This window comes from Bos javanicus, chromosome 3 (assembly GCF_032452875.1).
Source record: "Bos javanicus breed banteng chromosome 3, ARS-OSU_banteng_1.0, whole genome shotgun sequence".
NCBI lineage: Eukaryota > Metazoa > Chordata > Mammalia > Artiodactyla > Bovidae > Bos > Bos javanicus.
In genome coordinates, this window is record NC_083870.1 from 114,701,461 (window position 1) to 114,773,549 (window position 72,089).

At 44.1% G+C, this 72,089-nt stretch overlaps 2 long non-coding RNA genes across 4 annotated transcripts; both read left to right on the forward strand.

Annotated features, from left to right (window-relative positions):
- The first annotated feature begins 29,645 nt into the window (after positions 1–29,645).
- Positions 29,646–38,081, forward strand: LOC133244924 (uncharacterized). The gene is made up of 3 exons (XR_009735556.1): positions 29,646–29,841; positions 31,864–32,074; positions 37,944–38,081. It is a non-coding gene; the product is annotated as an uncharacterized LOC133244924 (long non-coding RNA).
- A 1-nt stretch (position 38,082) lies between these two features.
- LOC133244922 (uncharacterized) lies at positions 38,083–42,837 on the forward strand. Of its 3 annotated transcripts, none has more exons than XR_009735555.1 (3): positions 38,083–38,139; positions 40,192–41,722; positions 42,097–42,837. It is a non-coding gene; the product is annotated as an uncharacterized LOC133244922 (long non-coding RNA). The 3 variants fall into 3 exon arrangements; XR_009735554.1 differs by having other exon boundaries at positions 41,617–41,722; XR_009735553.1 differs by lacking the exon at positions 38,083–38,139 and having other exon boundaries at positions 38,542–41,722.
- The last annotated feature ends 29,252 nt before the right edge of the window (positions 42,838–72,089 follow it).

The window sequence follows — 72,089 nt, forward strand, 5'->3', positions numbered from 1 at the left end:
CAGTTGATTGTGATCCACACAGTCAAAGGTTTTGGCATAGTCAATAAAGCAGAAATAGATGTTTTTCTGGAACTCTCTTGCTTTTTCCATGATCCAGCGGATGTTGGCAATTTGATCTCTGGTTCCTCTGCCTTTTCTAAAACCAGCTTGAACATCAGGAAGTTCACGGTTCACATATTGCTGAAGCCTGGCTTGGAGAATTTTAAGCATTACTTTACTAGCGTGTGAGATGAGTGCAATTGTGCGGTAGTTTGAGCATTCTTTGGCATTGCCTTTCTTTGGGATTGGAATGAAAACTGACCTTTTCCAGTCCTGTGGCCACTGCTGAGTTTTCCAAAGGTGCTGGCATATTGAGTGCAGCACTTTCACAGCATCATCTTTCAGGATTTGGAATAGCTCAACTGGAATTCTATCACCTCCACTAGCTTTGTTTGTAGTGATGCTTTCTAAGGCCCACTTGACTTCACATTCCAGGACGTCTGGCTCTAGGTCAGTTGTGGGGAGCGAGCTCCGCCCGTGGCAAAGGTCATGAGGAAGGAGGCTTGGCATACGCAAAGGCGGGATCAAGCCTCAGGAGTCTCCCTGGAGATTCTCGAGCAATCTACCCCCAAAACCAGAGTCTGCCTACTTTCTGCTTTGTGCTTTCACCTACACCTCTGACTTTACGGGGGGCTGTCCCCCACGACCTCTCGGAAAAAAGAGTTAGCTTACAGCTCCAGTTAATAATTCCTGGATGTGACAGTGTTTAACCTACAAACTCCTTTGGAAATCTTCTAGCCTGCCTGAATAGGTTTTTCCGGCCACATGTGATTGTTCAGAGCCTCCCAACTGTGAGAGGCAGGAGATGTTCTAAACTGTCTAAACACAGATTCTTTTGAGTAGTTAAAAGATTGATTAGAAATTGTATTGGTGAAGGGATTTTCACTTGTTGGGCCAATGTTTGCTGCTAAGTTTCCATATCCCTTACCTGCTGTGTCCCTCGCAGTGTATTGATTAATATAGTTGGTGTAAGTAGTAGCTTTAATGTTTGTAACCTGGGACCCTTGAGTTAATTCTTTTTCTTGTTATAGCCCACCACACCTTTGCTCTGTAGGAATGCAACTTTATCTAATGCTTTTTGGAGGCTGGCGCCTGACTTGAGAATAATCACCTTTAGAGAAAAAGGCCTCCGGGCCAGAAGATGATGCAAATCACCTAAACTTTTGCATATGATAAGTTTGCAGGAAGAAAGCCTGGCTTGCTGCATGACTCTACCCCTTCCCCCATTATCCTCTATGCATAACTTAAGGTATAAAAACTACTTTGGAAAATAAAGTGCGGGCCTTGTTCACCGAAACTTGGTCTCACCATGTCGTTCTTTCTCTTACCTTCTGGCTGAATTATTCAGCCTCTTTTCTCCACTGAATTTCCTCACTGAGCTATCCTTATTTCAGCCTCTTTTCTCCACTGAATTTTCCTACTGAGCTATCCTCATTCTATTACTCTTTATATCCTTAATTAACGTTTAATTAAGCAATTGTTTCCTGATCTTCGCCGACGCCATCCCCGCTTCGAATTCCCTGGATCAGCCGGGGCTGGTCCCCGGCAGTCAGTGATCACACCATTGTGATTATCTGGGTCATGAAGATCTTTTTTGTACAGTTCTTCTGTGTATTCTTGCCACCTCTTCTTAACATCTTCTGCTTCTGTTAGGTCCATACCATTTCTGTCCTTTATCGAGCCCATCTTTGCATGAAGTGTTCCTTTGGTATCTCTGATTTTCTTGAAGAGATCTCTAGTCTTTCCCATTCTGTTGTTTTCCTCTATTTCTTTGCATTGATCGCTGAAGAAGGCTTTCTTATCTCTTCTTGCTCTTCTTTGGAACTCTGCATTCAGATGTTTATATCTTTCCTTTTCTCCTTTGCTTTTCACTTCTCTTCTTTTCACAGCTATTTTTAAGGCCTCCCCAGACAACCATTTTGCTTTTTTGCGTTTCTTTTCCATGGGGATGGTCTTGATCCCTGTCTCCTGTACAATGTCATGAATCTCATTCCCATAGTTCATCAGGCACTCTATCTATCAGATCTAAGCCCTTAAATCTATTTCTCACTTCCACTGTATAATCATAAGGGATTTGATTTAGGTCATACCTGAATGGTCTAGTGGTTTTCCCTACTTTCTTCAATTTAAGTCTGAATTTGGCAATAAGGAGTTCATGGTCTGAGCCACAGTCAGCTCCTGGTCTTGTTTTTGCTGACTGTATAGAGCTTTTCCATCTTTGGCTGCAAAGAATATAATCAATCTGATTTTGGTGTTGACCATCTGGCGATGTCCATGTATAGAGTCTTCTCTTGTGTTGTTGGAAGAGGGTGTTTGCTATGACCAGTGCATTTTCTTGGCAAAACTCTATTAGTCTTTGCCCTGCTTCATTCCGTATTCCAAGGCCAAATTTGCCTGTTACCCCAGGTGTTTCTTGACTTCCTACTTTTGCATTGCAGTCCCTTATAATGAAAAGGACATCTTTTTTGGGTGTTAGTTCTAAAAGGTCTTGTAGGTCTTCATAGAACCATTCAACTTCAGCTTCTTCAGCGTTACTGGTTGGGGCATAGACTTGGATTACTGTGATATTGAATGGTTTGCCTTGGAAACGAACAGAGATCATTCTGTCGTTTTTGAGATTGAATACAAGAATAGAGCCATTAAATGAGTGTTACTCACCTGGTAAAACTATCCTTTCATGTTTTTCAATGACATGAGAAAATACTCACAATATATGAAGATAATATTTAGATACATATGTATATAATCCAGCATACACATATGCAATGACTGAAAAAATACAACCAACTGTTGCCAGTGTTTTTCTCTGAGTAAGCAAGTAATGGGGGATTTTTTTTTTTTTTTCATCTTTATGATTCTGTGTACTTTGGCCATCTGACATAAAGAGTCAGCTCATTGGAAAAGACCCTGATGCTGGGAAAGATTGAGGGCAGGAGGAGAAGGGGACGACAGAGGATGAGATGGTTGGATGGCATCACTGACTCAATGGACATGAGTTTGAGTAAACTCCGGGAGTTGGTGATGGACAGGGAGGCCTGGTGTGCTGCATTCCATGGGGTCACAAAGAGTGGGACATGACTTAGCAACTGAAAGATGACAAGTATTCTATGTCTGGCCTGCACTTTCTACACCAAGTGTGGATTGCTTTTATATTCAGCTAGAAATTATAGTTTTCTGAAGTGAAGAACAGGGAGGCGTATGAAGGAAGATAAGTCTGAACTCACATCAAAGACCCCAGTCAGCATTGTCCTTGCTGCACACCGGGAGCTGTGTCACAGTGACGAGCCATCAAGTTCACAAGGATGGAAGCCCAGGGGTAGGGTCTCCCCCTCAGGTCTGAAGGCAAAAAGAGAAGGGGGCGACAGTGGATGAGATTGGATGGCATCACCATCTCAATGGACATGAGTCTGAGCAAACTGAGGGCCTTTCTCTGAGGTTGAAGGGAAGTCAGACTATATAAGGAGCAACACTGAACTTCATCAGCTTAACACAGCAAAGGTTTATTTTCAGCTTTGGATGTGGAGATATAGGTGAAGGGTCATGAAGGGTGAGGATCCTGCAGGGAAGATTCTGTGGGCCAGGCCTGCAACTGGGGTTTGACCTTTCTACCCGCATCCCGTCAGTCCCATCTCAATGGTGTTGCTTCTGCTACCTGTAAGGGCAGGACGCCCAGGAAGGAAGTGAACTCAGGTCTCCTGGCCATCCTGTCTGGGACCCAAACATCCACTTGCAGAATGGCCCTTCCCTCACGTCCACTGAGACTGCAGAGGCCCGTGCTTGGGAGAGGGAAGCTGGGAGCTAGGAGCCCAGCACCGCAGATCAATAGCTGGGGGATTTTCCTGGCAGCCCAGTGGCTAAGACTCTATACTACCAGCGCCAGGGCCCAGGTTTGATGAGTGCTCAGGGAACTATTAATAGACCCCGTATTTCACAGCTAGGAGTTCATGTACCACAGCTAAAGATCAAAGATCCCACGTGCTATAACCAAGACTTGGTGCAGCCAAATAAATAAATAAAAACTAAAATGAAATGAAACTCCTCCCAGATGGACAGGGGATGGAACCCAAAACCTACAAGGCAGACCGCATCTATTTCTGGATCATTGCTCTGGGCAGCCTGGACCCTGCCAGGGTTCTTCTGCTGCAAAGGTGGCCTTGAATTTACACATCTAATTTCCAATACTTTTCTTTTCTGGAAGGCAGGGGGTGGATCTGGACCACCTATCAAGAGCAAAGAAGAAGCTGGATGATTGAGAACCAAGCTTTTCTCATTGTAGAGTGCTCTGGGACACTTCAGAGAAATAAGAAATCTTGCACATGCCCCAGCCCTCCTCATCCACCTGGGCTCTCATCTCTCCCACAGAGACCATGAAATGTGCATGGTCCTCCCAAGCACATGGGCATCACCCAAGTGAAACCCCAAGGAAAGAGGCAGAAGAGAGGATGGGGGATGTGGATGAATTAAACAAACTCAGGCAGAGACTGGTCATCATATTAAAGGTGGCTCAGACAGTAAAGAATCTGCCTGCAATGCAGGACACACAGGTTCGATCCTGGTTTGGGAAGATCCCCTGGAGAAAGAAAGGGCAACCTACTTGAATATTCTTGTCTGGAGAATTCTATGGAAAGAGAAGCCTGGCAGGCTACAATCCACAGGGTCACAGAGAGGCAGACACAACTGAGTGACTTTTTTAAAAATTGTTTAAACCTTGCCAAGGGATCCCAAGATTCCCTACTAAGGAGAAAGACTTTAGAAGTCAAGTCTCTCTTTAAAGTCCACTGGGGTCCTCAAAAATGCAGATGTGCCCCACAGATGTAAATGGGTCCCAAGCTCCAAAGGCAAGCTGCTCCCACAGGTATGCAGAGCTCCGCCAGAGCTGGAACATCAGAAACCTCAGCAGAAGGGGCCAAGCGCACAGGAGACAGACCGTGAGAACCACATGGCCAACAGCCAGTGCTAGGCTTCCCCAGTAAGCACGCAAGTAAAGGCCCAGATGCGGCTTCTCTCAAATTTTCCACCCAAGCCTCCCAAAGACAGTGCAGAAGACACACAGAGCAAGCCTCGAGCAACAGCCCTAAAGAGCTGGCCTAATGTCAATCTCTTTATTTATATTTAAAATTCCTGGGAACACATTATCCAATTCCACATATATCCCATATCTATTCAATAATATCCAAAAAATTACTACCAAGCAATTAATGTGCTGTGTGCTCCCTGAGGCTTTGTCTTATACTTAGTCTGGCACCTACCACTCTGACTGTGGGCTTCCATCTGGCAGCCTCAGCACCCCTTGGGAACATAGGAAATGCAGATGCTTGCCCCGCCCCATAGCCAAGAACCTCAATCTGCATTTTAACCAGATCCAAGCTCCAAGGAGTGTGCATGCTTGCACACTAAGTCACTTCAGCCATATCCGACTCTTTGTGACCCTATGGTCCGTAGCCCACCAGGCTCCTCTGTCCATGGGATTCTCCAGGCAAGGATACTGGAGTGGGTTGCCATTTCTTACTCCAGGAACTAGGAGTGTGGATGCCTTAGTTTGAGAACCAGAGCTACATGGGATTTTCTGGGAGTTCTGTTTGTGAACCTCCATCCTACAACTCTCCAGCACGCAGCTTAATTTTCTCCAGCACAGTTATATGTGTGTTTAGAACGTAAGCTTCATGAAGAGGGGTCTGCGGCAGACTCCTACCAGAGAATCTTATCTATAATAAATGCTCATTAGAAGGATTTTGAGGGAATGGTGGTAACTAGGGAAGGGAAGAAGGACTGGATTATGAAGAGTAAATCAGGTGTTAGTCTTTTCATGGGAATTTCCCTAAAAAAAAAATTGATTTTCCTCTTCAGAAAAACAGAAGCAAAAAGTCATATGTTCACACAGAAACCTGCACCTAAATGTTTATAGCAGCTGTATTCATAATAGCCAAAAATTGAAACAACCCAGATGTCATTCGCTGGGTGAGTGAGTAAACATATGGTAGCTTGTCCATCCAGGGGAATAAACTCAGCAAAGAAAAGGAATGAGCTACTGATACACACACAGCTTGGATGGATCTCAAGGCCATTACACTGAAGACAGAAAGTCCATCTCTAAGAGGATATTGCTACAGGTTGAATACCTGGGTTTCCCCCAAAATTCACATGCTGAAACTCCAAATTCCACAGCGATATCAGGAGGTGGGGCTTCTGGGCAGTGATCAGGTCATGGGGACAGAGCTCTGATGAAAAGGATTCATATCCTTACAAAAGAAACCCAGGGGGCTCCCTCACCCCTCCACCGTGTGTGGACACAGTGAGGACCCAGCTGTCCATGAACCAGGAGAGGGTCCTCAGTAGACACCAGGTCTGCCGGAGCCTTGATCCTGGGCTCCCCAGCTTCTAGGACTGTTTGGGTTTTGTTAGCCACCTGGTTTATGGCACTTCATTATAGCATCCCTAAAGGACTAAATGGGTACATTGGACAGGATTCTCTTTACCGACTCATGGCCGCATGGAGCTGGCAGGGGAGAACAGGTGTGCCTATGAAAAGGCATGTCTTTGGGATGTTGGAACAGTTCTGTATCTTGACCAGGTGGTGATTACACATCTACACAGGTGGTAGAGTTGTACAGACCACCCCCCCAACACCCTAAAACACACACACACAGAGGTGTGCGTGTGATTCTGGTGAAATCTGAATAAGGTCTGTAGATTGCACTTACATCAATTTTCTGGTTTTGCTATTGAATTATAAGATGTCACCATTGGGGCAACTGGGTGAGGGGTACAGGGGACCTTTCAATACTATTTTTGTCATTTCCGATGAATATATAATTATTTTCAAACTAAAAAGTTAAAAAGGTCATATTGAAGAGTTCATGGTATAGAGAGGGATTATGCTTTGTTTGAAAACATTTAATTCATGAGAGAATTTTATACTGTTCAGCACGACCTAACCATGGAAGTGTTTGATTTCTACTGTATAAAACATGTCTCTCTGAATAAGAGACAGCAGTTGAGCCAAAATTGTCTGCTTCCATCTGGACTTAGAAGTGAGTAATCCTCATGAGGGCTGAAATCCTTGCTGTCTGACTCTTTTGTGATCCCATGGTCTGCAGTCCACCCGACTCCTCTGTCCATGAAATTTCCCAGGCAAGAATACTGGAGTAGGTTGCCATTTCCTTCTCCAGGGAATCTTCCCCACCCAGAGATCAAACTCATATCTCCTGCACTGCAGACACATTCTTTATCATTGAGCTACCAGGGAGGTAGAACCATGGAAGAGTTTTGATTTCTACTATACAAAACATGTCTCTCTGAATAAAAGAAAGAACCATTGAGCCAAAAGTCATTGCTTCCGTCTGGATTAAGAAGTAAGTAACCCTCATGAGGGCTTAAATGATTACTTCTCATTGTCAGTCCTGGGGCCAGAACCTGGGGAAATGCCCACTTAGATGGAAGAGAGAAGAGAAGGCCATGAAGGTTGCACCTGATTTGGGGGTGATGAGAGATGCTGCCATTGTCTGATGGTGTTTGAGACCCAGCATGAGCTCACGACTCAAGCAACAGACATAACATCAGGGGGCAGCCATAACTTGGTCCTAGAGGATCACTCTGCCAGCTCCATCAGCAGCCATGTCCATCCTGAGGAAAGAGAGCCACCTGGAGTTTTGCTCCCTGACTTGAACCAATAGTGGGCATGAGAAGATGAGGGAGGCAATCAGTGACCTTCATTTGCCCTTTCCCTCTTTTCACCAAGACTAAGTAGGTCCTCTCCCTCTTCTGGGAACACAGCTCTCATTGGGGTCAAGATGTGGGTGGCCCCAAGGAAATGAACGGAAGCTCTAAAGTCAACTCAAGCTATTGCTAAAGCCATCATAACAAAGGTGGGGCTTGAGAACACGAGAGCATGCAAGGATGGGAGAGGAAAGGGGTGCAGTGAGCCCAGTGGACTATGTGACCTCCAAGAGGGCCAGCTCCAGCTGCCTGCTCTTCCAGATCCCTGACCTACTGAATTATCCAACTTCTCAAGATAAACCAGAGGCCTGAATCTTGCTGTGAAATGCACTGTTCTAAGTGTAACTGAAATATTTAAGACCCCCACATGTGTGAACAACATCTTCCTGTTTCTACAAGCCCCCACCCCCATCCTGAGCAAGGCAGGACCACGGGAGGGCTAAGAGGTCAGCCTGCAGCCAGGAGACACCAGCTCAAACTTTGTGGCCCTGGATACCTTCATTCTCAAGCTTTCAGAGCAGGAGAGACAGAGAAAACCTACTACCTTCGAGAAGGAAGGCAGAGTGAGGGGCTGTAGGGGTTTGGAGCAGCTCCACCCTCAAGAATAAAGAAGCAAAGTGTAGGGACCTTCCTGCTGGTCCAGTGGTTAAGAGTTCACTTTCCAATGCAGGGGGAGAGGGTTCGATCCCTGCTTGGGGAGCTATGATCCCACATGTCTCACATCCAAAAGAAAAAAACAACAAAAATGGTAAAACAGAGATAATACTGCATCAGATTCAATAAAGACTTCAAAAATGGTCCACATCCAAAAAAAAAAAAAAAAAGAAAGCAAGCTACAGAAACAAAAATGCACTAACATGTGAGCGCTTCTGACCTTCCAGCCCCTCCCCATCCTTCTAGTCCAAGAGGGAGGGCTCTGCTGGCTGAGGCCCAAAACAGCGGGGTGGGGGTGCGGGTGGGGTCTTTGGAGGGGCAGGATCCTCAAATTGAGAAAACCGAGGGCCTTGCCAGTTGTTGTCAGAAATTGGAATGAGGTTGGCTTCACCAGTTCTCAGGAGGCTCAGGTAAGTCTGGAATGACTTTTGGCCACTGCACTGCGTGTTTGAACTCAGTAAGGACTGCTGAGCCCGGGCCAGTGAGGCTCGGCTGACAATTAGTGTGCTTCCTGTAGAGAAATGCTTTCGGTTCTGAGAGTTCAAAGCAAGGATGTTTTCTCCCATAGTCTGCAGGTCTAGGGGCATTTTCTTGTGATTTAAGCCTCAGGGACTTGCCCATGGTTCCCAGAGGTGAATATCTTATAAATGATAGTGTCCTTCAAAATCAGTGAGGCCAAGGGTGGACAGGACAGCTGGCCTTTTTTTTTTTAGCAGTCTGGGAACAAAGGGAGCCCCCAGTTTATTAAAAAACAGACAACTGGTATGGAGAGGGGGCACCGTGTCAGGAAAAGCTAAATTAGCAGCTGGCATGGGGCCTGGTCAGGACTGTCTTGAAATCTGGAGGAACAGCTTGACCAAAGCCCATTCTGAGGAGGGATTGTCAAGAGAGCCTCTTGGAAGAGAATTTTTCCCAAAGAGAGCCAAGAGGCAAGCTCAGCCCCGAACAAAGCCTTAGTCATCAGAATCCTCAGACTCTCTGCAACCCAGGTGACCTTGATCCAGCCCATAGACATCTGGCCAAAATCCTGGTGGGGAGACTTGGAGACGAGACAGAAAGAGGGGTCTTCCTCACGATCAGTCAGACTTGGGGCACAGAAGAGGAGAGGGGCTTTGCTCTTCAGGGACAGCCCCCCGGGAAGGGGTCACGGGACCAGCAGAGGGGATGGCAGAGAGGGGAGGCTGGGGAAGCAGGTGGGCACCAAGGAGGGGCCAGAGGCACACACTCTAAAGTACAAATAAGACATTTCCCAGAGACCCCCCAGAAGGCCGGGGTGGAGGAGGAACAGCGCATCAAGTGCAGGCAGGGAGAAGATATACGTGTCTACACCCATTTTAACTTCAGTCTCAGGGCCAAGAAAGCTCAGAAAGCAGGAACATCCACAGAACACGCAGTGAAGCCCCAGCGTGACTGTCTCATGTTGCTGAGGTTGCAGTTCTCCGAGAGCAGGCATTCCTATCTCCTTTGTTTAGGGCTCTCTCTCCAGAGGCTAGAAGAGTGCCTGGCATACAGCGATATCGATATTTTTGGGTTGACTATGTTACCCATAGAGTTTCACCACCTCAGTTCTATCGGGCAAAAGGCATGCTGACAAAGAAGATGATGCGAACTTTCCCTCAGGTGACGTTCACTAAAACAGTGATACGAGAGGAGGCTCCCTTGGGAAAGGCTTAGAGATGGCTGAGCAGGTGGATAGATGGAGCAGGTAATGCTGGGGCATCGTCTCAGGCAGTGACAGAGGGCAGAGCCTCCAACACCGGGTGCCCCACTCCACCCGCCAATGTGTCAGATGCACGGGCGCTGACAGCTCATTAATATTAATAGAAGTTGGCTCAGCAGTTTCTGAATATTCTTAAATTTGAGCTCTGCCTTGACACTTCCTGGGACAAGGAGCAAGGCTGAATTCAGACGTAGCCCTCGTGGTTTTAGAAGACGTTGAGCTTAATTCTATTATTATTTTAGCCTTCCTGCACAAACCTCAACTTTTGCATTTCTACTGAGTTACTCCTGACATGGTCTGGTGGCGGTCAGGGCACATCCCCAGCACTGAAGTGACCCTCTCACTCCTATTCACACTGGCATCGCTAAGATTTGCCAGATTAGAGAAAGAAATAGCCTGAATCCTGATGGAGAACCAGCCAGTGTGCACTCTGGAGTCACATGGGCCAAACCTCAGCTCTGTCATTTTTGCCCGTAAATGTTGCTGATTTAGGTAAGTCATTAATACTTGGTTTGTCCAAGTCTCTATTCAAAAGCATAACGTGAAGGAATTAAACCTGGATCAGTTTCCTGTTCCCACTGTAACACTGATCACAAATGTGGTGGATTCACACAACCCAGACTTACTTTCTTCCAGTTCAGGAGGGCTCACTGGGCTGAAGTCTAGGTGTTAGCAGAGTTTTATTCTTTCCACAGGCTCTGGGAGAAAATGCACGTTCTGGCCTTTGCCAGTTTCCAGAAGTTGCCCACATTCCTAGCCTGGTGGCCTCTTCCTCTACCGTCAAAGCCAGCAGCGGCTGGTCTGGTCTTTCTCACAGGGTATTAAAGACTTGACCGCCTGCTGCTTCTATTTATAAGGAGCCTAGCATTTCCACTGGGCCCATCTGGATAGTCTCCCTATTTTAAAATGAAGAGATTAGCAATCATAATCCCCTTTGCCTTGTAAGGTCACATGATCACAAGTTCCGGGCATGAGGACCCAGACGTCTTCAGGGGACCGTTTTTCTGCTGACTGCGATCCTGTCCAAGGTGTGGGGTGAGGCTGAGCTGAGGACCAGCAGTGCTGGGCTTGCCATGTGCTGAGTGGATTTCTCCGAAAAGTGGACACATGTGGGCACAGGAACACAGGAAGACAGAGGCCTCCCGCAGCCTTGCCTCCTTGCCTAGCCCTCATCCCAGTAGAGGCGCCCATCCAACTCTGCCCACCCAGCCTGCCAATTTTAGAGAAAGTAACCATCCACCATGGTTCAGCCAATCCCCCTTTTGCTTTTGTCTGCCTAGAATACAACGATAAACACACTCTACGCCCAGACCCCTTATTTCATCTTCTGCCCGACCCAGCAACAGTGATAACGCTGACTAGGGTCCCTACTCAATACATGGAACTGCGCATCCATGACTTCCCCTCCAACATCCGGGAGCCAAGCTCCAGGAGCCCTCCCAGAGCAGATACACCCCACATATGCCCTTGAGTAACACAGCCTCGCTCTTGGGAGCCAAGTGCATGGCCAGCCTCTTCCCTGACACAGAAGGGACACAGGAAGCCCCCAGGTGCACAGGAGACAGCCAGCTTGTACAATAATTCCTAGCTCTCACACTCTCTGAGTCTTTCCTCACCATGGTTGTCCCCACAGTCCTCAGGACCTTTTTCTCAAGCCACCCTTGTTCCTGTAACCTGAACACTCCTGACAGGACACCTTATTCACACGTGGCTTTTCTGCTTAGTATATGCACCAGTCGCCGTGTTAGTCTGTGTAGACCCCATGTAAATGAAACGTTCTGCCAAAACCCTCCACTGAAGGGCTGTGGAAACAAACTCTGCGGTGTTGTTAATTATCATCAAGACACAATCTGATAGACATAAAAGGAAAGAAGCGGGCTGGTCACGATCACCTTAAATGGCTGACTTTAATTATTTCAGCAGACAGTGTGGCCCTGGGGGAGGGCATGAGTCTGGACTAAGTTGTTGCTGGGATTAAGTCACTGTGCTGTCCCTTTAGACCTGGGAGTCCCTGAGCTGGTTGGGCTCTCCAAACCTCACTTTCGTCCTCTGTAAATTTGCTGGGAATAACCCAATGTGCGGGCTTCCCTTATGGCTCACCTGGTAAAGAATCTGCCTGCAGTGCAGGAGACCTGGGTTCGATCCCTGGGTTGGGAAGATTCCCTGGAGAAGGGAAAGGCTACCCACTCCAGTATTCTGGTCTGGAGAATTACACAGACTGTATAGTCCATGGGGTCGCAAAGAGTCAGACACAACTGAGCAACTTTCACTTTCACCCAACGTGCAGTATTAGAAGAAAAGAGAGAGGACATACCTACCTAAGTTATCACATCTCGCACCAAATTCTGTTCTGATTTATCCACTGCTGCTCCCCCAACTCCCCCAAAGCATAGTGGATTAAACAGCAGCCATATTCTTAGATCTCACAGACTCTGTGGGTCAGGAATTCAGCCCGGCTTGGCCAGGAGGTTCCCCTGCACCTGCTGCTGTTACGTGAAGGCAGGGGTCTCACACTCAGCGAGAGGTGGCTGCCTCAGGTCAGCTTCACTGAGAAAGAGCCGAGGTCCCTCTTCACAGTTGTGTGTTTTATAAAACTGAGAGGAGACCAAGGCAATGTTGCTGGGGGCTATTCAGAGTTTGGTCCCAACATTTCTGTCGCATGAGCAATACATAACCTTGCTTCATAAGTGTTTCTGTCTAAAGTCACTTTATTTGACCTATATTTCTTCAAAATAATTACATTAATTATCATGATAATTTAGCATGTCTTTAAGGGGCTTCCTAAGTGGCTCGGTGGTAAAAAAAAATCTATCTGCAAATGCAGGAGATGAAGGTTCCACCCCTGGGTCAGGAAGATCCCCTGGGGGAGAAAATGGCAACCCACTCCGGTATTCTTGCCTGGAAAAATCCCAAGGACAGAGGAACCTGGCAGCTACAGGCCATGGGGTCGCAGAGTCTGGCATGACTGAGCGACTGAGCACTCTTAACGCACATTTTACTTTAAGCACTAAAACACTAGCTGGGCCGAAGTGAGCATCTTCCCACGCTGGGTAACGTGACCTGAATATCCTTTGGCTGCCAGCCTCACCACCCACGTCCCCTACAGTGTGTTTATCAGTCATTGTTTTACGAGCTCACAAATCTGGCCACTTTCCCATCACCTATACCTACTATAACATGTTACAGTAGTTACTTTAGCAGTTTCTGGAGCGACCGCTGGACAGCTTGGCAAATGGTCCTCTTCCTTTGCAGAGATGTAACATATTGTTGTCTCATTAACACTGAACTCACAGCCAACCGCTCCAAGGAAGCTCATCTAAAAGGTATTTTCTCCATCAGGCATATTCCAGCCTTCTTGTGTTTAGGACACAGGACAACGACGTCAGCGCTAGGCTTGGGAGCTACTTTAAATGGCAAGATCTCCAACAATAAGCACAAAGGTGCTGAAAATGCAGCACCAGATGGACCACAAAAAGGACATCTATTTCCAGTATGAGATTAGTTCAGCCAGGACGTGCACCTGGGCTGGTGCTCCGGTCACATCCCTGACTGACCACAAAGGTGCTACAAATGTGGATTTGGGGGTTACAAATACATTCTAGTGAACACGATAATGCACAAATTTATAGTTTGTGAAAAATGAGAATGGACTCTTTCCAGTGTCCTCCTGGGAATGGCTGGAGGGCTGCACCCTGCTGGGCCTTATCCAGCCAGGTCCCAACATGGCGGCCTCCCCAACATGGCGGCCTCCCCAACATGGCGGCCTCCCCAACATGGCGGCCTCCCCAACATGGCGGCCTCCCCAACATGGCGGCCTCCCCAACATGGCGGCCTCCCCAACATGGCGGCCTCCCCAACATGGCGGCCTCCCCAACATGGCGGCCTCCCCAACATGGCGGCCTCCCCAACATGGCGGCCTCCCCAACATGGCGGCCGGACACAGTTGGACTAATTATGTGGTGACTGCATGGCTAAGGGCAAGTCCCAAGAGATTGAGAAGGAAGCTGCATGGCCTCTCCTGACCTAGCTTTGGGAGTTATACAGAGTCACTTCCGCCACATTCTGCTGGTTGCTAGGGAGCCCAGATTCAAGGAGAGGAGCTTTGGACTCCACATCTTGTGAGAGTGATGCTGTGAAGGTCATCTTTGGAAAACACAATCTGGACGGCTGGGAGAAAAAAAAGAACAAAACAAGGCAGTAGCTATTATTTGATACAAAACAACTACAACAAAAGATGCTTCAACCAACGCCCACAAGTGTAGACGTAATTACTCAGAGAGCTTGCTTTCATCTCCTACCTCAGGAGACTCGGGCAGCTAGCCCCACACTCAGCCCAGCTACATCTTCAAGAGAAAGCTGGATGGGAGATTAGGAGAATGGCAAGGGAGCCAGAGAATCCTGTAATGCAGGACTTCAAAAAAAATGAGAGTTCTTTAAATCCAATTGGGACATAATCTGGTCCCACTCATGTGCCAGGAGTTCACATCTGAACCACAATATTATGGAGGGTTGGCTTACTCAGAAACAAACACCTGCAGAGCATGCTTAAATAGATATATTTGTTCAATCCTGCCTTAAACATATGAATCCAGAAGTCCCTAGTACTTTGGACAAGCAATCCCAGTGTAGTCACTCTGCATGTGTGCTCTGTCATGTCCAGCTCTTTGTGACCCATGGACTGTAGCCTCTCAGGCTCCTCTGTCCATAGGATTTGCCAGGCGAGAATGCTGGAGTGGGTTGCCATACTCTCCTCCAGGGGATCTTCCCAGCCCAGGGATCAAACCCATGTTTCCTGCACCGATAGGCGGATTCTTTACCACTGAACCACCAGGGAAGCAGTGTAGCCACTAGAACAGGCATTCTTCTTCAAAGAATTGGACTCAACTGAGTGACTCTATCCATAGTTCATCAGGCACTCTATCAGATCTAGTCCCTTAAATCTATTCCTCACTTCCACTGTATAATCATAAGGGATTTGATTTAGGTCATACCTGAATGGTCTAGTGGTTTTCCCTACTTTCTTCAATTTAAGTCTGAATTTGGTAATAAGGAGTTCATGATCTGAGCCACAGTCAGCTCCTGGTCTTGTTTTTGCTGACTGTATACAGCATCTCCATCTTTGGCTGCAAAGAATATAATCAATCTGATTTTGGTGTTGACCATCTGGTGATGTCCATGTATAGAGTCTTCTCTTGTGTTGTTGGAAGAGGGTGTTTGCTATGACCAATGCGTTCTCTTGGCAAAACTCTAGTAGCCTTTGCCCTGCTTCATTCCGTATTGCAAGGCCAAATTTGCCTGTTACCCGAGGTGTTTCTTGACTTCCTACTTTTGCATTCCAGTCCCCTATAATGAAAAGGACATCTTTTTTGGGTGTTAGTTCTAAAAGGTCTTGTAGGTCTTCATAGAACCGTTCAACTTCAGCTTCTTCAGCGTTACTGGTTGGGGCATAGACTTGGATTACTGTGATATTGAATGGTTTGCCTTGGAAACGAACAGAGATCATTCTGTCGTTTTTGAGATTGCATCCAAGTACTGCATTTTGGACTCTTGTTGACCATGATGGCTACTCCATTTCTTCTGAGGGATTCCTGCCCGCAAGTAGTAGATATAATGGTCATCTGAGTTAAATTCACCCATTCCAGTCCATTTTAGTTCACTGATTCCTAGAATGTTGACGTTCACTCTTGCCATCTCATTTGACCACTTCCAGTTTGCCTTGATTCATGGACCTGACATTCCAGGTTCCTATGCAATGTTGCTCTTTATGGCATCGGACCTTGCATCTATCACCAGTCACGTCCACGGCTGGGTATTGTTTTTGCTTTGGCTCCATCCCTTCATTCTTTCTGGAGTTATTTCTCCACTGATCTCCAGTAGCATATTGGGCACCTACTGACCTGGGGAGTTCCTCTCTCAGTATCGTATCATTTTGCGTTTTCATACTGTTCAGGGGGTTCTCAAGGCAAGAATACTGAAGTAGTTTGCCATTCCCTTCTCCAGTGGACCACATTCTGTCAGACCTCTCCACCATGACCTGCCTGTCTTGGGTGGCCCCACAGGGCATGGCTTAGTTTCATTGAGTTAGACAAGGCTGTGGTCCGTGTGATCAGATTGGTTAGTTTTCTGTGATTATGGTTTCAGTGTGTCTGCCCTCTGATGCCCTCTTGCAACACTTACCATCTTACTTGGGTTTCTCTTACCTTGGACGCTGCTCCTTACCTTGGACTGAGTGACTACACTTTTCTTGTCTTCCAATACTTTTAAATAAGCACTCAATTTCACTTCAGTAAGAGTCACTGATGTGAGAGGACTTTTGAGACAGCATGGAATAAGGGATTAACACAGGCTTTGAGGTTAACATGGGGTTTTTCTGTCAGTCTTGGTGCCTAATTTCTGCATTGACTTCATCCAGCCTCTTCAGTCACTTCCAAGTTTTACAACCAAAGGCAGTGGAAACATTCAAACATCAAACATATAACAGATACTTACAACCCAAATCACAGGCCAAGGTTCAACCTCCCTAGTATATATGAAATCCTAGAAATTATTAAGAGTAAAACTTAAAGTGAAAGGCATGAAGGATGTGAATAGATACTTTATGAAAGTGAAAATATGAAGGATTGTTGATGCATTGAGAATACACTGAACATCACTCATAATAAGGAAAGCAAATCAAAACTACACTGGATTTCAAAGGTGTAATAAACTTCTGCTGGCAAGGGTCTCGATTCACATGCAGCTGACTGGAGTGAAGTGTGCACAGCCCTTTGGGAGAGCAATTTGTCAACATCTGTTGAAATCATAAATCAATTCCCTTTGTCCATCCATTCTTCTGGGGAATTCGTCAGAGCTATCCATAGAGAAAATGAAAGGATACACTGCAGCTTTGTTTGTGATAGCAAAATATTGCAAGCAACCCAAACATCTATCAATAGGGGACTGGTTATATAATGATACATCCATTTTGCCACTCTGTGAAATACTGCATAGCTGTAAGAAAAAAAGCATGTAAAATTCTCTAGGTGTGACATGGAAACGTCTCCAAGATAAATTGCTAAGTGAAAAAGGCAAGAACAGCATGCATCGTGCACCACCATTATGGTAAAAAAAAAAAAAAAAAAAAAAACAGGGGATGGAAGATAAGACTTGTGTATTTATATTTGTTGGTAGGGTCTCTAAAAAGATCCATGAGATTTGAAAGCGACAATGGAATGGAGCTCGATGGAGGTGGTGGATTGGAGGTAATTTTTATCATGCACCACTTGGGTTTCTGAGCATCAATGTTTGCAAATGCACTGCTCATTTAATTACATCAAAAGTATTATTTAATAATTGAAATTTTTGAAATTCCAAATTGCAAACAACATTCAGAAAACGAAGATCATGGCATCCGGTCCCACCACTTCATGGGAAATAGATGGGGAAACAGTGGAAACAGTGTCAGACTTTATTTTTCTGGGCTCCAAAATCACTACAGATGGTGACTGCAGCCATGAAATTAAAAGACGCTTACTCCTTGGAAGGAGTTCAATTCCTGGGTCAGGAAGATTCCCTGGAGGAGAAAAGAGCAAACCACTCCAGTATTCTTGCCTGGGAATTCCAGTGGACAGAGGAGCCTGGCAGGCCACAGTCCATGGGGTTGCAAAAGAGCTGGACCTGAGTTAGCAACTAAACAACAACTCCTGCATTGAAGGCTGAATTTTTACAGTCTGAGCCACCAGGCAAGTCCAGTTTCTAAGCAAAATACATTTCACTCCTGATGTTGAGACATAATTGAACCTTTTTGTTGTCTTTCTGTATGCTTAAATTACATCTGTAAGTAAATTAATTGTGCTGCTGTATATTCATAGAATTCTGTGGCGTGTTTAGCAGGAAATGTTTGACCATAATTCCACATAAAATATGTTTTTTTTTCAAATGCCTCTAATTGTACTATGTTTAGAGTATGAGGAATCTGATACAAAAAAAAACATAATTTATATTATCATTGGGTCAAAACTCATTAAAGGGGGCGATTCTTGGATGTTATTATTTTGTATTGGACCCTTAAGAAATTTCCAGGTTTTAAAAATGTAGAACATAAGTTCATCACCAAATCATTCCCTTTTATTTACACAAATCTGCATCCTACCTTTAGAAATAGTCTTTCCTACTTAATTAACAAAAGGACCAAATCATTTCTCACCCACTTGAGACACTTCCTAGAACTAAAAGGGACACTCAATATTTGCATGGGGGCAAAGACATAAGCCAGGCTACCAAGGCACACAGAGGCACCTTATCTGCTGTGACATTCATAATAAATGTGAGCTGCAGAGTATTGATTAGTCTGGTTTGGTTGCCATGAATTGTGTCTTTCCAGTTACGATACAAATTGCTTGCAGGAAGCACAATTTGAACTCTCTTCTATAAAGACACACTGAGCAGGCTTGAATTGGCTCACAAAGCCCTGTGAATCTGAGAGACGTATCCACCGAAGCAGTTCGGTTTTGTCAAAACTAATGATGTGTCCACGATGATTAATGCCTGCTTGATAAATGGGATGAAGCATTATGAAAGTTACTCTTGCTATAGTTTATTTGAATTTATTGCACCTGATTCATTTCCTAATCTGGAATTCATTCGTGTATTTTTAAGAATTATTGTGCTATATTACTTTCAAGGAGATTGTCTTTGTATTTTAACTTCACCTCATTCACTACACAATAGGTCCTGCCCACTGTATGAAGGCAGTAATAGCTCACCTGTCCCAGTGTCAGACATGACCTCCCAAAACCAAGTCCATCCATGTTAGGAAAGACTCAGTCCGGTTTGCGTTGTGTACACTAAAGTCATGGAAAGTCATGACCAACCCAGACAGCATATTCAAAAGCAGAGACGTCACTTTACCAACAAAGGTCCGTCTAGTCAAGGCTATGGTTTTTCCAGTGGTCATGTATGGATGTGAGAGTTGGACTGTGAAGAAAGCTGAGCACTGAAGAATTGATGCTTTTGAACTGTGGTGTTGGAGAAGACTCTTGAGAGTCCCTTGGACTGCAAGGAGATCCAACCAGTCCATTCTAAAGGCGATAGTCCTGTGTGTTCTTTGGAAGGACTGATGCTGAAGCTGAAACTCCAATACTTTTCGCCACCTCATGTGAAGAGTTGACTCATTGGAAAAGACCCTGATGCTGGGAGGGATTGAGGGCAGGAGGAGAAGGGGATGACAGAGGATGAGATGGCTGGATGGCATCACGGACTCAATGGACATGAGTTTGAGTGAACTCCGGGAGTTGGTGATGGACAGGGAGGCCTAGTGTGCTGCAATTCATGGGGTCGCAAAGAGTCAGACACGACTGAGCGACTGAACTGAACTGAATAGCTTAAATTATTTCACAGATTTTATCAGTTCATTCTTTTAGTATAGGCATACCCCAAATCCTTTTGTTATGTTTTAAAGTGGAAGTAATGGGACTTTCCTGGTGACTCAGTGGATAAGAATCTGCCTGCCAATGCAGGGCACACGATTTCAGTCCGTGGCCTGGGAAGATCCTACATGTTGGCGAGCAAGTAAGCCCATGCACCACAACTACTGAGCCACTGCTCCAGCGTGCACAAGCCACAGCTACTGAGCCAGGTGCTGGAACTGCCGGAACCCGCGCACCCCAGGTCCCATGCTTCGCAACAAGAGAAGCCACTGCAAAGAGAAGCCTGCACACCACAGCTAGATAGGAGCCCGCACTAGCTGCAACCTCTAGAGAAAGCCGGCATGCAGCAACGAAGACCCAGCATAGCCAAAAATAAATAATTATTTCTTCAAAAGTGGAAATGACACAGTTATCGTAGTTCTGTTAGTCACCCTGACACGGAGTCTTGGAAGCACTCGAGGACACACATAAATCCCCTGAAATTACTGGCAGCATGTTTTGTGTTTGTGTGTATGCGTATTTTTTTTTTTTCTCACTAGAAATTGATTGTAGCATTCATCACATCCTCAAAGGGGTTACCTGAGGACTGAGGAAGGTTAAAATAGATACTCCTGGGTCAGGTGGGCAGCTTTCCTCTAGGCGTTGTGCCCACCTAAGTGGAAATTTTCTCACTAGGTTTTTTAATCAACAGAATCTGCCAGTGGTCATACACTCTCCTGTGTGACCCAGCACCCCAGGTCAGGCTGTAGCTGCCCCCTCCTGGCTGGCTGCCATCCTCAGGTCGTTCTTATACACCAGATACGCACGGCTCATTTTCCTCCTTATTTAAACCTTTGCAGCGTGCTATTGCACTCCTGACTCAACTGCTGAGCTTGGAAGAATCAAAATCTCTTCAGTGACTTCCTCCTATTTCTCCTTATTCCTCCTGTATCAGAAAAGAAAGTTTTTCTTGTTCACATCCTCCCAATGTGTTGCTGATCCATTAAAATCAAGGTATTCTGTGCTATAACAAACCTAAGACTTATCTCTCCAAGTCTGATTTGACATACAATATCTGTTTCAAGAGAGAAGACACTGGCCATTTTATACAAGTCAAAGGAAAACAAAATTTCCAAGAAATTATCCTGGAAATTAATTTCCAAGAAATTACCTGGAAAGAAATACTTCCCAAGACTATGAAATTCTAATCTTTCTTTAAACTTTTCATGGCCTTATGACATGGGAAGCAACCTAAAAGTCCACTGACAGATGAATGGATAAAGAAGTTGTGATTATATATATATATAAATGTTGTGTTAATTTCCATGTAATTATATATATAATTATATATATATATATATATATATATATGCAATGGAGTATTACTCAGCCATGAAAAAGAATGAAATAATGCCATATGCAGCCACGTGGATGGACCTAGGGATTATCATACTAAGAAAAGTAAGTCAGAAAGAGAAAAATGAGAACCATATGATATTGCTTAGATATGGAATCTAAAATATGACACGAACGAATTTATCTATGGAACAGAAACCGAGTCATACACATAGAGAACTGACTTGTGGTTGCTCAGAGGGAGGGTGTGAGGAGGGATAGATTGGGAATTTGGGATTAGCAGATGCCAACTATTATATATAAGATGGATAAACAACAAGGTCCTACTATTAATATATAGCACAGGAAACTATATTTAATATCTGAGTCACTCTGATATACAGCAGAAATTAACACAACATTGTAAATCAACTATACTTTAATAATTTTTTTTTTACAAAAATAAGAAAGCAAGCTTGTGGTGACCAAGGGGGAAAGGGAGTGGGGAGGAATAAATTAGGAGTTTGGGATTAACATACACACACTACTGTATATAAAATGGATAACTAACAAGGACCTACTGTATAGCTCAGGGAACTATACTCAATATTTTGTAATAACCTATAAAGGAAAAGCGGAGAAGGCAATGGCACCACTCCAGTACTCTTACCTGGAAAATCCCATGGATGGAGGAGCCTGGTAGGCTGCAGGCCATGGGATCGAGAAGAGTTGGACACGACTGAGGGACTTCACTTTCACTTTTCACTTTCATGCATTGGAGAAGGAAATGGCAACCCACTCCAGTGTTCTTGCCTGGAGAATCCCAGGGATGGGGGAGCCTTGTGGTCTGCCATCTATGAGGTCGCACAGAGCCGGACATGACTGAAGTGACTTAGCAGCAGCATAAAGGAAAAGAATCAAAAAAAAAAAAAAAGGTATATATCTATGTACAACTGGATCACTTTGCTGTACACCTGAAGCTAACACAGCATTGTAAATCAACTATACGTCAACAACAATAATAACCTTTCCACAGCCTTGGGTATAGCAAATCTTTATGGGAGGACCTGAGTTAGCTCATTAGATCTGGTAATGGTGACCGTTGGGGATCTGCTGCCTTGGCTGGAAAGCACTGGAATTTCCAATTAGCACTTTCCCCACTGTTGGCAGGTTCAGCGGGTCTAGACTGTGCTGCTCCTCAGCCTCCTTCTCAATGGACGCCGTGCAATATCCCCTCTCAGTTCATTAAGAAGCTCAGATGGAGTCACTCACCTGGGCGAGGGCTCCTGGCACGCCCGCCCTCAGGATAACATTCTAAGAAACAGGCTGACGCAGGCACTGGCCTGTAATAGCCACTCTTGTTCTGTGTTTTATCATCTTACGGAGAATATGCCCAGAACAACAAAAGACTGTTTGTCGTGCTAACGGGCTCTGCCTGGCCTGTGACCCGGGAGACAACGCTGTTTTCTCTGCCCGATAAAGGAAGCGCCTTTACGTAATGACTCCGACTCTGGCCTCTCCTGAGTTGCATGGATTAGGAATCAAATGCTCAGTGAATGATGCCCCTCTTAATCTCAAATTCTCAGGAATTTACTCCATTTTATGTCAATAACTTTGCCTTTGCAAGCGTTGTGTTGTCTTCTTTAAGAAACAGCAAAAACAGAGTCTATAATCAAAGCAAGTCTGCAGCACCGTGGCGGAGGGGAGGCCGCTTGCTGCCAAAACCCGCCTGGGCTTTTAGTCAAGGGCCAGCAACGTCGCCATAGGAGTTAGATCAGTAGCTGGCTAGACTTCACTCCAAGTGCACAGTGCACGGTGTAAAGCTGTTTCTCATAGGAGGATGTGAAGAAATGTCCGCTGGCATCGAGACTGAAGCTGTTCTTTTCTTTCCGGTTTAAATTGACCATCTTCTGACTCTGCTGTGAGCCAGGAGTCAGAAATCCATCTTCATTTGCCCTCTTGTTTCTAATTTAGATGGTCACACTTCCATCCCCATTGTATTTCCAAAACTTTCTGGCTCCTGCCTTTTGAGTGAATGAGTGTTAGTCACTCAGTTGTGTCCGACTCTGAGACACTATGGACTGTAGCCTGCCAGGCTCCTCTGTTCATGAAACTCCCCAGGCAAAAACACTGGAGTAGGTTGCCATTCTCTTCTCCAGGGATCCTCCTGACCTAGGGATCAAACTCGGGTCTCCTGCGTTGCAGGCAAATTCTTTACCTGCCTCTCAATTACCATCGAATATGTTGTCCTATCAAATATAACTAATTTCTATATCTTCTTTAACTTTAAAATGTTTTCCGAATCAATCGCCTAGGTAAACCTCACAATATTTTATATATTTCAAATGGCATAAAAGGCCAGAGCAAGGTTTGTTTGTCCTCTGAATTTGATTACATAAAAATCCCTACTGGGTAATTTTCCACTTTGAGTTACCCAGGACAGCATGTCTCAGAAAACGAAGGGAAAAAAAAAAAAGAATATTTGCCAAGCACACTAAGGTAATTGTTTCTCCCTTACAAATAGCAACATTTTACAAATATATGACATTTTCTCATTAAAGTTGATCTATGGTTTAAAAATAGAGGCTAATGTCTCTGGATCCCTGTCTGAATAGCCAGAAGTGAGCTCCTGGTACATGGCAGGGAAAAAAAGAGAAGTGGCATTTATTGAGTCTCTCCAGTGTTGTTATACTTTCAAACCCATTTAATTCTCACAACAGCCCCAGAACTTGGTATTATTGTTTTTGTATTACAGAAGACTGAGCGCCGAAGGACTGATCTTTTCAAAGTGTGGTGCTGGAGAAGACTCTTGAGAGTCCCTTGGACTGCAAGGAGATCAAACCAGTCCATCCTAAAGGAGATCAGTCCTGAGTGTTCATTGGAAGGACTGATGCTGAAGCTGAAGCTCCAATGCTTTGGCCACCTGATGTGAAGAGCCGACTTATTGGAAAAGACTCTGATGCTGGGAAAGATTGAGGGCAGGAGGAGACGGGGGCAACAGATGATGAGATAGTTGGGTGGCATCATCAACTCAATGGATATGAGTTTGAGCAAACTCCAGGAGATAGTGAAGGACAGGGGACCTGGTGTGCCACCGCCCACGGGGTCTCAAAGAGTCCCCGGTTCAGAGACTAAACAACAATTACAGATGAGGAAGCTGAGGTTCAGAGAAGTTCCACGCCTTGTTCAAGGTCATTCTGGCCTGTAGAATCCAGATTTGAACCAGACTTGGCCATGTCCCCAAGGTGAGGAATAAAGGATGGTCCCTCAGGGCACATAACCTTGAACAATAAGCCAACTTCCTATTGGATAATCCAGCATCTGGCCTAGAAATGGAGAATTAAGTAGTCAGAAACAGAAAGATTCATCCATGAAACAGTGGCAAAGACTGTTCAGATGTGACCAACAGTGGTCTTCAATGGACATCTGGTGGGCCTTGGGGACCCTGTAGTACAGATAAGACAGCTTGGAAGGTCTGATCAGGAAGCGCTGAGCCCTCAAGATACATCCTGGGCAGAAAAGAGTCACACTAGAGTAAGGGAACTGTCTCATCTCTGGGATGATCTGAACTCTGTCCCCAGAGGTGTGACGATCACACTGGGTCCAGGGACAGTATACAGCAAGATGTCTCTCTGGTAAGGTGCAGAGAAAGCAGGACAAGGGGTTGTCAGAGAAGAGTCTGAGACCTGGGGAAAGCCAACGGCACTGGGACAATCAGAGACAAAGCCCAGAGGTGGCCTGGACAGACCCAGTGGGAATGGCAGGTGCCTAGCTGCTGGGCTAGGACAGGAAGATGAGTGAGGTTATGTCCCCAGGGCACACGTGTGGTCTGGCATCACATTGGCATCTTAGTAGGATAGAACCCCCAGGTGTGGAACCTCAGCCATAGCAACTGCTCAGCTCTAGGGACACAGAGACACAAGCATCCTCAGGATGGAGGTGGGAAGTCACCGGATGCCTGTTGTCAAGTGGGTGGGAAATTAGAAAAGAAATTTCCTGTAACCAAAAGCAAACTCGGGGTCTGAGAATAAGAGTTGAGGCTTTCCCTTTGGAAAAGGTGTGGCTTTGTTTCCAGACCAGGCCTCAAAGGATGCTGCCTCCAGTGTTGGCCCCTCTCCACATGGCTGCAAAGCACAGCGGGTGCCCGAGGCTTGGGTTGAATCATGGCACATCATATGGAGAGGCCAGAGCGGAGGAGGCTGCAGCTCTGGAGAGCGGGTGAGCGGTGTGCACAGAGAGGGCAGGTGAGCAGGGCTGGAACAGGCTAAAAACACCATCTCAGCCATCACATCCCTCAGGCTGGGCAGGTGGTTTAATCTGCAAGGTGAGCCAAAAGGGATTCTTCTGCCCTCTCTGACAAGGAGACAGTGCCTCCCCAATTAAGCGTTTCATCAGCTGAGTCATCAGGTCTGAGCTTCCCTCCTAGCAAAAGGGCAGACGCTGCCCCAGCAACACCTATGTTCCCTGGGAGCTTTGGAAGGCAGGGAGGAAGGGTGCGTGGGGTTCTTCCTGAGATTCTTCTGGACAGGGTGCAACACCTCAGCAGATCAACATCTGCTGTTGCTTTCAGAGCATAGGCTAGCATGTTTCTGAGATCTTTCCTGGTTTGCTTTAAAGGAAAATTATTGACTTTTTCTGCTGACACAGAAAACATTTTTCTGACACAGAAACATTTTTCTCTCCATTTTGCTATGTTTTTCTCTTTTCTCGTATTTCTGGGAGTTTGGACTAATATTTTTATTTGCTAAAGGTGGTTTTAAATTTGCACGTGTGAAGAAGAGATTAAACAGCTCTTCCCCTCTGCATTTCTGTTCTATTGCCTTACCTGTTCGAATGCATTGACCTCTAGACAGTGTCTTTCACCTCACAATCATTTTCTCTCAAAATTCTAAGGACATAGCTCCATTGTCTGAAGCCAGGATGACTTTCGGTTCTTTAGAGTTGCCTGATTTGTTATTGTTGCTGTCGTTTTCTCTGGTTGTTATGAGTCCTTTCTTTGTGGCTGAAATTGGAAAGCATCACTACTCTAAGCCCAGGTGCCGGGCCCTTCGATCTAATTTTCACCTTGTTTTTGATGAGCCTTTTCAATCTGAAGATCCAACTCTTTCCATAACTCAAAATTTTTTTATTTGTTTAGCACTTCTTCACCATTTGCTCTATGGTTTCTGACACACACATGAGGTTTGTCTGAACTGTCATCTTTATCCCTTTCTTTCCCTCCCATTTTCACTTCCTCATCTTTCCCATATCTTTGATTTTCACTTTCAGGTACAGGAGAATTTCATCTTCTTAATCCATCTGATTTTCTGCAGCATTAAATCTGTTACTCAGAGCTTCCATTTAGGGTTTTTTAGTTCCACCACTGTGTTCTTCATCTCCACATATTCTTGTCTGATCTCATGGGTCTTTCTCTATGGCTGTCTGCTCACCATCTCCAGGTACAGTATCTTCCTGAAGGTTTCCATGGATACACAATAGAAAACCTGTACTATTTTCTTATAGATCCTGTGTCACTGGAAAACATCTCTATAATATTCCTATATATCTATTATTTTTTCTCTCTGTCAGTTCTTGTAAGTGGTAGTCCTTGATTGTTTATTTTTGGGATTCAACAGATTCTGACACATTTCATGCCTCCCAGATTCTTTGGGCTCAAAGAAACTTAAAATTATTTACAGGGATTTAGTTAGCCAGATCAGATACTCAGCATGCTGTAGAGACTATGGAGGGAGCCTGAATCAGTGGCTATAGCAACTCGAACCATCACTTCATTAACAGAAGGCCTCTTCCCATGACTCTGACTCTCAGCAACTAATACTAGGGCAGAAATCCCAAGATTCATGCTCTCAAAGTATTGTGACTTTTCAAAAAATATCTTGATTCATGAATAGAAATTAAATAGTACAACATTATACCCACTATATCAACAGACAAAGAAAAACCACATATTATGTCAACAGATGCAGAAAAAGTATTTGACAAAATCTAACACCCATAACACAGGATGGTATCACTGACTCAATGGACATGAGTTTGAGTAAACTCCGGGAGTTGGTGATGCACAGGGAGGCCTGGCGTGCTGCAGTCCATGGGGTTGCAAAAAGTTGGATATGACTGAGCGACTGAACTGAACCCAATCATTATAAGAACTCTCAGTAAACTAGGAATAGATAGGAACTTTCTCAACTTGATAGTCTACAAAAAACCTACATCTAATAACATAATTGATGGCAAGAAACTAGAAACTTTCCTAGTAAGACTGAGTACAAGGCAAGGATGTTACTTCTCACCACTCCTTTTCAACACCATTCTGGAAAGTCCTTGCTAATGCAATAAGGCAAGAAAAGGAATGAAAAAGAATACAGATTGGGAAGGAAGACTTGAGACTGTGCTTCTTTGTAGGTGTCTTGATCATCTATGTAGAAAATCTGAAAGAACTGACCAAAGAACTCTTGGAACTAATAAATGATTATGGCAAGCTTGGAAAATATAAGGTTGAGCAATAGTAGTATACAGATATAAAGAGATAGTAGGACTTTCCTGATGGTCTGTGGTTATGACCTCATGCTTCCACTGCAGAGGGAATGGGTTGGATTCCTGGTCAGGGGAGTTCCACATGTCTGATGGTATAGCTAAAAAAAAAAAAAAGAAAAAAAGAAGTAATGCTATAAATACTATTTTGTAACTTTTTTTACTTAATGACATACTTCAGACATCTCTGAGTACATGGAGGTCTTTTTTATGGTCATATAGCATCCCATTAGATAATATCAAATACACTTGCCCAGTCGCATGCTGATGGTTAGCTTACTTCAGAATTCATTGGTTGGTTGTTTTTTATTTGTAGTTTAATATCATGGAGTCCCTGGTAGCCCAGACAGTAAAGAACCCACCTGTAATGCAGCAGACCTGGGTTCAGTTCCTGGGTTAGGAAGATCCACTGGAGGTAGGCATGGCAAGCCACTCCAATATTCTTGCCTGGAGGATCCCAAGGACAGAGGAGCCCAGCGGGCTACAGTCCATGGGGTCGCAATGAGTTGGACATGATGGAGCGACTAAGCACAGCACAATATCATCGACTTCCTTATTATTTCCACATTCACTTAAATCTTTTTGAAACACAAAATAGGGCTTTTACAGAAATTTCTCCAATCTATTCATTTCTGTAAATAGAAAAGTTCAGAATAACACTGGTATCAGTGACTACCTCTGAGAAGTGAGACCGGGGGTGAGAAGAGGCGATCATGTGATAGGAATGTGCTAATAAATTTCACTTTATATCCTTTTCTATTATCAGAGATTTTACAATTAAATGCAATGCTTTTCTAATTTTAATTAAAACATGTAAATAAGTAACGCTGCAATAACTGCACCACAAGCTGTTTTTCTTCTTTAGGGCTACGTCTCAGGGGAATTATCTAGATGTTAGATTACTGGGTTAAACGGTGTGCTCTAGAAACTGTGCCAGTTCCCGTGTTCTGGAGGGCTTTCAGAGGTGCAGCATTCTGCAAGAGGTTCCCATCGTCAGGGGAAAAATAGAAGCAAGTGTATACAAGTGAGTTTTGCCTTCAGTGTAAGTTTCACTCATGCCAAAGACTCAACTGGAAATGCTGGAACGGGCGCTCTATGGTGCAGCTGCATCCTTGCCTAGCAGTTGTTCCGGACCAAAATCCCGAGGAGAGAGCCAGTGACCGTCCCTTCTTGTGGAAGCTCGGAGAGAACGTCAGTGCATTAAAGTGAGCAGAATGGGCATGTAACTCAAAAGTCCAGTGTAGGCTTTGTTCAGACTGGCTCCCTCTTGTTTCTTGGAGATTCTCTGTTCCACCCTTTTCCGTCTCTGGTTCTGTCTCAAGGTCACAAGCCGGGTCCCCCAGCAGCCACGGCTTCAGCAGCTCTGCTCACATCCGGAGGGAGAAAAGTACTTCCCTGAGCTTCCTGCTGATTGAGCCAATCCGTGGCCAGGTGACTGACACCTGCTGATTGACTTTGGCCAGCAGTTGCTAAAACCAATCACAAAGCAGGAGGAGGTAGCTCCGATTGGTTCAAATCAATCAAGACACACCCCTACGGCTCTGAAGAGGCCAATCCCAATCAAGCCCGGCTGCTACCCAGTGAAAGAGGTGGCCAGGCATGGCCGCGGAGAAACTCAATCTGTGTGTCACATAGTATTTCCCACAGATGGAAAGGAGAAAATGACCATCATATATTGAGCCTATATTGTGTACAAAGCTTGAACAAGAGGCTTTTGTTTATTTAATTTACTCCTCCCAACAATTCTTTAAGATTGGCATCACTAATCTTTATTTCATAGATAAAGAAAATGTCAGCTCAGAGAGTCTGAGTCATCTGCCTAAGGTCACACAGCTAATATACATCAAAGTTTATCTCACCAATTTCATATGCTACTTGGCACAGCTTGCTCATGACCCTGAAGTACATTCAAGGTCAACATGATAAAGGCCCTTTATCATGGGCCTTTAAATTGTTTAAAAGTCATATGAATTATTTGGAATATATACATATATAGTTAAGACTAAAGTCAAAAGGAAAAGCAGAAATCCTTTTCATTCTTTTCCAGTTAAGCATCTTCTACCAGTTGAAGTATTCAGTTTGTCTTATCAGATTCTGGCGTAGAACCAGGTCATATCTATGAATCATAGCTGATGTAATGTGCGTCTTACTAGAACTATTATGTATTTCCCAGGTGCTCCCACTTGACTGTCAGAAACCAGATCTCTGCCCAGGTCCCAGGTGAGCAATTATGATGTCATGAAGTGGTACTTGGATACAGTTCAAAGAGCTGAGAACAAGTTATGAGACCAGGGAAAGCAAACAGTGGGATTCCAGAGAGCTCACCCAATCTCCCCTGGCCTTGCAGCGCTGCTGATAGAGTTACTCTCTGTGGAGCCTGGTGGAGAAAACCTGAGTCTAGGTGTGCACTTTTCCCCTGAGAGGAGAGCGGTTGTCGAGAGCTTTGTAACCCCTGGGATGGTGAGTCTTTCTGAAGCTCTATTCCCAGGGAACTCCATGGAAAGACAAATTCCACATCACTTGCAAGTGTGGCCTGTTACTAGCACTTGAGATTGGACAAGAGTCCATGATTGAAGCTCTGGCTGGGTGGGAGGGAGCGGGTGTGAAAGTCGACAGGGGGGTGGAGGTGGCCACCTGGGTGAAGGCACAAACACACGACCCCTAATATGGATGCTTGTGACTGACAGGCAGGGGAGCATATCTGAGCAGCAACATGAGGGAAACAGCCAGAAGGAGGTTCATGCATCTTTAGTGACTTGTGCTCAGGAAGTGCTGGAGTTGGAACCTCCCGCTTCGGGAAGAGGAGCGCCGTCACAGATCCGTGCGCCTAAATAACAGAGGCAAAATTGAGGGGGTGGGGACTGAAGTCCCAAAATTTCACTGAGATCCAGTTTTCTCCAGAGAGACTACCTGGAAATTCTGTTGTTGGAATAATCAGTTGTGCTGAGCATCACGTGAAACGCCTTTTTAAGAATCATGTATTTATTTCTTTATGGCCGTGCTGGGTCTTCATTGCCGCACGTGGGCTTCCTCTAGTTGCAGCAAGCAGGGGCTGCTCTCTAGTCGCGGTGACAGGCTTCTCGTTGCAGCGGCTTCTATTGCTGTGGAATATGAGCTCTAGGGTACTCGGGCTTCAACAGTTGCAGCTCTGGGCTTCAGAAGCTGTGGCTCACAGGCTCTAGGGTGAGGGCTCAGTGACTTCTCTGCATTTGCTGGAGGTTCTTAACCTCTGAGCTACCAAGGACCTCCCTGAAATGCTTAAATGCCTTCAAACCATTTCTTTTCTTTTCTTCTGCCCTTACTCAAAATAATCAACTGCACTCTAATTGACATGAAGCCTAGTATGTGAAAGGTGTAGTTTATAGTTTAGGCCAATAAAAAAGGAGGGAACACCCATTTTAACAGTTTCTCAGAAACAAAGAATAACACTCAAGGTTTACAGGCGAAGACAACATCGTGCCCCCCAAACATGATATTGTCTTAAAACATAGCAATGCAACAAGTACCCCTACAGATAAGGAGATGTGAGAGAGAGGTCAAGTATTATGGCCTTAAAAAATTGCCTTCCCTTCTAAGAAAAATTGCCAGAGTTGATCCCAGAAGCAGCTGTGTTTCTGTCCTGTGACCCTTGGCCCACCACCTGATGAGACCCTGCGATAGGGTTCCCTGCAGGGGCCCCCACTGCAAGATGAATTCCCTCGTTCAAAAAGCAGGGGAAAGGGCCATTAAAGGTAACAAAACATAAAGCTTTTTTCTTTCTTCCACAGTCTCTCAATTTATCATGATGTTTCTAATTTGCTCTTTAATGAAGTAAAGAAACAAAATTTTAAAAATTTACCATGAATTTTATCATTTCTCTTTATATTGTGCAATTCCTGTTGAAATGCAAATGTAAGCGCATTTAACATAGATGCTGAATAATCAAAATTATTTTAAAAAATTGTATTCTGTAGCTTGTACATGCACAATTCCCTCTTACCAAAACATAGAAAACTGCAAAACATTATCTCGACAGTTTCTCTCTCACTTCTTGATATCCTATATTCCACTAATGCTCTCTGCTTTTGGCTTACTGATGAGTAAGAAAGGATAGAAATTAAGAAGAAAAGGTGCCCTTCCTGTATCCTTTCTTTCTGTGGCATCGTTTCCAGCATAGGTTGGCTAATACAGGGAAGTAACATGATCAGGAAAGGGTATGATAGGTTCCTTGGTCATTTGTGTTTCTCACATCAACTTCTTTCTGCGTTGGAGGCAAATGTAACAGGGAAGAGCAAATCTAACTCCATATTAGGTCCGTTTCTTTTACTTTAACCTTTGCATTCTATTGCTTTTTCTTGAGTAAAGAATGTTGCCTATGGCCTGACATATACAGGGAAGCCTTGTCACAAGGCTTTGACCTATAAGAGTATAAGACTTTTCCATTCATATAGAGATAAAAAGTTGCAGAAAAGAGAATAACATTTGTCTTCTTGGAGTTTACAGGAAGTTGTGACCTGACCTACACGGACAGCTACAAAGACAAAGGATTCCTATACCAAGAAGTTTGCAAAGGCCAACTACACCCACTCCTTCATTTTGCCTTTAAAAATGCTTTGGGGGTACAAGCCACCTGTGTCTTTGCATGGTCCTGCAACACAACTTTCTCTGCTCCAGCCTCCAGTGTTTTGGTTTGTTTGACCACACCGTGCATCAGGTATATGAACATTCATTTGGTAACACAAGTTCTAGATCTAAAGGAAAATATGGACTTGGGGGGCCATCTGGAGTCCCTCCCCTTGCTCAGTCATAGATGCGGCAAGATGACCACCAGGCCTCACAGTGCTACGGAAATCCTGTGCTCGTGGGGCGTCACATGCTGTGCGTATCTCCTTTGCTCACACATTGTGCTCCATTGTCCCATTGGGGCTCACCTCAAAACATAAGTTCAAACGTGAAATTGTTGATAATTTTGAGTAGCAAAGCATTGAACCAAGCACAGGGACGCCCTGGGTGCAAGTTCATGTCCACAAAGCTGACCCTGTCCCTCAGTAACAAGAATCAGAATAATTAGCTTGGCCAATGAGATTCTCTCTCTTGGGAATTTACACAAAGATTTAATAATGAGAGAAGCATCATCACTACGTACCAAGAGAAGAATCAGAGGAAGAAACTGTCTGAAGCACCATAAAGATTGTTCATAAACTCCTGGGCCCAAGATATTTTCCTTAGCTTCTGATGATCTTCATTACCATCTCTGTGGTCTGAGCTTTCTTTTGACTTCTATCACTTTCTTCAAAGAGGTAATCACTGTTATCAATCCCTTAGGTATTTTTCCTGGGATTTTTAAATATAGATTTACTGTCAATTAAATTATGTCCACGTCCTAATGTCCAGTACCTGTGAATGACTTTATTTGGAAATAGGATCTTTGCAGATATAATCAAATCACAGATCTAAAAATGAGATTATCCTGGATTTAGAATGACCCTGAAATCCAAAGACAGGTGTCATTTCAAGAGACAGGTAACCCTTGTGTCTTTGAGACACAAAGAAAATGCCATGTGAAGATGCAGAGACTGAAGTGATGGGGCCTTAAGCCAAGGACCACCTGGAGCCCACAGACACTGGGAGAGACAGGAAGGATTCCTTCCTAGAGCCTTTGGATGAAACAAAGCATGGTCCTGCTGACATCTTGATTTGGAGTCTCTGACCTCCAGAATTGCAGAAGAAGAAATTTATGCTGTTTTCAAGCCATGAGGTTTTTTGGTAATTTGTTAACGGCAGTCCAAGGAAACTAATAAAAACATCTGAGCAATATAAAAATATTTGTGGACTTTAATTTATGATTTAACAGTGCTTCTTAGAGTTTTTGATGTGTTATCTACCCTACTGTCATCAAAGTCAAAACCCTGAATAGTTTTTAAACCATAGGAAAGTTGGAAGAAAAATATTTTCTACTCTTTGATAATGCTGGGGCTTAATTACACATTTCTTGAACTGCAGCTTTAGGGAATTTCAAAACACATAATTTAACCTTCCTCTAGAGTATGAACTATTCTATTGGAACAAACAAAATTTTGGCTGTTATAGTCAGTTCTTCTTACCCAGAAGGTAGAAGTAATAATTCATGCATTTAGAGACAGAGAGAGAGAGAGAGAATTTACCTAAAGTCGCCAATTTTAATTTCTGCATTTCCTAGATTTTAACACTGGGTTAAGCTAAAAGGCTGAAAATAAATGTGTCTTGCTTGGAACCAAAGGCAGAAAATTGCATGTCTCCTGAATAATGCAAGGCATGAACACTCTTGTCCCTAGATGGTGGGATGAGGAGGAAGGAATAAACCGGGGCTTGGGGCAGTTAGCTGTGAGGAGCCCCTAGGGGTGGAGGGAGGGGGCTTGGGAGGGCAGCAATTTACAAAGTAGGACAGAGCTGCTGCACTTTAACAACTGGCTCTGCGTTCCTATGCCAGTCAGTTGCAAGTGGTACCAGTGATGTTGGTGGAAACAACACGCCCGCCAAGTGCTTTCCCACCCATCACCTTGATTCCGCAATAACACTTGAGGATAACTGCTCTTCCGTTTCACAGATGTGTCCAACCACCAAAGCCCTAAGATATAAATGACCCACTCAGGAGTAACCCCAATAATAATAAAAGCCCCAATAAACGTTGTGCATGCAGGCCCTAAATTCATATTTAAGAATTTGAAGTTCAACCTTCTTTTCATTAAATGATGGCTACTTACTGGGCTTCCCAACTGGCGCTAGTGGCAAAGAACCTGTGTCCCAGTGCAGGTGACATATGAGACGTGGGTTTGATCCCTGGGTCAGGAAGATCCCCTGGAGGAAGGTATGGCAACCCACTCCAGTATTCTTGCCTGGGAAATCCCAGGAACAGAGGAGCCTGGAGGGCCACTGTCCATAGGGTCACACAGAGCTAGACACAACTGAAGCAACTTAGCACATGTACACACACTTTTTAAATGGCATCTCGGGTGGCTCAGTGGTTAAAAAATCCTCCTTCCAATGCAAGAGACTCAGATTTGATCCCTGGGCAAAGAAGATCCCCTGGAGGAGGAAATGGCAACCTTCTCCAGTATTCTTGCTTGGTGGGTTGCAGTCCGTGGGGTGACAAAGAGTTGGACATGACTTAGTAACCAAATAATAACAAGCCAAAAGATCAAACCAGTCAATCCTAAAGGAAATCAGCCCTGAATATTCATTGGAAGAACGGATGTTGAAGCTGAAGCTCCAATTCTTTGGCCACCTGATGTGAAGAACTGACTCATTTGGACCCTAATGCCCGGAAAAATTGAAGGCAAGAGGAGAAGGGGACGACAGAAGATGAGATGGATGCATCACCGACTCAATGGATGTGAGTTTGAGCAAGCTCCAGGAGTTGGTGATGGACAGGGAAGCCTGGCGTGTTGCAGTCCATGGGGTTGCAAAGAGTCAAACGCAACTGAGTGACTGAACTGAACTGAATCTTTCCTCCAGGGGCATACAACCAAGTTGGTTTCCATTTCAGATGAAAGAACCAAGGAAGTTCCACTGGAGCCAGAGAAGATGCCCACATCAGGGCTGCCATGGGAGCTGTGATGAGGGTTGGCTTCTCAGATGAAGAACCCTCAAGGATGTTTTATGGATGAATCTGAAGATCGTGGAGGGAGTGGAGAACGCGAGTGTACCTCCTCAGCAAATTACCTAATCAAGGTGGATATCAGAGTCAAAAACACATGTTGACTTTACCCAGTACACAGCAGAATGTGATAACCCAAAATGTCAAACACAAAATTCAAGATGACGGCCAAAATACATTACTTTATGGGAGAACAAGATTGAGAAGGGCACGTCCTTGCATTTGAAACTGACAACAAAGGACACAGTTTACCTCCTTTTGCTGATGGAGGGGGGTGGGCAGAAGGAGGGGCAGGGACTACGGGGTGGTGTGGCCTGAGAACTCAGGGTGGGGGTCAGGGTGGGGAGGAAGGTCTTTTGTTCCTGTGCTACTGGGTGCTGGAGAGGGCGTTCTGAAGGTCAGGTCTAAAGATAATTGGCCAGTGCCCTTGTATCACCTTGTATCAGAGAATGTCCAGGTGGTGGCCGAGGCTTGCAACTCTTTCTATAGGTTTGCAGGCAGAGGAAATGTAGTCTCTCTCTCTCTCTAAACCTCCTGTGCATGCCCTTCTGCAGGCTGCATTTACATCGTTTATTCCTGCTTTAAGGCTGAATAATGGATTCCGGTTCTGAGCAGTAGAAACTCTACAAAAAAGATTAGCCAGGCTGCGCGGGGTTCTGTGCTGGTGAACCTTGTCCCACTTCTGCGGCTGTGGCTCTTGGAGAACAAACCCAAGGCACGCACCTCTAAGGACGGAAACCTGGGGACTCAGAGGTGATGGGGAGAGCCTGGTGCAAACCAGAAGGTGATTCTCCTGCATTGTCTGCATAAAGTGAAACAGCAGAGGAGGCTGGCATTCTCTCCTAAACCTGAAAGTGAGCTTAGGCCTGCAGGGTGCCAGGAAGAAGTGCCCATCAGTGTCACGTGACTCCAGGCTTTAGATGACCTCCGAGGGTCACACAGCAAGTGAGAGATGCAATCATGACCGTGAGTTAGGAACGAGCTTATTTTTGAACCGAGTATTAAAGCCCTACCTTGAGTTCTTTAACAACTCTACGTTGTTAAAACTAATAAATTAGCATGAAAGAGTCAAGGACGGAAATGACATGAAATCCAGGATTTGCTTCAAAATAACTGTACAGGGAGGAGGGGATTGGGTAAAGTAGAGCGGAAGTGAGACTAAGTCATGAGTTGGTAGAGCGGAAGTGAGACTAAGTCATGAGTTAATCGTTGCTGCAGTTTGGATTGGGGTACAGGAGGGTTCTTTACTCTCTCAAGTGGCATGTACTTTTGAAACTTTCCACTATGAAACTTTTTTTTTTTTTTAAGTAGCCCATTTAGAACAAAAAGCAGCAAACACATTAAATTAAACTTCCAAGAGATGTACTGTAACTGTATCCAAAAAAAAAATCTATAATCCCTAACCGAAAAACCTGAAGCCTCAGAAAAACAGAATATTCCCAGATGGGAATTTTTGTTACCATAATGATATCAATTTTCACCCTAATTAATCTGTAAATTCAATGTCTCCCAGTTAACATTCCTGCAGGATTTATTGGAACTTGCTTCTCAACTTCATATAGAAAAGAAAATATTCAAGAATAGCAATGACATTTTAAAAAGAAAAAGAATGAAAAAGAACTTATCTTACCAAGTATCGAAACATATTACAAAACTATAATTAAAATATTGTGGTATTGGCATAAGGAAGGACATGTATTAATAGAGCAAAATAGAGAATTCAAAAATAGGCACATGTTGATATGAAAATCTGGCTTAATTTAGAGATGACATTTCAAATCCTTCCCCCTCCTGACTGGGGACAAATTCAGGTTTTCACTTGGAAAAAAAAATGTACTTATAAAAATGCATCTATATGTCAATATGCTTATACATTGATATATCTATGTATATCCTATTTCTATAGCTATGCAAAATTGATTTTTATCTTAAATACTTATTTTATATTTTATACACTTCTTTTGAAAACTATTATATTTGCTTATATATTCCATGTAGACAAATTTTACAAGGAATAAATAAAGGTAACAAAACACTTCCACCCCTATGTCACTTATAATTTGCATACATAAATGTAGACTGTGTGTGCGTGCTAAGTCGCTTCAGTCGTGTCTGACTTTTGCAACCCTATGGACCGTAGCCTACCAGCCTCCTCTGTCCATGGGATTCTCCAGACAAGATTACTGGAGTGGGTTGTCATTCCCTGCTCCAGGGGTTCTTCCAAACCCAGAGCATGAACCCTCAACTCTTGCATTTCGTGCACTGGTAGGAGGATTCTTTACCAATAGAGAATGTTTTGTATGTATGTGTAGGTATTTGTACATAACACACATGGTAATATGAGGAGACCTGAAGGTGCGGTGGGGAGGCGAGGAAGATTCCTGGTGGGGAGACCTTGCAGACAGGAAGAACCAGCCCCAGGAGAGCATCCCAGGGAGCCCATGTGGGAAGCCTGGAGGCTCCCTGTGATTTAGATGTCGGAACAGCACATGGTGACCATAGAAAGGGGTCTACGGAGGGGAGGTGCCATCAGTGAGGGTGGAAATAACTGGGAGACCCCATCTGGACTGTCAAGAGTGTTAAGACGCATCCTAAACTTGAGAAGGAGATAGCAAATACGACTCAAAGGGGAACAGAGCAAAGACATGACTGGGTGGAGGACAAAGCGGGAGCACGACCAACCGTTTGCTAGTAGGACCCTCTGGAGGACAGCTCAGAGACACAGGGACCAGAGACGAGCAAGTGAGTCTGGCTGTCACTGCTGTGACCTGATCTAGACCGGAGGCCGGGGGCTTGGAGAGGAGGGACAGAGGCCAAGTTCTGGCTGCCGCCGGGAAGAAGGAAGGGGGAGTCAAATGCTGGACAGGGCCACAGCCGGGTACCGTTGGCAGTCACCGGGGAGCATCTCTTATTAAACAGTGATGCAGGGCCTTTGCTGTTTCTGCAGGAGCTCCGTGGGTGACTCCCCCACACTGCCAGAGCTGAGAACCCCCGAGGTTTGGGGCCACGATGGCTGGAGAGGCCATCCAGATGGCTGGAGACAGACAAGGAGGAAGAAGAGGCAATCGGAGGAAGGCAGTCGGGCTGGCTGGTTCCCACCTCAAGTGTGGGGAGGTGCCAGGTCACCAGGAGGCACTTATCAGGTGAGATGGCACCTGACTTAGGACACTGAGGCCACTGTGACAAAATCTCAGAGACCGGGCATCTTACGCAGCAGGCGTCTGCTTCCTCACAGTCCGGGAAGCTGGAAGTTCAAGGTCAAGGTGTGGGCAGGGATGGTTTCTGGTGAGACCCTCTCCTCTGTTTGCAGGTGGGGGAGCCTTCTCGCCGTGTTTTCATGCAACCTGTCCTCTGTTTACACGTATTCCTGGTGTCTGCTTGCGTCCTAATCTCCTGTTCTTATGAAGTCACCAGTCAGATAAGATTAGGCCTCACTTTCACTTAATCACCTTGTTAAAGGCCTTATCTCTAAATACAATCACATTCTGAGATACTGGACACTGAATTTGGCGGGGGCGGGGGGGGGGGGTCGGGGTTGGGGGGGGTTGGGGGGTGGGATGTAACTTGGCTGATAAAAACATCTTAGCTTTGTCCCTGAGCTCTTGGAGGACCAGCTGCCAACAGGTCCATATGATAAGGAGCTGGTGAGATTCCAGTTTAGGGGGATGTTTCTTACTGGGTGTATATACTTAACCTCCCTGAGATCCATCCCCACCAGATCGTGGACAGACGGGGGGAGAAGGTCGGATGACTGTGTCTCATTCAGGGAATAAACACGCTTTCAGGTCCTTAAAGTCAAAACAAGAACAAGTGGTTGCTGTGTGTCTGATGTACCATCTCATTCACCCTCACATCAGCCAAGATGCGATGTGTCTACCATCGCTGTGTTTGTTTCTAAGATGAAAAGCAGGTTTGGCTTGGAGGCCTGACCCCCACTGGGAGGTGGCAATGCCAGGCCTTGCCCTTGGCCCGTCTGACTCTCCAGAGCCCTTAACTTTAACTCCCACACAGCGCTGCTTCTCTCAAGTCATTTCAAACCATATTTCTTTTGCTTAGAAACATTTTTAATTCTTTTAGAACTAAAAGTGCTTAAGCAATGCTTGGGTCAAGGAGGTGATCTTCTGTCAAAGTTTTCAAATGGTTTCTTCTCCCTGTGACTCCGGAAGGCCTTGACGGTGTTACTGACATGACAGTGGGGGGCAGCCCCGCTTGGTTGTTCTCTGGGTGGCCTTCCAGCAAACACACGTGTAATCATCTCAGGCAGCCCCGACCAAGACAGAGAAGCAGAGGAGAGATGATGGGCCCAGAGGGGCACAGAAAAGAGCTAGCAATGACCAGAAGGGTATTTTGATTTCTGTCTCCTGGCAACATTCAGGGCGCTGTTTCAGAGAATGAACTGGGTTGAGTTAATTGACGTGGTCCAGGCGTCTGTAAAGCGGTCCACCCCTGCTGGTGCCAGAATAAATATCGAGGGGAGTAGAAAAGTCTCCCTGGGCATCATGGCATGAACATGGGGAGAACAGAGCATCGAGGAACTCAACACAAAGATCCGTGTCTTCGTCCACCATCAACCAGTGACCAGTCACTTTAAAGGAGAGAATTGTACCACTTGGTGGGAGATGGGTGGTTTGCCAGCTTCATACAAAAAGCATCACTATCGTTCAATGATGTGCTGTATGTATTCAGTCAGTTGTGTCCAACTGTCTGTGACCACATGGACCGTAGCCCGACAGGCTCCTCTGTCCATGGGATTTTCCAGGCAAGAATACTGGAGTGGGTTGCCATTTCCTCCTCCAGGGGGCCTTCCCAACCCAGGAATTGAACCCACCTCTCCTGTGGCTCCTGCATTGCAGGTGGAATTTTTACCTGCTGAACCATTGGGGAAGCCCATCTTTCAAGGATACTGCCTCCATATTCCACTTGGAAAGAGAAGCATATAACCAATATATCCCCAAGAGACTAATTACCTGGGGAAGTCGTTTTTAAAAGCCAATAAAAATGATACAGAAATCAGTGCTACCCACGTCAGGCCTTGTATTAATAAAGACACATACAGGATTTTAGCTGAGAAGATGGTGTTCTTCCATTACAAGCCTCTGATCCATGGAGGAAGACATGCACACAGCCTCTAAAGTTATTTGCTGAGGAAATGTTATGTTAAGTATATTTTCTGAATATCCTCTTCTTATCTCCAGTGTGCAGTAAGATGGAAATCATCAAGTATCTTTGGACATCACCTCCGAGTTGAAAACATCTGGGTATTGCAGGAAATTGAATGAATTCACTGAAGGAAAAAATTACCTTACTTTTCATATATTGTCCAACCAGGGCAAGTATACTCAAATGAAATAAAATTTCTTTCAGTGGCTGCCACAATAAGCCATTAAAGAAAAATGTTGGCACCATCATAGAAGAAACAAGTTTGTTTTTTAAGGGCAAAAAAGTAAGAATTGGGAAGAATAATCTGTATTACTAAACAGATATGTTCCTCAGTTCAGTTCAGTCGCTCAGTCGGGTCCGACTCCGTGACCACATGGACCACAGCACGCCAGGCCTCCCTGTCCATTACTAACTCCTGGAGTTTACTCAGACTCATGTCCATGGAGTCAGTGATGCCATCCAGCATCTATGTTACATATATTCCTAGCCCTCCCTTAACTGACATCATTTATGGGTGTCTTCTCCTCCTGGTGGATTGTCCATGGCCAAATTATAATTGACTGAGGACTTTCCCTGGCCAAGAGTACAAGTTCAGCTTCCTGTGGGCAGATGGGTATGGGAAAAAGGATCAGAAGGCTGGGATGGCCACTCCCTACTCTAGGCAGGGGGGTGTGGCATGGGAGAGGAGGGGAGCACCCAGGTCTGTTATAAATCACTCTGAGCTCATCTCTTGTTAGATAGCACATGTCTTCCCTAACGGAATGGGCAACAAAGATGTGTAATAATAGATGCTGAAAATATGTATAAACATCAGTTATCTTGAATTTCAGATATTCATATAGGACAAAAATGGATGTATTTTCCTCATTATTCATTCACTATATTCTAGTCTGTTTGTGTACTAATGAATTTCTTACACTCTCTGCGCTGACTCGTTCTGCTTCCTAGACTGTTTCTTATTTCTCCTCCTGAAAGGACCCAATGAGAGCCTGGAATTGAGACAGAGGGAAGGAAGGGTGGCTGTTGAGTTTGGAGACAATTGCAAACCACTGTCTTCTTTCCAAGTCACCATGAGGTTTGGGTCTCGAGCCACCAGAGACCCTGAGGACCCAGGGATCATCCATCCTATATCCTGCACCATATGTGTCCTTGTAACACATTGGGTGCCTCATCACTAATATTTGAAAATTTGAGATCAAGAGAGCTCAAACACTCACTAACTCAGACTAAATGCTTGGAGTTTCCCTAGCTGGACCGACTCAGGTGGAACCCATGAGAGTGTTTATAGGAGAAGGCAGCCCTGGGAAGAACTGAGCTGACATTCACTCCAGACAAACTTGGGGTGGCTGGGGGGTCTCAGTGCTCCAGCGCAGAGCTGCTGTAAACAACCTGTGTCCCTCATGTCTTACTCTCAGCTTCCCCAGATAATGGCACCTCTGTTTTGTCTTGACCATCTGCAGTGTTGACAAAAAGCTTGCCAGAGTGTGTGTTAGTGTCAGTCATGCTCGACTCTGCGACCCCATGGACTGTAGCCCGCCAGGTTCCTCGGTCCGTGCAATTCTCCAGGTAAGGATACTGGAGCGGGTTGCCATTCCCTTCTCCAGGGGATCTTCCCAACCCAGGGATGGAACCTGTGTCTCCTGCAGTACAGGCAGATTCTTTACCGTTGAGCCACCAGGGGTGGCGCTAGAAAGCTGCTGTTTATTAAATATTTCAATGAGTAATACTATATAGAACGTGATAAAATTGTTCACCGTCCCCCTGTGAAAAGTGAGGATGAGGCCTGTCACTCCTAGGCAACACTAGGAAAAGCTGGAATGCAGTCTCAGCTTTTCTCCACGAAGCACTGGTGGTCCAGCCTGCTCTCCAGAGAAAAGCTTCCCAAAGAATGGGCCACACTCATGACACTCGCTATTCTGTCCACCCGCTTCTCTTGGTAGGTGCTCAATACATGACGCCCAGCAAACTCCAATCAAGATGAATGCAGCACCGTGCTTGATCCATGGAGTCACATCCAAGGAAGCAAAGAGGGGAAAGGAATTCAGACCTTTACATCAGGTTCTCCAAAATGTCCAAGGGAAACAGACAACGCAGAGAAGCCAGCTTTCCTTAAGGTCCTTGCCTTCTATCTGTCATTCTTCCTCTTGCTCCACAGCTGACCATGGCTTCCCCAAATGTCAGTCTCCTCCAAAAAAGCCCCTCGAAACACCTTCTCTGCAACTTGGCCACCGTGACTCCTGACCTTCTCTTCTCCTTGCTATTCTACCAGAACTTGTGGAGTGTTTTCCCAATGGACACACTTTCTCTTTCAAAATACTTCTTTCTCTCTGCTCTAGGCTGTGAACACACACACACACACACACACACACGCTAGTCAAGTCAGAAAAAAGAAAGTGGTAGGTGTAGCAAGAATTCTCCCAGTTTTCCTGTTCAGAATGGTGGGATTCAGAGGATGGACCCTGATGTGAAGATATTCTGTGTTTTGCCTCGGGTCAGCTACCACTTCTGCACCCGCTGTCCTGGGGACACCTGCAAGGTTCTCAGCCAGAAGAAACTGCTTTAGGGACTAAGAGATGCCCATTATTTTATTGGTTTGTCTTGTTCTGGTTTTTTTTTTTTCCAGAAAGGTTTAACTTTCATTTCTTGCTTTGTTCACATAAAAGATTTCTGTTTGAGAGCTTCCCAAGTGGTGCTAGTGGTTTAGAACAAAACAAAACAAGATTTCTGTTTGAAATAGAGACACAGATGTAGAGAACAAATGTATGGACACCAAGGTGGGGAAATAGGGGAGAGGGATGAATAGAGGTTGGGATTACATACATACTCTATTGATACTATGTATATGGCATCACCGACTCAATGGACATGAGTTTGAGCAAGCTCCAGGAGTTGGTGACAGGGAAGCCTGGCGTGTGGCAGTCCATGGAGTTGCAAAGTTGGACACGACTGAGCAACTGAAATGAATTGAACTGGTAAAATTCATAACTAGTGAGAACCTACTGTATAAACAAGGAACTCTGCTCAAAGCTCTATGGTGACCTAAATGGGAAGGAAATTCAAAGGAGAGGGGGTATGTGTATATGTATGGCTGACGCACTCTGCTGTGTAGTAGGAACTAATGCAACATTATAAAGCGACTATGCTTCAGTAAAAATTAATTATAAAAGTAAATAAAAAGGAAAAAATCTCCTGTATAATATCCTAATTTTAAAAGTCTTATATTTGCCTAGTTTAGTATAGTCAAAATCTTCTCTGAGGACTACTATGATTCTCCTTACACAGAGTAAACACTTGGTGATTAGAATGTGTTGTTTTGAGACATCCTACACCATCAAGGTCATTTTGGAGAAAGAACAACTTCATGGGCCCCATGCTCCGGGGTCCCGAGCTGGGTTTAATGCTCTTGCATCTTGAGCTTCTTGGTGTCTGCACTAGGTTCTGCATATTATGTAGCTAGTTCTGTTTGGCAAGGCGCCTTTTCTAAAATTCATACTGTCATGTATGTCTTTGATCACTGGATGCTGAGAAAATTGCACACCTTTGTGCCCTGTGACAGCAGGTCCACCACGAAAGGACCATCCCTCTGAGACCTGGGCAGGATATGGCTGAATTTCCCACTTGGTTTCCATGGAAGGAAGCCCAGGAGAGGCTCTGTGATCAGGCTCTTTAAAGCATTCCTAGGCAGCCTGCTTTGAAAGTGATATGTTTCCAGTAAGACTGGAATGCATCAATATGCAAAAATATGTTTTTACAAACTCCAGTGCCCAAAAAAAAGAAGACTGAACAAGAAAAGAATCCTATAATATGTTGATGGGCTGTTGGATGATATTCCACCTCTTAAAGATCCCCTGGGTCTGCAGATTTGGTAAACTTCAGGCCCCCAGCCGCCCAACACCCACGTCCCCTGCACACCGTTCAAAACAGTACCTCTCCCTTCACTTCTCCCCGCAGACCAAGCTCAGTCTCAGCCACAGCCTGTGATCCACCGTGACTCACTTCCTGCCTGAAGTCCCTCCCAGAATTGAGGGCCCTCTTGACCCTCTGGTGAGATCACCCCCTCTCTCCTGTTCTTCCCAGACCCCTTCCCTTTGTGCCTTGGAACGCAGCAGGACGGAAGCCTGAGACACAGCTCCTTTCTCTAAGTGGATTCCACACAGAATCTCTTGTTCATCTACTAGGGCCGTCAGCAAACCTCCCTGCTACCCTTCTCCCTGGATTTCTCACCCTGAACCAAGCCAGCCTCACCAACTCAGTGGGGCATCCCTCACTGAACAAGGGTCTTGACCCTGTCACAGATTCCCAGCATGCACAGAAGGTGTGAAAAGCAAAGCAAAGCACAACTTTTCAATGTGCAAAATGTGTTTGCATTGTCCCCAAAGTCTGAGAGAAAATATTTTTTTTAAGCAACACTGTAAGAGCCACCAAACTAATTTTCTTTCTCTTTCATGCCCAAAATTTCATAAATAGTTTGTTCCTGTTTTAACAAAGAAGAAAACTGTAGTTCACGTGCCAGATATTGTAAAGCTCGTCTGGGAAATAAATTCTTAAGACTATCTAACACATTTTTGAAAAATAAGGATGGTGAGGTGAGACAGACCCTAAAGAATATTTAAGGCAAAGCAAGGACAACAAAAAGTTAAAACAGTACGGTGTTGGCCCAGGAACAATTAAACAACACAGAAGGACAAAAATACATGCTATAAAGAAACGTAGCATATGACAAAGATAAAACTGCAAATCAGTAATGAAATGAGGGATTTTGTCATCAAAATCACATTTGGACAATTAGTTAAGAATTTGGGAGATACGATTAAGCCCTTACTTTTCATCTTAAACCAAAATGAATTCCTGACAGATGAAGGATTTATATCCTTAACAATTTATCCAAAACTCATCCAAAGCCATAAAAATAAGAGAAAAACTACTGGTGAAAGATTTATATTACATGAAAGTGAAATGGGGACTTAGAAAGTCAACACCCAAGACAGACAAGTCTTGGATGGCTTCCACCAGGACTGCCAGACAATCACGAGATCTGAAACACTGGGTACATTCGTTGGCCCACGTCTCACATGTATAAATATCCACAAGTCACAAATCAGGTTAGCGTTTTGTTAAACATGATGCACCCTCCCAACTTGACAAATATGCTATCACAACAAACAAAAGCAAAACAGCTTTTCATAGAGCCACGGTGTTTATATGAATGGAAGTTGGCAAAGTATCAAAAACCAAAGTCAACCATTATTATGTTGAGTCTGGACGTTCTGTCACTAAGCCAGCAATATTTGGGGAAGTCATGTAACAAATGTGCGCATAATTAGCATGTTACATTTATTCAGTACAATTATTTTCTTGTTTTCACTTCAGCAAAAATCACTATATTATTTTTCCCTCATAATTTGCACTCCATTGACACCAATGATTTAAAGGATTAAAGAGTAAAATTTAATTAAATTTCAAACGTGCAAAATTTGAATTATTTTCTTCAAAAATAGAAATTGAATGAAGATAAAAAAAGACCTCTAAAATTATTTCCATGAGTTTTCAAAGAATATCTTTCTTCTAAAATAGTCAAGACTTTGGTACTTGCCTGCTGGTCCAGTGGTTAAGACCCTGGCTTTCCACTGCAAGGAGCACAGGTTTAATCTCTGGTCCAGGAACTGAGATCCCACATTACATGCAGTATGAGAAAAATAAAATAAAATATTCAAGCTTTTAATTAAAATTAAAAGACCAAATTTTAATCCATAGTTTTGGAATTTTTAATCACAATTATCTTCAAATTTATTTTTATTACATATTACTTAATATTTTAATAAAAACAAACATTTGCAAACCCAACATTCACTGTCCTTATTGCCAATAGAAAGAAACAGAATCAGGCTTCACACCTATTATGTTTGCAAATATATATGTGTGGGTATATGTATGCTATTAATCTTTCCAGAGAGAGTGAAATGTGTGCACACGTATAGATAGAGACAGACATACTATGAACTATTCAGGAGGGCAACATGTTCTTTCCCCACCATGTGCAACTGTGAATGGAAAGACCTCCAGATTCAAGAATTTACACACACAAAGAAGGAAGAAAGTGGACACTCAATTCAACCAAGAGGCTGTATCTTAATATGCAAAATTGTATTTATTTCACACTTTCCAAGAGGTGCAGTTTGACCCATGTCTTTTTCTCCCCAAAGCAATTAATGGTGAACAAAACCAATTTGATTTTATAAATATATACATAAAATATGTATTGTAGAAGTATATTTTTAAAGATATATCAGTTCAGTTCAGTTCAGTCGCTCAGTTGTGTCCAACTCTTTGCGACCCCATGAACCGCAGCACGCCAGGCCTCCCTGTCCATTACCATCTCCCAGAGTTCACTCAGACTCACATCCATCGAGTCGGTGATGCCATCCAGCCATCTCATCTTCTGTTGTCCCCTTCTCCTCCTGCCCCCAATCCCTCCCAGCATCAGAGTCTTTTCCAATGAGTCAACTCTTCGCATGAGGTGGCCAAAGTAGGAGTTTCAGCTTTAGCGTCAATCCTTCCAATGAACACCCAGGACTGATCTCCTTTAGAATGGACTGGTTGGATCTCCTTGCAGTCCAAGGGACTCTCAAGAGTCTTCTCCAACACCACAGTTCAAAAGCATCAATTCTCCGGTGCTCAACTTTCTTCACAGTCCAACTCTCACATCCATACATGATCACTGGAAAAACCACAGCCTTGACTAGACGGACCTTTGTTGGCAAAGTAATGTCTCTGCTTTTGAATATGCTATCTAGGTTGGTCATAACTTTCCTTTCAAGGAGTAAGTGTCTTTTAATTTCATGGCTGCAATCACCATCTGCAGCGATTTTGGAGCCCCAAAAAATAAAGTCAGCCACTGTTTCCACTGTTTCTCCATGTATTTGCCATGAAGTGATGGGACCGAATGCCATGATCTTCATTTTCTGAATGTTGAGCTTTAAGCCAACTTTTTCACTCTCCTCTTTCACTTTCATCAAGAGGCTTTTTAGTTCCTCTTCACTTTCTGCCGTAAGGGTGGTATCATCTGCATATCTGAGGTTATTGATATTTCTCCCAGCAATCTTGATTCCAGCCTTTGCTTCTTCCAGTCCAGCATTTCTCATGATGTACTCTGCATAGAAGTTAAATAAGCAGGGTGACAATATACAGCCTTGATGTACTCCTTTTCCTACTTGGAACCAGTCTGTTGTTCCATGTCCAGTTCTAACTGTTGCTTCCTGACCTGCATATAGGTTTCTCAAGAGGCAGGTCAGGTGGTCTGGTATTCCCATCTCTTGAAGAATTTTCCACAGTTTATTGTGATCCATACAGTCAAAGGCTTTGGCATAGTCAGTAAAGCAGAAATAGATGTTTTTCTGGAACTCTCTTGCTTTTTCGATGATCCAGTGGATGTTGGCAATTTGATCTCTGGTTCCTCTGCCTTTTCTAAAACCAGCTTGAACATCTGGAAGTTCACGGTTCACATATTGCTGAAGCCTGTCTTGGAGAACTTTGAGCATTACTTTACTAGCGTGTGAGATGAGTGCAACTGTGCAGTAGTTTGAAGATTCTTTGGCATTGCTTTTCTTTGGAATTGGAATGAAACTGACCTTTTCCAGTCCTGTGACCACTGCTGAGTTTTCCAAATTTGCTGTTATATTGAGTGCAGCACTTTCACAGCATCATTTTTTAGGATTTGAAATAGCTCAACTGGAATTCCATCACCTCCACCAGCTTTGTTCCTAGTGATGCTTTCTAAGGCCCACTTGACTTCACATTCCAGGATGTCTGGCTCTAGGATATCTGGATCACATCATCGTGATTATCTTGGTCGTGAAAATCTTTTTAGTACAGTTGTGTGTGTTATTGCCACCTCTTCTTAATATCTTCTGCTTCTGTTAGGTCCATACCATTTCTGTCCTTTATCGAGCCCATCTTTGCATGAAATGTTCCCTTGGTATCTCTAATTTTCTTGAAGAGATCTCTAGTCTTTCCCATTCTGTTGTTTGCTTCTATTTCTTTGCATTGATTGCTATAGATAGAATTCAAACTTAACAATAGGCCTTCCTTTCCTAGTAAAGGAGCCATAATGGAGTTCCTAGGCAACCTCAAGGCTGCTATTTGCAGGTTTAAGAGAAGACCTGCCTTTTGAGAGCCACTTCTCTGGTGGCTCAGATGGTAAAGTGTCTGCCTATGATGCGGGAGACCTGGGTTCAATCTCTGCGTTGGGAAGATCTCCTGGAGAAAGAAGTGGCAACCCACTCAGTATTCTTGCCTGGAAAATCCCACAGACGGAGGAACCTGGTAGGCTACAGTCCATGGGAGTCGCAAAGAGTCAGACACGACTGAGCAACTTCACTTTCACTTTTGAGAGAAGCAAGAATGGGACCTCACAGGAATAGAGGCTGGGAGAGACGTAAGGGCATCAAGGATGCAGTTTCAGGAAGCCGAGTGGTGGTGATCGAAGGCCACAGAGTGACCCAGGAGGGGAGGTTCCTCCTTACTTCACCTGTAGAGTCCGGAGAGTCAGGAAAAGACAGGCTGCCCTGGGGTCCCCGTTGTCAAGGTGACAGAGAGTAACCATCACCAGCGTGGCTCAGAGTGCCCGTGAGGTGTGAAGAGTTGTGCCAGACACTTTCAGGGGGCACCTGTTAGAAATCTGACAGCCTTTGAGAAAAAAATAGTCCATGGCTCTCGAGAAGTCACCAAGCACCTCTGAAAAGAGATGAGTCAGTGAAGTGATGGCTTTGCCAAAAACAGATTTGCAAATCCAGGACCCAGTGCCGTTTTCAATAGCCACAGCCTCTACCAGCACAGAAATCAAAATCACCAGCTTTTTCTTAGAGTTATTGGACTCTATCTACGACATCACTTCTATTCCATGAAACACATAACTAAGAATTTTCTGCTGTTAGTATTAATTTATGATGGTGCTAGTTGTAAAAAATTTGCCTGCAATGCAGGAGATTTAAGAGATGCAGGTTCAATCCCTGGGTTGAGAAGATCCCCTGGAGGAGGGCGTGGCAACCCACTCCAGTATTCTTGCCTAGAGAATCCCATGGAGAGAGGAGCCTGGTGGACAATGGTCCATAGGGTCGCAGAGTCGGACATAACTAAAGTGACTTAGCACAAACATTATTAGTTTAAACTAGCAATAAACATTTAACCAGAATTTTAGAACAATGAGACTAAAAATCAATTATTTTTATTTGCTATTAACTGCTAAACAAAGGACTTTATAAGTAATTTCTGTCTAACAAAAGACTTTATAAGTCATTATTAAAAAAATATTGTAAGAGCCAAGGCTTGGAAACTACTCCTATTTGCCACCATATCATAGACTTATGTATTAAATAATAAAGGCCCAGATAGAATTATGACATACCTTTTTCTAAGTCATCCTTTTAATAGCCACATTCTCACTGGGATACTATGCTAAAAACAGTGGTACTAATTTTATCCTACATTTAACTAAACTGAGATAATTACAACCCTAAATTTTAGTTTTTAAAAAAATAGCTCTTTTCTATTGATCCAGTAGATTCTTGCCTTTGGCTCCTCTCCTGGGCCTCCCAGGGCAGATTGCCATCTCTAGTCCATGAAGAAGTTCTCCCCAGAAATAGCACTTGATCCTGGAAATAACAAACAAATCGCAAACAAAGGGTTAATTGCTTGTCACCTTCAAAGGTGGTCTCTAAAGCAGAATTTTTGGATTACATGTGAAATTGTTTTTGCTAAATAAGCACCATCTAGAAAAACAAGAAGCGTGTAAATGTATACCCTTCTTGAATCTGCTCTGGCAGGATGTGGAGGGCATTAGCTCAGAGCAACTAGCTCTGGCCAAGCTCATTGTCAATGTCCCCTTCTAAGCCATGCAGATTCCAAGGCCACAGAAGCCCTGCCTCTCTCTCTACTCTTCACCAGCGACTCCTCTAAGTTTTTATTACTTATATTGTTATTATTATTTGCACCATGCTGTTCTGCCGTGGAGCTAGAGAGATTGAAGAGTTTTCATAAAAAGCGCTGATATGATAAAGGCATAACCAGACTTCCAATGCATGGAGATCAGTGCATAATTTTAAGTACATGGGTCTCACTCAAGTTACACAAGCGACATTTCTGAGACACTGTCTCCCCATCGCAGTGCTTGTGTTCATGTGTGGCTGGACGTCAGCAACAGGTTTGAATTCGCATCACACTCAGCACCTCTGTTTTCTGATAAGCCTGAGAGTGCAGGCGCATAGAAGGTGCTTGTTAAGTGTTTGTTTAATGAGTGTGCACAGTCTGTGAGACCTTGAACTGCTCACTTCTCATGGCCAGTTCTGTAGCAGAGAAGCCCTTGGCTTGGACACTAGGCTTCCCTGGGGCAGGGTGGATGCTGGGAGGACTTCCAGAGAGGCTCTGTCCAGAGCAACCACCCGGTGGAAGGGATACAAAGCTATCCTTTGCATATGGCTCAGGAAATCTACAGCAAGGTCATAGCAGGAGGTTTGTTGATTGGGATGGAAGATGGTCAGACATCAGGCAGTAACACTGGTCTGTAGAGGGAGGGTAGAACAGGAAAGTGTTAGGTTTCAGTCCCCGAGATGAACACGCCAAAACTCTGCAGGGCGGGGACACAAGTGGAAGTGAGACAAACACCAGACCCATCACTGGAGGGAAAAGAAGGACCCGAACCAAGGTCCAGGTGGAGTTACTCTGATGAATCTGTAATAAGTCCAGCATCTTGGGGCTCAAGAACCGTGGAGGATTCATTTATAGCTGCTGCCTGGTCAGAGAGAGGCTAGTTGCAAAGGGGAAATCTTGCCAAGCCTCTGAGGCTTGGTCTGAATAAGTTTAAATATCTGTCCAGGAAGGAAAAAGGAAGGATGGAATGTCCCTATAACCCCAGCGAAAGAAAGATGAGGGATTTTGAGGCTGGGCTATGGAAAAAGTAGGAACTGCCCTAGGAAATATGATTAAACAGAAGTCATTTCACCAAAGCCATAAAATCATTTTATTTGACCCAGTGATTATAAAAACCTTATTGTAAAATGGGGAGAAAAGGGAGGAGACAATAATTAGGATGTGTTCCCAAACTTAATTGCTTTAAAAAAAATCAGATTTCTGTTCCATAAGGAAATAGTACGTATACCAAGAGAAGAAAATCACAAGAAACTTTTCTTTAAATTCTACTACTATAGACTCTGAGTTCTTAGATCATACCTGTTAGTTCCTACTGTTGTTAGGAAAACTGTAACAGTGTTTGTGTGTGCTCAAGCTGCTCAGCTGTGTCCGACTTTTCATGAACCTGTGGACTGTAGCCCACCAGACTCCTCTGTCCATGAAATTCTCCAGGTAAGAGCACTGAAGTGGGTTGCCATTTCCTTTTCTGGGTTATCTTCCCAACCTAGGGATTGAACCTGAGTCTCCTGCATTCCTCCACTGGCAGGCAGATTCTTTACCACTGAGCCACCTGGGAAGCCCATAAAAGAGTTTACGGTGGGGAAAAATTCCTGGGTGTCTTGTCTAGCATGCCTTTAAACCCAGGTCCATGTTCAGTGTCTTTGAATTATCTTATAACTTTGTAAAGTTTTAGAAAATTGACATTAATATGAATTATTTTTGCCCATAAAAATACAAATTATTTGTTTTGGTGGAATGCAACTGATTACTGACCCATTTGCATCTATTTATAGGATCATTTTTGCATCTCTTTTCTGCTGTTGTATGTGTAAAGAACTCGGAATTCTCCTTTGAACAGGCTGTAACATCTTACTGGGGCTCCCTCATCTATTAATGACTTAAAATATATGACATGTGTTCCTCCTAAATCAGTATGAGTCATGTTTATATCTGTCTTAAAGAGTCTCTGTTAATACTACAAAATGGTTGAGAATACTCAAATGGAAAGATACTGGAGCACAAATGAATAAGTTAAAAAAAACAAAACAAAACAACATTTGTGACAGCAGAACTGTGAACTGATCATTGGAAGACCTGAGTCCCAGTCCTAGGGCTGGTGTTGACTGCAAGACCCAGGGCAAGGTTGAGTAAAGGACACGGTGGGACTCAGTTTCCCCCAGGGGCAATGAAGGTGAGTTACCCTGGCTCCGGGCTCTGTGATCCCACACCATCAAATGCAGCTCAATTGGTCTTTGAACATGTGGCTTATAATCAAATACAAGGTGAAATCCTTTCATATCCTAATGTATGTGGGTTGCAGGGGGACTTCCCTGGTGGCTCAGACAGGAAAGAATCTGCCTGTAACGTGGCAGACTACAAAGGCAAAATCCTTTCATATCCTAATGCTCGGCTCTAAATCATCACATATTGGGTTGAAATACAGTCTTCTCAACAGAAAGTAAAACCCTCCGTTTATCCATCACTAACCAGGAGTGCTGTCAGCACCAGTCTCCAGTCTGGACACGCCTGAGGAAGAGCTGCCAAGATGATCAACAGGGCTCTGATCTCTTAACAGGGCACCTGGGAAGGAGGGGCATGACTAACGGACCCCACAGGCTGAGCCCACAGCCCAAGGTTTAATGACCAGCTGTGACCACGTCCAGAAGAGAGACGTCAATGCAATTATCCTACAGTAGAAAAAACAGCCATTCTGACCCACAAACTATCATTAGTCAACAGATATGTGACAGCCTTTGCAAATTTCAGTTTGAAATAAAGGAATAATAAAGGTAAAACTGAACTGACAAATTGAAGGCCATTACCTCTGAATACATTTGCATATATGAGTGTATGTTGTTGTTGTCTAGTCGCTAACTCAGGTCTAACTTTTGCAACCACATGGACTGTAGCCCACCAGGCTCCTCTGTCCATGGGATTTCCCAGGCAAGAATACTGGAGTAGGTTGCCATTTCCTTCTCCAGGGAATCTTCCTGACCCAGGGATCGAACCCACATCTCTTGCATTGCCGGTGAATTCTTCACCACCGAGCCACCTGGGAAATCCATGAGTGTATACATATTGAGAATACACATTTTTGTTGTTGTGTATATTTTTCTGGGCTCCAAAATCACTGCAGATGGTGATTGCAACAATGAAATTAAAAAATGCTTACTCCTTGGAAGGAAAGTTATGACCAACCTAGACAGCATATTAAAAAGCAGAGACATTACTTTGCCAACAAAGGTCCTTCTAGTCAAGGCTATGGTTTTTCCAGTGGTCATGTATGGATGTGAGAGTTGGACTGAGAAGAAAGCTGAGCACTGAAAACTTGATGCTTTTGAACTGTGGTGTTGGAGAAGATTCTTGAGAGTCCCTTGGACTGCAGAGATATCCAACCAGTCCATCCTAAAGGAGATCAATCCTGGGTGTTCATTGGAAGGACTGATGTTGAAGCTGAAACTCCAGTACTTTGGCCACCTGATGCGAAGAGCTGACTCATTTGAAAAGACCCTGATGCTGGGAAAGATTGAAGGCAGGAGGAGAAGGGGATGACAGAGGATGAGATGGTTGGATGGCATCACCGACTCAATAGACATGAGTTTGGGTAAACTCCGGGAGTTGGTGATGGACAGGGAGGCCTGGTGTGCTGCAGTCCATGGAGTCACAAAGAGTCAGACACGACTGAGTGACTGAACTGAACTGAGTCACTAAGTCATGTCCAACTCTCACCCACATACCTTCATATATATATATTCATATATATATTCAGAACAGCTAATAGTGAAATGTTCCAATATCTGTGAATTTTTTAAAATTATTTATTTGCAAATCTTTATTGAGTACTTAGAGGCCCAGATTTAACTTGGCAAGGAAGAGGGGAGAGAGATTCTCTTCCCAGCTGGCCACCACTTTAGAACAAGCTGACAGAGTGTCTCTCAGGATGGCTTGAGAGAGACCCCTGTGAGTGCCTGTGAATCCAAACTGTCCACGCAGAGAGAGGAGGGAAGAAGAATGGACCCTCCAACCTCCCCCCCACCCCCAGGTTGGTCAAAGCTTCTTCATCAGAGCATCAGGGCCCTGAATTTCTGGACTGGGGCTCACACGACGCTGGTGATCCCTCTGTGGTTCATCCTCAGCGACAGTGGGGATGACCAGAGCAGGAGATGAGACAGCGGTGTGAGAAAGGGCACTGTCAGATCCTGCCCTGAGGGACTGGGGCAGCCACCTTGGGGGTCCCTAAGGTGGCAGTGGCCTGTACCTCCTCATTGGCCGCATACAGATGTGCGCCCTGCACATAACTCATCCCAGACACACAGCAAAGTTTCTCGGGGTCTTTATACATAATTCTAACTTGGCTTCATTTACTATCTTCCTTTTATTTTTCATGAGAATGTCCAATCACTTCTGTATTCATGTGTTAAATGAGCAGCCTCCATCTTTGTATTCCTTTCCCTTCGTCTCATGAATCAGCATAAAATGCATTTTGAAACAACCCTTTAGGGAGAGTCACATTGTCAGCATGTTCACTAACCTAGAGGGAAAAAAATCATATTTTACAGATGAAAGTTCACTGTCCTAAGTTTAAATTGCCCCTCGAGCCCATAAAATCCTGGTCCTAGAACCTGTGCATATTTTACGACTTGCTTCTTGTTAGCAGGCCCTAAATCTTCCGTAAAGAAGGAGTCATTTAATAGAGAAATGCTAACCAGCAGATGGGCCTCATTTTCTGGCGGAGTGCATATTTCTACCTGGATGGATGGCGGTCCCTCTAACCCAGTGCTCTCTTTCCAAATCCCATTTAACATACGTCTACAGTCACACCCAGCAGGAGCCTTGACCTCTGGTTCTTCCCCCTCAGCGATGTTTTTCTGCTTCTTCTGCTGTTGCTCTTGATCTCTAATTATAGGTGTCATACTTACTGTACCCTTTGCTGACGTAAACACATGCTGAAGAGCAAATAAGAGCTTCTGGCATGGGTCCACTACAGTGGCGAATGACTCAGCCTCACAAATTAAAGAGCTCCATAGGTGAGTGGTCCAGATAGCACCAGCCTGCAGAGAAGGTTCCGATCCCTATAGTGACCATCCCCAGACTCTGTCATTGCGCAGGCCACCATCTGCTATGTCAACTCCCAGCCCACCTCACTCCCAGTCATTGCTGGAACCCCCCAGGGAATCATCTTAGAGACCACACACACTGTCTGGTCTCTGCGGTGATGTGCAGCTAAGTGTCCAGTCATGGGCGGCCAAGGTTCACATTCAAGTCAAGGTTCCAGGGTTCCCCTTCCTAAATAAAGTTTGCTGTCCTTTGCCGATTTTTGTTTCCTTGACCAGGGATGCTTTTTTCTTGAAAAGATACAATAAGAAGCTACAATGGCTCTCTATAGCCCTGCTCCTCCAAGGTTGCCCAACTCTTTAACAAGGGTTGGCTGGGGACTCCCCTGGTGGTCCAGGGGTTAAGAATCCACCTTCCAATGCAGGGAACCTGGGTTCAATTCCCGCTCAGGAAACTAGGATCCCACTTACCACAGGGCAACTAAGCCCACTCACTCTGTAGAACCCCCCACGCCACACCAAAGACCTCGAGTGCTACAACTAAGACCCAGTGTGGCCAATAAGTGAATAAATAGTTTGTTTGTTTTCTTTTTTTAAGAAAACAAGGTTTGGCTGAGCAGGGGACTCCCTTAAGAGATGTCACTGGGGCCTCAGGAGGCCTCTTGCATCAGCCACAAAACGTTGACTCCTTGTAACAGAGCTCAGCTCCACCCAGTAGAAAAGAACCACAAGCATGGAGTGTCCTGAGTCACAGCTGGGTGGTCAACGGGTCCAAGGATCCCTGGGGGAGGACTGTGCCTCAGGGGACAAGAAGGTGCATCCCATTGCCTGAATCTGCTCTCAGAGTGACCAACTTGTCCTGATTTGCCTAAAACATGTTCTGAGAGCTGACTTAGTCTTGGGCAAACAAGATGATTAGTCACCTACCCACATTTTGTGAGTCCTTCCCTGCTTTAGTGGAGAAGGAAATGGCACCCCACTCCAGTACTCTTGCCTGGAAAATCCCATGGACAGAGAAGCCTGGTAGACTACAGTCCATGGGATCGCAAAGAGTCAGACACAACTGAGTGACTTCACTTCTTTCTTCTTCTTCTTTCCCTGCTTTAGAGACCTTGGGCTGATGGTTGAGGCCCTTCCTACCTATTTTCTCAAAGGAGCTTCTCCAACGGCTCAGCAGTAAAGAATGTGCTTGCAGTGCAGCAGATTCGGGTTCTATATCTGGGTCAGAAAGATCCCCTGGAGGAGGAAATGGCAACCCACTCCAGTATTCTTGCCCAGGAAAATCCCATGGACAAAGGAGCCTGACGGGCTACAGTCTGTGGGGTCTCAAGGAGTCGGACATGACTGAGGGACTGAGCATTCCTGCAATTACATTAATATTTCCTAAAGGTATCAGAGTATTCCAAAGAGAAAGCATCTCCTTAGGGAACAGCACCATCCTTCATTCTAAATCGGTGTGTATGCTCCCCTTTCCATCAGAACTCCATCCTCATCTCCTCTTGCAACTTCTAACGGGACACAGAAGTTTCCCTCTTCTGATGGTGTTGAAATAACCAAACTATAAATCCCCTTGGTTTGAACCATGTTGAGTGTAGCCAAAATAATCTCTGTCCCCAATGTCCATCCCAAAGTAAAGGTCAGAGGGAAGAGGGGTTCCTGTGCCAGTACCATAAAGTGAAGTCGCTCAGTCATGTCTGACTCTTTGTGACCCCATGGACTGTAACATACCAGTCTCCTCTATCCATGGGATTTTCCAGGCAAGGGTACTGGAGTAGGTTGCCATTTCCTTCTCCAGAGGATCTTCCTGACCCAGGGATAGAAGCCGGGTCTCCCATATTGCAGGCAGACGCTTTCCCGTCTGAGCCAGACATTGCAAATGCATGACATGTCTCCACTTCCGAGCAAGCTGCCACCTCAGGCTCTTTGCACTTGCCATTCTTTCTGAAATAGTCTCTCTTGGCTTTACACGGCTCACTTTCAGACCTCCTTAGAGGGGTCTTCCACAACTGTATGTCTAAAGTATGTCCCCATTATCTCCATAAAGGTATTCTGCTTCATTTGTCTTCATAGCTTTATTATCACCTGTCCCTCATACATCTATTTGCCTAATAGGTAGTTTCTCCACAAAAATGTAATCTGTGTTAGTTAGGAAAGGGACTAACTGCTCTCTTCACTACTGTGACTCAATGCCTAGAATAGTATTTGCAATACAGTAAGTGCTCAATTAGAAAATACTGGTTTAGGGACTTCCTGGTGGTCTGGTGGCTGAGACTGCATGCTCCCAAGGCAAGGAACCCGGGTTTGATCCCTGGTCAGGGAGCTAGATCCCACAGGCTGCAACAAAGATCCTGCAAGCCTCAACTAACACCTGGTATAGCCAAATGAACACATAACTATCTAAAATAAAATAAAATTGCAGGTTCCTATCTTTGAATCCAAATAGAGGAACACAATTCAAAAAAAAAACAACACGGTTTTAATGTATAGAAGTTAGTATCATTCAGTCAGAGTTGCTTTAAACCACACTCCCTCTCCCTAGTCCAGTGACTGCTCCCCTCTCCAAGCCTTCTCCAAGTTTTCTAGGGAGGTCTAAATGTTTCATGGATACTTCTGGTTCTTACCATCTGGGATTTTCAATATAGTTCCATTTAGGTGTCTTATCTCCAGACTTCTTGGGCTGTCTCTCTTCCAGTTGCGTTGAAATTTGGCTTTTTTAATTGGTTTAGTTCATGAAAACTTCAGAAAAGACATTTGTGTTGAAAAAGATGGAAATAGTTGTATTGTGACAATGTTAGCAACTTAAAAGGTAATACTGATAGAACATAGACAGAAATTCAGTAAAGATAAAGGAAACCAGACAACGTATTGATAGAAAACCAATGTAAAGCAATGTATGGCTAGAAAACTCCACCCAATAAATGCAGTTTTTTACGCTTGCTATTTTTTTCTAGATATGCCTTGCAGCTTATGTAATCTTAGTTCCCTGACCAGGGACAACCTGTTTACTGTTGGCACAGTAAAATGCCAACTCTTAACCACTGGACCGCCAGGGAATTTCTGGGTTCTTTACATTCTTTTTAATTCTTTATGAGCATTCTTTACAAATGCATACAGACCATTCACTGAGAAAAGCCATGTGCTATCCATAAATCAAGCCTTAACAAATATAGGCCTGAAATCACACAGAGTGTATTCTCTAAGCACGATGGAGTTAAGTTACAAACCTGGGCAATCTCCAGACATGTAGAAGCTAAATAACCCATTTTAAAACAAACCATGCCTTTAAGAACAAAGAAGAGATAAAAGAAAATATTTTCAAATGAATGAAAATAAAAACACAATATGTCAAAGTTGCACTGAAAAAGGAATTTGTAGCTGAAATTCTTATATTATAAAAGTTTAAGTCTCATTCGTGGTGTTGTGTTAATCACTCAGTGGTGTGACTCTTTGCAACCCCATGGACTATAGCCTCCGCAGTTATTTAATCATCCAACATAAGGTAACAATTAAGAGCATTAGAACCAGAGTAAGTAAAAGAAAATGAAAAAGAACGCGTAAAGAGACTTCCCCGATGGTTAAGAATCCATCTTCCAATGCAGTAGACACAGGTCGGATCCCTGGATTCCGCATGCAGAGGGGCAACGTGAGCACTGCAACTGCTGAACCAGCATTCTAAAGCCGCATGCCACAGCTAAAACCTGACACACCAAATAGATAAATGCGTCTTAAGGTGAAATGTAAAAAAGAATGGGTGAAATTGCAAGCAGATAAATAACAGGGACTATTGATAAAATAAAAAGCTGGTTTTTTAAAAAAGAATTATTAAAATCAATAAACCTTTAACTAAAATCATTAAGAAAACAAAAACCTACAAATGACTAATATCAGAAATAACAGAGGACATCACCACCAATATTAAAGCTACTAAAAGCATAATAAGGTAATATTATGAACAATTTCATGCCAATAACAACTTAGATAAATTTCTTGAAAAATACAAATAGCCAAAACTGACAAAGGAAAAAATATAAAATCTGGGTAGCTTTTATATCTGTTAAAAATAATAAAAATTATTTCTATTAAGAAAACACAAACAAAAGGCTTTATTGTGAATGCTAGCCATACTGTATGAAAGAAATAAGACTAAATCTCTACATTTCTTGGGAAATTCAAAAACAGTAAATATTCCCCAGCTTACTTTGTGAGCCCTGTGTTCATGCTCAGTCATTCAGTCCTATTCAGACCCTATGAATTGTATCCTGCCAGGCTCCTCTGTCCATGGAATTCTCCAGGCAAAAATACTGGAGTGGGTTGCCATGCCCTCCTCCAGGGGATTTTCCTGACCCAGGGATCTAGCCTGTGTCTCTTATGTCTCCTGCATTGACAGGTGGATTCTTTACAACTAGTGCCATCTGGGAAGCCCCAAGTCCAGTGTTATCCTCATCCCAAGCAAAGATGTTACAATAAATGAAAATTATAGACATATATCCTTTAGGAACATAGATAACAACAGCCTTTGTTAGCAAATTGAACCCAGTAACTAGCAAAAAGGGCTTCCCCCATGCCTCAGTGGGTAAAGAATTCACCTGCAATGCAGGATATGCTGGAGACTCAGATTCGACCCCTGAATCAGGAAGATCCCCTGGCAGAGGGCATGGCACCCCACTCCAGTATTCTTGCCTGGAGAATTCCATGGACAGAGGAGCCTGGTGGGCTACAGTCTGAGGGTTTCGAAGAGTCAGACACGACTGAAGCAACTGAGCACACGCACACACACACACACACATACAACAAGGAAACTACACCATGATCAGTTGGGTTCATCCTAGGAATGAAAGGTTGAATTAACATTTAAGAGTCAATCAACATAATTCATGAACAGAATAAATTATTTTGAATAAATTCAGAATAAATTGAAGAAATGCAAAAAATAGCAAGAATTTAACAAAATTCAATACTCATTCATGATTTTTAAAAGACGTTCTCAACAAGCTGGGAATAGAAGTGTCCCTTCCCAAGGTGATAAAAGGCATCTATGAAAAAACTGTGCCTGACGTTGTATATGATGGTGAGAGACCAGATGCTTACCCCTTATACTGGGAGCAAGGCAAGCATTTACACAATCACCAATCTTGCTCAGTTTTGTCCTTGAGTTACCAGACAGTGAAACAAGAAAATAAAATGCATATAACAGCATAAAATCGGAAAAGAAGAAGTAAAACTTTTGTCTGCAGATCATTCATAGGGAAAATCCAAAGGATCGGATGATAACAAAGAGACAGAGGCTCAAGAAGGAGGGAAGATATGTATACACGGAGCTGATTCACGCTGTTGTATAGCAGAAACTAACACGACATTGTAAAGCAATTACGCTCCAATAAAAAAACTATGACGAGGATTTAGCAAGACCACAGGATAAAATAACAACCCGTATATGAGAAGCAATTGTACTTCTGTATACTAGCAACACATAATTAGAAAATATAATGCAAAACAAAAACAACAGCACTAACAATGGCATCAAAAAATTCTGAAATACTGAGGGAAAAATTCAGCAAACTACCTTAAGACCTTCAGGCTGGAAATCACAAAGTGTTGCTTCAAGTAATTAAAAGAGACTGAAATAAATAAAGAGATATATCAAATTAAGGAATTGGATAATTCAATATTACCCAAATGTCAAATGTCTTGAAAGTCATCTATAGACTTAATGCAACTCCAACCAAAACCCTAGCAAGCATTTTGGTAGTGATTTAGAAGCCAACTCTACAATTTATTTGGAAATGCAACAATATTGAAAAAGAGGAAAGAATTGGAGAGCTAACACTATCTGATTTCAAGACTTACTATAAAGATTTTTATGTGTATGTTATATTTTTATAATATTAAATTAAAATTTTAAATGTAATGACCAATGTGCAGATTCTTCGAAGTCCTTTATTTTCACAACTTTGATTCTAGCAGCTTTGCCTATATCTCTCATCTCCCCTTACACCTCTCATCCATTTTTTTTCTCACAAATTGCTTTAAAATGAAGCAGATTAGCTATCTTTTTGTCTCTGTACTTTACCATCCAATACCCTTTGGGTTTTAGATTTTCATCAAATGTCTTATCATAATGTTTTCTTCAAAAGATAGCTCCTAGCCTAAGAATAATTCTAGTTATAATCATTAAGCTAATAAAATTTGCATCTTCCTAAAGCCATGGAGGATGACGATGGACTGATAGATGTAAATATAGACTTTCCTTAATAATACTGCATTTTCAAGATTTCACGATAACATGATGCTAATTATTTCACTCTCTGCTAGAAGCTTCCAGTTTCTATGGTGATATGGTATTTCCAGCCACACCTGCCTGTTTGAAATCCCTTATAATTGGAGTAAGACATTTGATATCAAATCCTTGATACACAGTTGAGTGAACAGTACATCATTTTGACAATGCATTTTGCAGTGAAAGGCAAATAGCTATGCGTTCAGATGGTGCAGCAAACACATTTCTGGGGTGTTAAATATTCAGAAAATAGGTGTGCCCTGTTAGCACTCTCCAGAGCTCACTCAGAGCCATGCACAGTAGAATAGGGTGGGTATAAACAGCCTCCATCTCCAAGTCCATCTTAGAGGACAAATTTCCTGGAAATACCAGGGGAGACATATTAAAACTTGCTTCTGAACATAATCCTGAATCATAAATTCTGTTACTAGAACAACCAGATTCCAATATACATCGTTTGATATTTGGTCTATTTTAGGAAACAAAATATGAAGAATCAGGAGCATTTGGTAATTTGTTCCTGATTCGCTTTCCATTTTTCTAGAAAATTCATTCATCTGTATGAATTTCTGTCTTTGGGGGGTTAAAAAGGAGACAAGAAAGTAGATCTCAGGCATCCCCAGGTGGTCCCTGGAGTTCTGCAGCTAGTCCTCCACGACTGAGCTGGGAAACCTGTTTGAGTCCCAGGCCAGATTCAGGGGGCCATGCTGACACAAAAGACAAGCTCCAGGAGGTGTGCAGGAACACCTATGAATCCCAGGGAACACTCAGGGAGCCAGATCTTCCGCCACTGAGAGCTGCCTGTCTGTCCGGTCTGCCCTTATCAGACCCTGGATATACAGCTAGGTGAAGAACACGTCAGGCTTCCCTGGTGGCTCAGCTGTAAAGAATCTGCCTGCAATGCAGAAGACACAGGAGACGGACATTCGATTCCTGGGTCGGGAAGATCTCCTGGAGTAGGGCATGGCAACCCACTCCAGTATTCTTGTCTAAAGAATTCCATGAACAGAGGAGCCTGGTGGGCTATAGTCCATGGGGTCTCAGAGTTGGACACGACAGAAGCAACTTAGCAAGATTGTTGCAGCAAAGTATTTACAGTAAGTCCCCTACATATGAACCTTCAAGTTGCAAACTTTCAAACATGTGAACATGCGTTCTCATGTCCAATCACGTAAGTGAGTTCACATGTCTGGTGTACTTTGTCACATGCGTGCATCCTCTACAACTGGGTGTGCTTTTGTGTACTTTGCTGTGCAGGACTGTACAGAGGACAGGGGTACAGTTCCTTTATTTCAAGCCCAGGATATCCAGAAGCGAAGTGTAAAAGCAACAGTGGTACAGTTGGTAAGATACAGTTGGTCTATATGCTAAGAAGCACCAGCTGTTATACTGCGAAGTGAAAATCACTCAGTCGTGCCCTACTCATTGTGACCCCATGGACTGTTCTCCAGGCCAGAATGCTGGAGTGGGTAGCCTTTCCCTTCTCCAGGGGATCTTCCCAACCCAGGAATCAAACCCAGGTTTCCCTCATTGCAGGCGGATACTTAACCAGCTGAGCCACAAGGGAAGCCTAAGAATGCTGGAGTGGGTAGCGTATCCCTTCTCCAGCAGATCTTCCTGACCCAGGAATCGAACCGGGGTCTCCTGCATTGCAGGCTGGTTCTTTACCAGCTGAGCTATGAGAGAAGCCCGCCACCAGCTGTCATACTGTACGACTGTGCTTTTCAAGGTACTATGCATGCTATGTGCTCAGTCACTTCAGTCACGTCCAACTCTTTGTGATGCCAAGGACTATAGCCTGTCAGGTCCCTCTCTCCATGGGATACTCCAGGCAAGAGTCCTGGAGTGAAGTGCCATACCCTCCTCCAGGGGATCTTCCCCACCCGGGGATGGAACCCTCACCTCTTAAGTCTCCAGCACACTGGCAGGGGGGTTCTTTACCACTAGCACTATAAGGTACTACACAGTAGGATTAAAAAATGTTTTCTTTCTTCTTCTTTGTTGTCTGTTTATTTTTAATGTATTATTTGCATGAAAAGTATTGTAAATCTATTACAATACAGTGTTATGTAGCCGATGGTGTCAGTTGGGTACCTAGGCTAACTCTGCTGGACTTATAAACAAAGTGAATTTATGAACGCACTCTCAGAACAGATCTCATTTGTACGTAGTGGACTTACTGTCCAGTGAAACTCCACGACTCGCTGTTTAGATTCAAAAGCAGCAAAGAAAGAAAACTGAGCTGCTGATGGGGCCCCCACAAGGAGCTTGGCTCTGGAGCCCGGTGATGGCGAGCAGCAAGAGATGTTCCACACCCACAGGCTGCACGACCGTGAGCCACTCAGGTTTCTTGGCAACGTCCTCAAAGTGGCCAAAGCTGAAAACCACAACAGCAACAACCCAGCTCCGTGAATCCAGCACCTGAGGTGATACTTATCTGAACCCAGGTCTGGGGTGAGTTCTGCCCGTGTAAAGAGATGGTATTTAATGTTCTCTGTGAACACGTGACCTTGAAATCTATCTACTGCTCTGAGAGGAAAGAAGCAAATCAAATGAAAACTGGCCGGAACTTTATCCCACGTAGACACTGTTCTTGGCACTTCAGAGGGTTCCAGTTACTAAAACAAACACCCATATTGAACAGATGAAAAGAAAGCATGCAAAAAGCTGAATAACTAAAATTCTAAATAGCAGCTAAAGGTAACAACTGGGTGGATACCATGTGGCAGTTGAGGAATAACTGCTAGGTGAATTAGAATTATACAAGTGCTATTTGAAGAATACTGAATTTTAGACATACTCTCATAGACATCTAGAACACACATTTTTCAGCAGAATGAGTAACCTGGACCAATTTGCTAATCGTCAGTTTCACTGGATATTGATGACATCATTCATTATCAGAACATTGATAAATTATTACATTTCCATTTACTTGAATATACTGTTGATTTCTGTTTGTTGTTTTTTCCTCATTGAAGAACAGTTGATTTACAATGTTGTGTTAATTTCAAGTGTACAGTGCAGTGATTCAGTTTCATACACATATATATTCTTTGGTAGATTCTTTTCCATTACAGGCTGTTACAAGATATTGCAGATAGTTCCATGTACTAGACAATAAGTCTTTGCTGTTTACTTATTTTAATTAAAGTAGTGTGTATCTGTTAATCCCAAACTCCTAATTTATCCCTCCCACCCCTTCTCTCCCATCTGTTTGTTTTTAACCAATACTTATCTAAGGGAGTGCAGAGTATCCGATTTGTGGATTTCTGCCATCAATATTAACTTCCAAGTTTCCTCCTATAGCCATTTTGGAGACATTTCCTATGATTGACTACAGCTCGCTCACCACAAATGGGAATGCCTCTCCGTGCAGCACTGACTTGAAAAAATAGATTCGGTCAGAACAATTGGTTGGAGACATACTCTAAAGCTAAAAATAAATACCATTAAGTTTTGTGCCCGTTTTGCATTGTCTTCTCATTACCTCCTCCATTAGCACAAATAATTTAGTTATATAAAGTACATCAAAACTATTATGAACCTTATAACAAACGATTTCCTTAGCTCTGCTTAAAGTTTTCCATTTCCACTAAGGCACCCAGTGCCTTTTCCAGAACTGCCTTCTTCACCTCACAGAGAAAGAAAAGAGCATTTTTGGAAAACAAGTGACCTAACTAACACAGGTGTTCTCAAGCTTGAGTCCCCCCAGCTACACGGACCAGATGATGCTCACAGGCCTGACACAGATCCTGCTTGCTGGCTGTCATTCTAGCCCTTCTCGCCTTTCAATAAAGCAAAACACATGTGAGTCAGGGAGGATCCTGGAAGCAGCAGCTCTCATTTATTGTAAAGTAAATCATTCACCAACCTGAGTCCTCTACACACTGCCAGCAACCAATGACTTAGAGTATCCCAAGCATGCGGACTATCCCCACGCACTGCAACAGCCCGTATGAAAAGAGCTCATGTAGAGTATAAAACAATCCCGACATCTCAAGTAATACGCATCCCCCCAAAAAAGAATGGCATTTATTTTGCAAGCAACCAGATACGTAAAATGGCAACCCACTCCAGTATTCTGGCCTGGAGAATCCCATGGACAGAGGAGCCTGGCGGGCTACAGTCCATGGGGTCTCAAGGAGTCAGACATGACTGAGTGACTAACACTACTACTTTACCAATGAAAGTACTGAAAGTCACCCAGCTATGGGAGGATCGTATCTTCCAAGCCCCAGATTGGAACGAATCTGCTACAGGTGGTCAGAAAAAAAAAAAAAAAACAGATTAAATATTTAAATTCAAGATGGTCCCGTAAAATCTGAGATGTCACAAAGTCAGGTGAGGGGAGCAGGGAGAATGCTCAGCCAAAGCGTGGACAGAGGTGAACGATGAGGAATGGAAGAAGATCCAGAGGGCAGAGAGGAATGGGGAGCATTACCTGATCCATGCAGCATGAGGTGTGTGCAGTGGGTGTGTCCTTGGGTCTGGTGAGGCAACACTGGCTCTTGTCCACCAGCCTGCACTGCTGTGAACCAAAACTTAGATTCCCCGGTGTCTCACATTTCACTGTTCTCTTTGGGACCAAGAGGAGATCCCCTTCAGAAAATTTGCATGCATCTATTCTTGGATAGGGCTTCCCTGGTTGCTCAGATGGTAAAGAATCTGCCTGCAAATGCAGGAGACACCAGTTCAATCCCTGGGTCAGGAAGATCCCCTGGAGAAGGGAATAGCAGCCCACTCAAGTATGCTTGTCTGTAGAATTCCGCAGACAGAGGAGCCTGGGAGGCTACAGTCCGTGGGGTTGCAAGAGTTGGACATGATTGAGCGACTAACACTTTCATTCTTGGATAAGTCTTTCTAAACATCAGAACTGCTGTGTAGAACACAATAGCACCAAACCTACTCAGAGAATAGCTGCAAAGCCGACAGCCAAACAAACGTTCCCCTCTGTTGTCAAAATCACTCGAGTCCTGTGAGACAGAGCTGTTCTCGCCTGCTTCAAGTGCTTTTCTAAACAGAGCATCACGAGAGGATTCCTAAGAAGTAAATATTTATAAGGCCTGGTGGCCGATAAAAATATCTCATTAATAAACATTTAGGGAAGTGGAAGTGTTTCTGTAAATAATACCAAGATGAACAATCCTTAACATCAAGGGGACAATCTTTGGTTGGTAATAAGTGGGGAGTCTATTTTAGGTCTTGATTTGGGGGATCCAAACGTGCTTAGCAAAGTGGAAGAAACTCCAAAATATTAGGAAACTAAAATGCCTGCAGAAGTTAAGCTTTGGGGAAACACAACAAAGAGGTGCAGACAACTGAATGACAGTGGGTGGGTTTTGAGGTTATAGGGGTGTTCCAGAATGATCTCTGAGAGAAGGCGGCCAAATGCTGCACACACACACAGTTATGTTTATACAGTTATGTATATACAGTTATGTTATATCATTTTATGCTTTTTTAAATATTGTATTTAAATGAACAGATTATTTGGAAGTTGCCTTGCATGTTCTGATGCTGTTATATAGCAGAAGAAGATCCCAGACTATTATGTTGTCGTGGTTCAGTTGCCAAGGCGTGCCCGACTCGCTGTGACCCCATGGACTGCAGCGCATACCAAGCTCCTCTATGCTCCCCTATCTCCTGGAGTTTGCTCAAATTCACGTTCCTTGGGTTGGTGATGCTCTCTCACTATCTCATCCTCTGCCACCCCTTTCTCCTCCCGACTATTACACCGTCTTTCATTTATTCTCTCATTCAGCCGGGAATGACTGAGTGTCAGACCCTGTGAGAGAGGGCAGAAGACAAAGGCAAACACCCACAAGCTTTGGCCTTCTGTACTTGGAGGCTAAGGAAACAGAAATAAGCCTGGAATTAAAGCAATCTGTGGTGAGCATCCCCAAGGAAAGTGGCAAGATATCTCCCTTCTCTGTGCAAGAGGGACTCAGGCTGACCAACCACCTTGGTTTGCCTGGGACTGTCTCAGTTTGGTGGCAAAATTCCCTGGAAACCCACTCAGTCCTGGGCAAACTGGAAATTGATTAGTCACTTAGCAGGTAGGAATGGCCCCTGCTGGGAAGGGATGATGAGCAGACAATTGTGCGGAGTTGATTGGATGGATCTGGGCTTGAAGTGTAAATTGGAGCAGCTACCATATGGCTGATGATGAACTGAGTGCTCCTCCCCCAGGGAGAGAGGGTGAGACCTTTGTCATCAAAGTGAACTGAGCTCCACTTTCCTGGGAAGGCTTCTCACTTTGAATCTGTTGACAGATACTAACATTTTCTCCTTCACTTCCTTTTTAGTTCTCGTTTACCTGATACGTGTTAGCCTCAATTTATCTCTTCTATCATCATCATGTTTTAAGCCTGAGTTTTATAAGGAGCCTATCGTTGGGTTTGGGGGATTTTTCATTCAACTTTCTCCTTTAACTCAGAGGAATAACCCATTTATACTCATTGTGATCATTTATAGTCAGTTTTGCTTCTGTCATCTTTTTAAATGTTTTTTTCTAATTGCTTGCTTTCTAGTCTGTTTTGTTCGGATAGGTTTTTGTTTCTCTGTTTTTTCTTTTATGATGCTAGACTTCATTGTGATCTGTAGGGCAAACAGCCTTTTAATTCTGTTAATTGCTACATCATAGATTTTTTAAATGCACTTAAAATGTATTCTTCACCTGAAGGGAAACCAGTCATCAGAGTCAGCAGGAAAGTAGACTTTGTAATATCCTTTGAGGAAGATGGTGGGTTTGTTCTAAAAATTGCTACCCCAATTTCAATATTTAACTCTGCACATCCCCTGCTCTTTCCAGTCTTGACTTCCTCAATTTCGAGTTCTGTTTTAGGGTTCATAGGTATTTTATTCCACTATTTTTTAATTTCTTTAATTCCATTATTTATGTAATTATTGGTTTTGCCCTCATCTCCATTCTGTACTCTCTGAAATGTTATTATCTGTAATCCTTAGCTCTGTCCTTCACATACTTTTTCTTTTGGTCTTGATTTAGTCAGCTCGGGCTGCTCTGACAAATACCGCAGGCAAGGAGGCTTAAACAATAGAATGTCTCACAGGTCTGGGGGCTGGAAGTCTGCTATCAGGGAGCCAGTTCAGTTGAGCTGGGTGAGAACACGCTTCCTGGGTCTGTCTTACCAGAGCACCAATCCCACAATGGGCTTCCCTGGTGGTTCAGACGGTAAAGAATCTGCCTGCAATGCAGAAGACGAGGGTTTGATCCCTGGGTTGGGAAGATCCCCTGGAGAAGGGAATGGCAACTCACTCCAGTATTCTTGCCTGGAGAATTCCATGGACAGAGGAGCCTAGAGGGTGGCAGTCCAGGGGGTTATAAAGAGTGGGACAGGACTAACATTCAGTCCCACAATGAGGGCTCCACCCTCATGACCTAATGATCTCCTGAAGACCTCATCTTCAAATACCATCACTTCTTGGATTAGAGTTTCAAGATATGAATCTGGGGAGGGGATCACAAGCACACACTTACATCCCCCTCTATAACCCAATGGACTGTGATTCTTCTATTTGCTTTTAGCAGCATTCTCCCTGCAGAAAACAGATATTTACCAAAGCCAGTTTTGTCAGAATACCACGTGAAAGGAAATCAAGAGCAGCAGAAGGGATGAGGCAGGAGGAGAATCTAATCCTGACTTGACCTTAGTCAGGTGGATATTGAAGAAAGGAGATGAAGCGCCCCTGAGGTCCCTCCCATCACCCACATTTGTGACTGCCACCCAAAATGCTCAGAAACGCGGCTCCCCAGACTCCATTCAGACTGCACCCTCTCACCTCTCTGGCTGCTGCCCCTGAAACCAACAAGCAGCAAGTTGAGGGGAAAAGCTGGTCACTCTCTAGTTATTGTCCTCCTTGTCCTCATCCATGCCGTCCAGATTTCTTGAGAAACTCCTAAGCACTGGTCATCCACCTTCACCTCCAGTGTCTGCCCAATCCCTTGCAGTCTGCCCCATGCCCCTCTGCCATCGCTAAAGTGACCCACCATGGCCAAACCAATGGATGTTCCCTGGCCTGCATCTTTTTAGCCATCATGCTGACACCCAACCCTACTGATCCCTTTACTCCTACTGGAAATATTTTCATCCCTGTCTATCCTGTCTTCCTTTCTAGGTCTCTGTCTGTCCCTTCTTAAGCTTTCCTCAACTCCTCTTTGATACTCATTTATTCACTAAACAAGCATTTGTGGAGCACCAACTATTTGCCAGTAGATACAGGAGTGACAATAATCTCTCGTTTCATGGAACTTACAACCCAGCACAGAAGGAGGGAGGAAGAGCAAGGAGTGAACCATAAATGAGTAAATGAAGAAGTGTGTCAGACGATGTCAAAGGGTCATAAGTCCTGGGCAGCAAAGTAAAGCAAGGCAAAGCCGATAGAGAGTGACAGTGGAGTGGGGAATCTCACTGGATGAAGGTGGTCAGAAATCAGCTCTCTGAGAAGGAGACAGTACATCAGAGCTGGAACAATGTGAGAGAGGGACTGATGTGGAGAGCTGGGGAGCGTGCGTGTGCAAAATAGAACGGCAAGTCCAAAGAAGCCGAAGTAGGTGGCTATCAGGGGTGTTCCAAGAATAACCGGGGGAATATGGTGGGAGAGGGAAATGGAGAGGGAAACTGAAAGCCAAAGTGCCCGCGGTAAGTGACAAAGGCCTCTGCACACCAAAGGGGAGGAGGCCATCGTTCTCCAGGCAGTGGCCTTAGTTTTCTTTCTCTGAATACTTTCAGAGAAGGACCTCGCCCAAACCCAGAGCCTCCATGGCCACCTTCATCCCCGTGAAGCCAAGTCTACTTCAGCTCGAACTTCTCAGTTAAGCACCAGGTCCTAGGGCTTCCCTGGTGGCTCCGTAGGAAAGAGTCCGCCTGTTAAAACAGGGGACATGGGTTCAATCCCCGATCCAGGAAGATCCCACATGCCAGGGAGCAGCTAAGCCCATGTGCCACAACTGCTGAGCCCATGTGCTGCAATTCCTAATGCCCACGCACCCTGGTGTCTGCACTCCACGAGAGAAGCCACCGCAATGGGAAGCCGGTACACTGCAACTAGAGAGCGACTCCCACTCGCCACAGCCACAGAAAAGCCCACCCAGCAACAAAGGCCCAGCCTGGCCAAAAGTAAATAAATAAATTTTTTTTTAAAAAAGAAAGAAACATGAGTGGCTTCAAGCCTCTCTATATTTAAGAGCAATCAGGTACTACAGAAGGAAATGGCAACCCACTCCAGTATTCTTGGCTGGAGAATTCCGTGGACAGAGGAGCCTGCTGGGCTGCGGTCCATGGGGTCGCAAAGAGTCGGACATGTCGCTCACACACACTCTCTAGTCAAGGCAGCTCTACTCCTCACGTGTCCCAAATTCATCTCAGACTCAACGTGTCCAAACCTGATCACGTCATTTCCTCTGGAACGTCTCACCCTCTGGGATTCACCTAGTGGAGTCACAGTCCACTGAAGTCAGCAGGCTGAACTCTTTCAGAGGCATCTTTCGAGACCCCTTCCCCCTCATCCCCCACACAGCCACCAAACTACAGTTTCTGCTCCATAATATCTTCTCTCTCTGCCCTCGGCTTTTGTTACATTTTCACTGTCCTGGTCTGGATTCTCAGCACTTCTTGCCACAAATGTAACAACCAGTTAACTGTTCTCTATGACCTAAGTCTGATCCTCTTTGGGTCCATCCTGCATATTCCTGACAGAGGGGACATTTGAAGAGCAGATATCACTATATTCCTACCCTGTTTCAAGTCTAGAGTTCTTAGTTCAAATCCCTTGGAAAGGTAAAAAAATTTTATGTATTTATTTTTTGGGGGGGTTGTTCTGGGTCTTAGTTATGGCATAAGAGATCTTTAATTGCAGCATGTGAGATCTAGTTCCCTGACCAAGGATCGAACCAGGGCCTCCTGCATTGTAAGCGGGAGCCTTAGCCTCTGGACCACCAGGGAAGTCCCTTATTCTTAAATGCATTCCTCCCCAACACACACACACACGCACACACACACACACACACACACACTCCCATCCCAGCCCTCAGTCATCAGCTAGACCTGGCAATGTCTCTGGCTGTTTTGTGCCTCCATGCCTTCCTTCCTGCTTGCTCCTCTGCTTACATGCCTAGAACCTCTTCAATTAATTTATGCCTATCATTCTTCAAAATACAACCCCAGTAAATGCTGGCACATCTATAGAGAGAAACACTATATTCATTAGAAAGAAAGAGGCAGAGCTCTGTGAACGTCTTCAGAAGCATCTGTAGGATATTTCTGTTTATACAAAAAAATAAGCTGCAGAATACTGTTCACAGGATGCTATTATTTGTGTGTGTGGGGGGAGATTATTAGAAATACAATAGCAGAAGTAAAGATAATTTGGTAGAATATTTTGAAAATTAAAACGGTAGTGATATCTTTTAAAACCAGAGCAAAAGGATAAAGGGATAGAAAGTAGGTGGGGGGAAAATATAAGAAAAATAGAGCATCAATACAGGGTGTCAAACAGCTGAATAACAGGAGCTCCAGAAAGAGAAAACAGAGTGACCATTTATTTCTAGGTTTTTCATAGAAAAACATCAGGAAATTTTCTCACATTTTAAAGATATGTGTTTTCAGATTGAAAGGGCTGTTAAATTATCCATCATAAATCAAAATAGATGAAAAATACCAAGAGAGAGCTCAAGAAC